At 33.7% G+C, this 60,948-nt stretch overlaps 1 protein-coding gene across 6 annotated transcripts; it reads right to left on the bottom strand.

Moving 5' to 3' along the window:
• Window positions 1-372: 372 nt before the first annotated feature.
• On the bottom strand, window positions 373-60,592 carry LOC148278886 (ubiquitin carboxyl-terminal hydrolase 2-like). 6 transcript variants are annotated; one of them, XM_088230732.1, is made up of 12 exons: window positions 60,351-60,592; window positions 41,256-42,079; window positions 39,723-41,099; window positions 16,585-16,714; window positions 14,727-14,888; window positions 13,544-13,674; window positions 10,773-10,870; window positions 8,214-8,366; window positions 5,559-5,652; window positions 3,692-3,926; window positions 1,542-1,620; window positions 373-628 (listed from the first exon to the last, which is right to left on the bottom strand). In XM_088230732.1, the coding sequence occupies exons 2-12, from the start codon at window positions 41,838-41,840 to the stop codon at window positions 541-543; spliced, it is 3,132 nt and encodes a 1,043-aa protein (XP_088086858.1). In that variant the 5' UTR covers window positions 41,841-42,079; window positions 60,351-60,592; the 3' UTR covers window positions 373-540. The 6 variants fall into 6 exon arrangements, with proteins under 6 accessions (XP_088086858.1, XP_088086859.1, XP_088086856.1 ...); XM_088230733.1 differs by lacking the exon at window positions 60,351-60,592 and adding an exon at window positions 59,676-59,855; XM_088230730.1 differs by having other exon boundaries at window positions 39,723-42,079.
• Window positions 60,593-60,948: the final 356 nt, after the last annotated feature.

Genomic DNA, 60,948 nt, shown 5'->3' with positions numbered 1-60,948 from the left:
GTCTACAAAAATTTAGAAAAAACTCGAAATATTGTTACAAAACATGAATAAAAATGAACTACTTCTAAAGAACAGCCAGCCAATCAATTATGTGTTTTCCGGTTTCCGGGTACCCATGTTTCGAAGGGAACAGGGTTCTCTTTTTAAATGTCAAGAAAACTCAAAGTTTAGTTTTAAAATTATAAAACTTTAAAAAAATCATAGAGATAATATGATACAAATATATTGTTTTGATCTATTTAACCAATAATAAAAAAAAACACTGAATTTCCTCATTGTAAGACTGTCATAATAAGTCAATATTTTTAACATGCGGTAGTTTATGTAGTCGCTATCAATATTATACATAAATATTCGGGACATCTTTTAAAATTTTTCTTGCATAAATTATTATAAATAAAACCATTTTGGATAGAGTTACTTCTGAACTGCGTCGTTCGTCTCGCTGTCTTGTTTCCTCTTTGTGAAGTCGACGACGGACGCATCGTCTTTTGTGAACGGAGAGAATGATTAATACAACGCGCACGGTCATTTGTTACGCTAGGAGGACGATGCGCCGTCTGACATCTCGTAAAATAGGACGTACGCTTCTGACGAACAGACGTTCTTCGTAGAAATCGGGGACACCCTGCGAAGGAAAGACAATATTTTATATAACTCTTAAAAGTGTGAACAAGAATTTATTTAAATTTATTTCAACAGAGAGGGAAAAAGCTTTTGAGAAGGGAATATGGAAGTCTAGGCATTTACGGGGCTTATGACCTGTCATCGGCTGGTTTAAGTGGCCACTTTACACACTGTGTAACATTCACCATTCTGCCCATGTTTGAACATCCACATTTCCTCAACTCTTCCATCTGTTGACTTTTGTGAAGTAAAAGAGCTGAAACCTTTATCACGTGGGTGAGATTCATCCGGCTGAACCAAATCACCTACTAGGCAACGCCTGGAAACAATTTTCCAATTTACAATTTTCCAATTGGTAAACACAGAAAGCAGCCAGATATAGAAAATTGAAACTGAGATAATAGCCATTTTGTAAAAAGAGTGAATTATAAAATCTACACAATAGTTTGAATGTTTTTGACTTTAACAAACGATAAACAATGAATACATAAATTTTTTTATATATTACAAACAAGAATCTTATTGTGTATTTGACCAGTTTAAAGGATTTTTAAAGCCATAAGATTTTTCTAGTTTTGTGGGTGTTTTCTGCAAATTGAGAAATGCCGTTTTTATGATCGATACCCTTTCCCGAGGTGATTAATACAGTTTTTTTATATGAAAGCGGTCTGGCTGTTTTTAGCAGAACATAGAATCGACCTTACTGCACCCGATAACATCAATATCTCATTTTTCCGAAATTGTGGACCGACTGCTTTCTGCATAAATACGTTCAATTAAGGGTTTGCTGTGATGAAATGATTCAAAATTTTTGTGACATATTTTTAAAAAAAAAATTGTTAAATTTCTATTTTTTATTTCACTAGATTCGACTATATTTAAACACGTTTGAGAAAATAGAATAATTGTCATACCTGGAATCATTGTACTCGTGCCATTCTCCATTGTATGGATGTTTGCAGTATGCTGTGTAATGCCCAGAATATGTTGTGCCTAGAAATTAAAACCAAATAAATTAAACAAAATTTACATCTACAATATGTCCAATCTCCAGGCCGGGCGATCAGTGGATATTGTGTCTGCGTCTGAACCAAAAGCAATGAAAACCTCGATGATGCAACAACACTATATACGTGTAAATTTGCCCCATCAAGCCGATTCAACGAAACCAAAAACCCGGGCAAAATTGAATTTTCTAGCTGACGATAACGAAAGAGTTCAGTGCCATGGGAAGTCAGATATAAAAATGTTTTCTTACACGTGGTAAAAATAAGAGCATTTAATAGGGCGCACAAGTTTCTCAAAAATGTATGAAAAATTTAATAAAAATGATCAGCTTTGCAATGTCACAGTTTATGTGACCACTTGTATGCAATAAGGAATAAATTATTTATTTATTTATCTTACAATATTTGGTTAAGAAGTACATAATTTTTAATCAAATTTTTCCACTGAAATTTGTATTACTGCGAAAATCGCTTTACTGAAATTTTATCAACTACCTTTGGTTTAAAATCTTCTCCTTATATTGCTTTTCCAAATTTTAAATATTACCTATACCTGTTATTCTTTCTTTTTTCTCTGCTGCATTGACATGTTTTTATACTTTTAAACTACTTTGCATTACTTATATTGTATATGTATATAAAATCAATATATTGCTGCTCTTACTATGTGTCATTAATTTTGAAGATGTTTTTTAAATTGACATAAATTTATTTTCTTATTCAAAGATTCTTCCCATCGTTTTTTTGAATCCCTTAAAATGTGTATGTGTATATTTATGTTTTTCCTTTTCAAAAAAATGTTATTATTTTATTTTATTTTTACATCTGAGCATGTTTTTCATTCTTTATTTTAATTCTTAACTTTGAATTACTTTTACAAATTTTCTTCATTTTTTAACTTTAATTTTGATTTTTAAACAACTTCTATTTATGTTTATTTTTCTTCTCTTTTTTGTACTTTAATTAATAACCTTAGATATAATTACTTTATAATATGGAAACTTCACCGGTCCATTAGAGTTACGTCTAACTGTGTAAAATATAAACTATGTAACTGTACTGTATGTTTCCTAAATAAAAGAAAAAAAAAAGAAAAAGTATTTAAAATATAATCACAATTATTTAACTAATAATTTAATTATAAAATAGAAAAGAAAAAAGAAATAAGTAAAGATGCATAGAAATCAAAATGAGGGGAATTGAGGGAATGACCATTCGATGGAAAGGATAGCTAATTTAATAGCAGCAGCAGTGATGTGGAGCGAGTCCAACAGCTCATCATAATGAATTTATTTAAAATGAAAAACTTTGTAATTTTTACCACATATTATATTATAACACTACTAGAGTCCTTAAAATATAGCTAGATTAGAATGACATTTGTCAGTAAAAGTGACGACATAACTTTGTAGTAACGTCAAAGGAGTTACTTATATTGACTCATGAAAAATCATTCGTATCTGGCGTGTTAAATTTATTTTTTCAATACAATGCTTGACACGTAAATCAACATAAATATATAAAATCAGCTTTAAAACTAAAATAAACCTAATTATTAACGACGTTCTTACAAGGTTACACCATTTTGCAAAAACGTTAGAGATGGGACAAATTGATCGAATAAAAAAATAATTCATTTGATGTTGTTCATGAAAAAAGTATAAATGTCTTATTTTTTGGTGAATTGTCTTAAACACACTATAATGGGCTTGTTTTTGCGTTTTTATATCATTTCAAGAGTTAAAAATGAAAAAACTGATAAAATCAATTTGATTGGTACATGATCAGTGATCGGTAATTTCCCATTACTATTGACATTAGTTTGGCAGCTGTCATTTTAATCAAGCTATATTTTAAGGACTATAGGCTCGGCAATTTATTCCAGTGTTAAACCACCTGTGATTGAGGTGAAATTGCAGATGATAGAAAGCGACAAAACACTTTTAAATTTCCCATAGCACTGAACTTCCTAATTGGGAAACTTAAGTTAACGGCGGCAGCCAAAAGAAGTTGATCTTTCACTACGATAAGACTAGACGCATTGACGGATCCCTCACCAGAGTGGTTGCTGACGGCGTACAGGCTGTAGTCGAGCGCGCGCCCGTCGCGGCCGCGGGCGGCGCACGGGCCCAGGTCGAGCCCGGTGAGCGGGAACTCCACCTGCACGTTGAGCTTTCCGCGAAAGCGCTCCTGCGGGGAGAAGCGCTTGAGGTGGAGGACCAGCACGCGGGGGAACTTCTGGATGGTGAACCACTTGAGGCACTTGCGCCGCACGCCGCATTTGGAGCACGTCTGGAAATAGGGAAAATTATCCCACTTTTGTAACTGCTGTGGACAAATGCGGGCAGAGACCGCAGAATGGTAACGAGTCGCCTTGCCCTAATTATATTTAGGCAAGACCATAGATTTTGCCCTTCGTAACTGAAAATTAACGTGGCTGCTTGTGACAGTAACATAAATAACATGGGTGGGTAAGTCCTAAAACCTAAACCAGACATTTCATTTTTCAATACGGAATTGAGAACTATCAATAATATAATAAAAAATGGGATATATGAAAAAAATATTATTTTAGAGGTGAAAACATTTCAATGCTCGCTACTGAATAACCAATGTAAAAATATTGCTACATATCTTTAAAATCGCAAAGAACAGTTTTATTTTTCACAAATGAAATACGAACCAACTAGTTTCGTAATATTTGATTTTTGGATATATTTAATTAAGATATTATATTATGTAGTTTATTAGTTTAAGCACATGATGATTGAACTAACTAGACTAGACGAGACATAAAATGACTAGACAATATTAAATTTCTAATGTAACCCTAACGGGTTTTATAAAATTGTAAATAAATAAAAAAAAATTATTAATTAATCATATTGTTTTACTAGTAAGTAAATTTAAGTTAATTTGTAAATTTACCATCCAAAAAAATAAATTAAATATAGCAGGTTTTTTAGCAAATAAAAAAAAATAGTTGTAATAAAACTATGCAAACCCACTTTTGTGGAATTATATATTTTTAATTTTATCGGCTCGTAGTCAGCGCGTAAGCCTACCATGCAAGAGGTCTTGGGTTCGATTTCTGGGGTGCTATTCTGAAACGCTCTCGTAGTGCGAGAAAACAGTTTTTCTCATATATTTTGTGTGTAAATACACGAGAAGATACGGCCGCGAGAACATTTGTAATACCACCCCTGACATGGTTGATATGAAATATTTATTTAAAAGGGTGTTTTTTTCATAGTCCCTGGACTGGTACCTGAAGCGTAAGACTGATCATCTTATTTATTTATTTAACACTATATATACATATAAAGGCAGGCATATTGCCTTAAGGCAATTTCTTCCTACCTACCCAAACCGTTCAGTTTGAGAAAATTTCAAGTACATGGACATATTGAATGTTACGATTTTATACAAAATTAAAAACAAGGATTAACTAAAAGAAATTTAAAAAAATAACACTATACTGTAAGAGAGGAGAGGGGATGGGAAGGAAAAAAGAAAGATAAAAGAACAACTTAAATATTTAGATAGTGACATTTCAATCTTGACTTAAATGTAAATAAAGAAGGGACGTCTCTAACATCTTACCTTCATGGAACAAAAATGATCAAGATACGCTGCAATTGGTGTACCAATGCAGTGCCCTATGCACCATCAGGTGCAGAAAGGGAATGATGATGAATTTTATAAGAAAAATATATTGTTTGTTAATATTTCATTTCTACAGTGTGTTATGAGTAAAATTTTAATTTCATATCTGGCATTTGATGACATTGATATTTTACTAAAACACCTTACCAAATTAATAATAGTTTCGAAAGGTTCGGTCTCCAAAGTAGGTGAATTTTTCCAATTATTCACTAACAATATAAAGTCATAGTGTAAAAAGGTGATAAAAAGGTGGCTTACAGGTTTCTCATCTCCATCCAATTCTTCTTCTCTTGTGAAGTGCGAGAGGCATTGTGATAGCTTCAGTGGTCCCGTTCTACTCGGAATTGGTAAACTAAAATAAACATTTTATAAAAATCATCAATTAAATTAATATTATTTTGAGAACAATGGAGATAATTAATAATGATGAAAATAATTCAAATGAGACACTGAGAATCTTCTTTAATAAAATCTTTTTTAATAGTCAGCAGTCATACTCGCTACCTGTAGTCCTTAAAATATAGCTTGATTAGAATGACAGTTGTCAGCAAAAGTGACATCATAACTTTGTAGTCACGTTTAAGGAGTGATTTATATTGACACACGAAAAATCATTTGTCTGGTATGTTAATTTATTTTTTAATACAATGCTCGACATATAAATCAACATAAATATATAAAATTAGCTTTAAAACTAAAATAAACCTAATTATTAACGACGTTCTTACAAGGTTACATCGTTTTGCAAATATATGAGAAATGAGACAAATTGATCAATGCAAGTTGATCGAATAAAAAAAAAATCATTTGATGTTGTTCATGAAAAAAGTAAAAATGTCTTATTTTTTGGTGATTAATTGTCTTAAACACACTATAATAGGCTTGATTTTGCGTTTATATATCGATTTTCGGAAACAGAGTTTCATGTTTGCATGAAAAACCTGATAAAATCGATTTGATCGGTACATGATCAGTGATAAGTAATTTCCCATCACTAGTGACATTAATTTGGCAGCTGTTATTTTAATCAAGCTGTATTTTAAGGACTATAGATAGGTTCGTGCTCATTCTGTTGTACATAGGAAGTGGGTACTACTGACTTTGCAACAATAATTAAACAATATTAATTTTAAACTTCATATTCCAGCTGCTTTATTTAATTATAATCAATTGTTGTCTTCGGCAAATCTTTTAAGACTTTCTGATAGAAGAATCCTAACTGACTTAATATTACTTTTTAAGGTGATCAATTCATTAATTGATTGTCCAAATTTGCTGGAGTTGGTGTGTTTCCGTGTACCTGGTCGACATACCCGCCACAAATCTCCTTTTTGTTCTGCTAGTTCTAGGACCGACTATCACATGCACTCGCCTATCCCTAGGCTCCATAGATATGGCAATCAGTATGAGGACAAGGCTGATATATTTAGTTCTGGACTTGATAGTTATAAAACGAGTCTGATTTCTTTTTTTCTCTCGCAATATTATTCTTAAACTTTTCTTTATATGCTTATGTGTATTGGTTGCTTATGTGTATTTACCTACTTGTTACTATTGTTATAGTTATGCAATTTTAAAAAATTTTGTTATGTTTTTATATATGTATTTTTTTTTTTTCATATTTATGTTCAATATATGTTAAAGGCAATTTATGTCGTTTATGTAAAATAAATAAATAACCGATGAACCGGAGATTCAGTCTGTTTGTATAATATACTCATATAAAGGTCTATTTATTTTTATTTTTGCTGAATTTGTGTGGCTATGTAAGATTTACAAACCTAAAATGCATCTTTTTTTTACTAGTTTTCTTCTATACTTCACTGTTTTACTAATTAACTATGTTTTCTTTCTATTATATAACTTTAATTTTGTACAAATTGGCCACGGCGGCCGTGAGTTATTATAGTAAATAATACTAATTTACGGGGACCTGTCACAATAGATCTTCAGGGTGACAGTGTCGCAGTGACGTCGGGAGCTTATAATGTATGGCATTGACTATAAAACTTCTTGTCATAAACATAATATACTTAGTCTTGAGGATCGTCGTTTGTTATTAGATATGGGGATTTTACATGACATTCTTAATGGACGTCTTGATAGTCCTGTTCTGGTTTCTGAGTTGGCCCTTAACGTACCTGGCTACCGCACCCGTCACACGAATCTATCTCTTTTCCATGTACCTACAGTTCGCACCAACTATGCACAGAACTCTCCTCTGATTCGCTTGACGCGTAATTATAATTTATTTTTCAATAACATAGACATATTTAACTGCAGTAAACTCACTTTTAAAACCAAAATTAAAAAAACTATTATTTGAAAAAAATTATGTTTCGTTACAAAAAAATAATATTTTTACATTATAAATTTTAATTGTTTCTATTCACTCCTATCAAACACACACTTACCCTGTCCCTAAACCTACCCTCACACCCACATACAATCACACACATATTCACATACCTACCAAAACCAAACTCCACTTTTTTACACACGCATCCTCACACAAAAAAAAAAACTCGCACACATGCACTTCTATGAATTATATCTAACTGAACTGGATTTTTATAATTGTATTTATGTGGAAATCTGATTTGGCTTTATTTTATGTTTTTTTTATAATGTTGTGTATATTTTTTTGTATTGCTGTTGTTTTTCTTAATAAACAAAATTTCTTTCTTAAATTGACCCCCAATTTTTCAGAATAAAAATACGGAGATACCTCATGGTGTACTGGTTTGTGCATTTGACTGAACTGACGTGAACAACTGATAATCTTTCCTTTATGCTACATATGATTGATATTTGCTACATTCTATATACCAGGGAAGTGTCCTTTGCATCATCAGGTGGGGATTAGGAAATCATCGATCGAGTTAATAAATAATCAGTGAGAAGAAATCTTACCTTAGATCCCAGAAGGGGTCGAATGTGACGCTAGTGTGATTACAGTGGGTACATCGCAGCGAGGACTTGAGCTGGCCTACAAATATGTCCCCTACGCGACTATCCTCCATGCGCAGGTAACGCTGCCACGACTCCTGAGCCTTTTGAGCATCGCTGAAACATTACAACACATCAAGCAACGCCCTACGCATTAGCCCCAGAAATACCAGCGTACGATATATATTTGAGGGGCGGACTTAACAGAATAACTGCATTTATATTAATTCTACGATTTATATGAGAAAATGTTCCTTGTGTATTAGAGTGGGCCGATGATGTATGAGGTTTTTTATTTTTTTAGACATCAAAGTGAAAGGGGTCTAAAAAGTTGCATTTTGGATCACATTGAACGTAAAAATTATTTTAAAAAATATTCCATACTACTTTTGGCCCTCAACCGAGGTTTGAAGTTTATCACTGTCTGAACATTTTGTTAATTATCTGTGTTGATAAAATTATTTTTTGTTAGTAAAGAAATAACTTAATCACATTACAAATACGAAAACGTTTTGAAACTACCGAAATGCAAAAAGTTTACACTCCGCGGAACTGATTCTGTTGAGCGCCTGGCTAATATTGACGAAAACAATAGCCTGTTAAAGCAATGCTACCCATTTATTACGAAACAAAAGGCAACTCACGCCCTTAAATTCTTATTTAGTAAGGTTTAATGCACATTATAAAATTTAATTGGACTGATTTTCTTACTTAAATACGAAATGACAGCCGGTTTTGTGCAAAAAATCGACTTTTTCGAAAACTTCAAGCTCTGGTTGAAGGCCAAAAGTATTATCGAATATTTTTTGCATTCTGAGTTTTTCATTCAGAAGGCAACTTTTTAGACCCCCTTTATTTCAAAATTCGGAAAAAAATCATTTCGGCCCGCCCTATAATGTGTATGCCTGCGTCGATGGTATCAACAGTACACTTGTACGACTACTCAAAACATAAATAAACAACTTTGCGTATGCGTAAGTATGCGCATTTGTGTCGTATTTTCAGTGGCATAAATAGCGCAAGATGGTCTCAGTAATATACGTAGACTCATTCAGAGAGTGTCTCGATGATTTGGGGGCCACACGAACTGAAGTACTCTCCTATGATAGAGAAAATCCAAAAGACTTTCTGAGATATCTCTACATGAGAGAGTGCGGGTATTATCCTCGGCTCTACCCGACCGAGTTTCTCCGGGGTATGCTCGGCTACAACAGTTTAGAGACTAGAAGGAATGTGTATTTGACTACACATTTTTATCCATTGTTGCGCGGTATGATCGATAAGATGAGCGTTGGTTTGTATGTTCCTGATAATTACCCAAAACAGCGTCAGCATAGATTGTTTCATATTCCGATATACAGGACCAACTTGCCTACGGTTATGCCTGTTGGAAGGGCTACCGCTATGCTGAACAACATTGCTCTGGATATTGATCTGTTCCATGTATCCGAAGGGGTTTTCCGGAGCAGGATTCTCCTACTACTTTAACATGAGTCTCTTTCATGTATTTTTTTCTTTTTTTATAATATGTGCGTATTGAATATATGTTTGTAATCTATATGTTATATTAAATAGGGAGTTATTCATATTTAAATTTATTTCAACAGAGAGGGAGAGGTAAATGCCTAGACTTCCATATTCGCTTCTCACAAATGTTTTCCCTCTCTGTTGAAAAAATTTTAATACTTATAAAAACTATTAGAATGGGTCAAAAGCAGCGATTTTTCCGATTATCGAATTCAAAAACGGCTCAAAACTTGCGCATTGACATGCTTATCAATGGGAAAATTCTGGTTTGGAAAAAAACACAAAAAATAGAGAATGATTTTTTTAACAACAATATTTTGAGTTTGTCCAAATTTTTGTAGACAAGGGCTGGATGGATAGATGTTCGAATATGGGCAGAATGGTGAATGTTACACAGTGCGTAAAGTGGCCACTGAAACCAGCCATTGACAGGTCATAAGCCCTGTAGATGCCTAGACTTCTATATTACCTTTTCTTAAAAGTTCTTCATCTCTGTTGTAATATGTTAATATAAACGGCTCCCTAGGGAGTTGAATCCAGTCCTTGTCTACAAAAATTTGGACAAACTCAAAATATTGTTGACAAATCCACCTGGTCCATGAAGAAGTATAGAAATTGAAAAAATAACATTTTCAGGCGTTGCCTAGTATGTAGGTGAAATAATTCAATTAGATGAATCTCACCCGCATAAATGAAGGTTTCAGCTCTTTACCTTCACAAACATCAACAGATGAAAGAATTGAAGGAATATATATGTTCGAATATGGGCAGAATGGTGAATGTTACTCAGTGTGTAATGTGGCCACTGAAACCAGCCATTGACAGGTCATAAGCCCTGTAGATGCCTAGACTTCAATATTACCTTATCTTAAAAGTTCTTCATCTCTGTTGAAATATGTTTTTTTTTTAAGATCGGTTGACATTGACTACCGTCGCCTATTAGAATGAGATAGTAAAAAAGCGATATTTATTAGAAAATGTAATCCAAAAATTTACCTTAGATTATCATCAATCTCTGTCAGAATCGGTTTAGGCTTCACGGTGACTCGGTTCACATCTTCGTGCAATCCTTCCAGAAGGTATCGCAAGAACTCCTGGAAAGGGCGAAACAGTATTTATGTGGATGTGACGCTTTATGCCGTAAAAGAAGCAGCATCTTCAGGGGAACGCTGGTTAAAATCTATGTTATTGTTCTGGGTAAAATGTCCAAACCATAAATTGACAACAGACGCAGAAGATGATGAAGTTGAATTGAATGATTGAAGTTGACGAATACTTCATTAGTGAGAAGCCAGTCAGAGTATAACTCTACAATATGGACTCCTTACTCCTTACTACAACTGTCACCAAAATTCTCTTGAAAGAGTCCGAAAAAAATTCTTACGGTATATAAATTTCAAACTTAGAATCAGTCATGAATTTCTAAATTACGATTTTTTACTAAAAACATTAAATTTGTTAAAACTTAACGATAGAAGAAAAATTATAGACCTTTTAAATTTATTGTAAATTCAATATGGGATTGCCCTGAACTATTCAACAACTTCAGGGTGCCTGGAAGAATGACTAGACAGGTGCCACCGTCTTGTAGCAACAATTCACGGACGGTGTATACTTGTGATGCCGTATTAAACAGACTTCATGAACTCGGCAATAGTTATTCCCACGTATCTGATATATTTAGTGTAGGGTATTGTTCCTATAGAACAAACCTCTTGATCTTTTTCAAAGATAACCTCGAAACCGGTCGAAGTGTAATAATTTTTTTTTTTTTAATTTGTAAATAAATAAGTGTAAAATATTTTGTTTAATTATAAGGATTTTTATCCTCCATTTGTTTTAAAAACTATAAAATATACATTGAAATTTAATTCAAGCACTTTTTCATTATTATGCACCCCCCTACCTCTCAACATAATATTACCTGATTAATTTTAAATAACTTCTAAATTATTATGAAAATAAAACTTTGTTATTAGTGTTGCATAATTTATTCTTTTACAAGAATACAACTATAGTTTCGGGAGAGCACTCCTCCCATCGATGGGTGATATAAAACTAATATAGTAAACACAGAATATTGTTCACAGTGTCATAGAATTTAAACAAAAAATAAACAAATTAATCAGTGAAACTTAGAGCAGGAGGGTTTTTTCCCCTTATCTAAGGTGTTAGCATATAAATGGATAGTTATCTAAAGTACAGATATGAAAACATGATCAATGAGGGACAGGACGTTAAGTCGAATTTATTTCTTAAAATTTAGCACATAAGTGGAAGTTGCAATAATCAAGTCTAAGATTTAATGTGTGGGAAGACATCGCTCGGCTAAGAGAGTGTTCACAGACGCGTGTCTAGGAGGGTGAGTGGGGTGAGGGGGGTCGCAAAGGGAACATAGTCAATAAAGGCGAGGGGTGGTTAAATGTGTGATTATTATTTATTTATTTTATTTATTTCATTTTATTTGGGATTTTTACAGCTATTACATAAACAAAATAATTAGAAAAATCTTAACAATACTAAAGCCAATTAAAAAAATCCACTGTAAATATAATGACACATAATATATAAGAAAAGAAGTTTAGTAATTTATTTGTGTGACGTTTGTATTCATGTGTATGTGAATGTGTGTATGCGTGAATGAATGAGGGAGAGGATACATGTGCGTGTGGGAATGAAAGAGGGAGAGGGTGCGTTTGTATGGGTGCGTAAGTATGAAAATAATATATTTGCTTAAAACTTGTAAATTGTGTTGTTCTCAGAATTTAAATTTTTGTGAATTTCTATTATTTCTATATTATTCATATTACTGTCTTTGTTATTAACTTGGTGCAGGAGTTTTAGGGTGTGACTATGAAATGAGTCAAATCTTTTTGGGTCATGGTTTTGCATGTTCGGGTAACAGTACCAGTTTGTTTTACTTTTAGTGCTCATAATTAAATTTGGAAAAAAGGGACACAACTTATGCCAACACAAATATTGAATTAAATCCATTTTGAATCTAGAAAAAAATGTCACAAAGTAGATGCTTACATAAATAATGAACGACTAACTGAAATTGAACATGTTAAATACTTAGGATTAACAATAGACAGACAATTGACATGGACAATTCATATCAACAATTTAATTAGCAAAGTGGCAACTTTATCGAGTCTATTTTTTAAAATCAAAAACTTTGTTCCAATAAAGGAAAAAATTTTAATGTATGAAGCATATGTTAAAACTAAAATATGTTATATGCAACTACTATGGGGAACAGGATATCAAAATGACATAAACAGACTACAAAGACAGCAAAATAAAATATTAAAGTTAGTATATGACCTTCCCTATCTAACAGCAACTAAAGAACTTTTTGAACAAACTAAACAATTAAACGTAACTGAACTCTTTAAACTAGAATCTTTAAAATTTATTCATAAATTAGCCACTGATGTAATTGTAGACGAAGAATTAAAACTTGAAAAAAATTGTAGCAAACATGAACACAATACAAGAATATCGGAAAAATATCATATACAATCTTTTAAAACGAGAAAAGGACAATCGAGACTTATAAACCATGGACTGAAATTATACAATAAACTACCAGACAAAACTAAACAAAAGACTCAGGCAACCTTTACAAAAGATGTTAAAAATATTATTATTAACAGTAGAATGTGAATTTTAAAAGTGAAAACATTTTGTTAAATGTATGTAATCCGTAAGGGTTTATCAATAAAATTTAAATAAAATATATGATTATTTGAAAAATGCAATACCTGCGCGTCCTGTTGGCTGTAGCCCATAAAGCGTGGGGCGAATCTTTGGATCTGCGCCTTGAGGGCCGTTGTGTTCACAACACTGTCGGATTCCCCCTCGCGCCACAGTTCAGAAATTACTGTAGAGAATGCTGAAAAATCATACAACTTTTATTTTGGTATCATTTAACGTACATTTTTTTTGTTTTCTGTGTGATACAACAACTCTTATCCATGAAATCAACTCAAACAACGTAACTTCGTGATGTATTATCCATTACTTCAATACATAACTCATTAAAAAATAGCACAACGAATTCAGTCGATATTAAATATTCAATTGAAATGTCAACTGGCCGAATTGTTCTAAAAACGGCCACGTCGAGAGCCATGTGTCCTGCAATATGACGCATGAAAGTAAATGGTCTTATATCAAAAGTACCATCTCAAAGAAAAATAGCCCTTATATATAAATAATGTTTGAAATACTGTTTTCCAAATCAAGAATCTTCAAATAATTTGTGTAATCTGCAAGTTTAATATAGGAGAAAAACCCGCACTGGGGTTAAGACAGTATGAAAAAATAAGCTGGAATAATCGGCTAGTTTCTTGGCTCACCGCAGGCGCTGGGCGCGCTTTATTAATATCAATATTTATATTATGATAAAGAAACAAACGGTGGAAATGATTAAAAATAAATAGTAATTATTTATTTGTTTTTCTGTAAATAAAATTACAGTAAAACATTATTATTGTCAGTCAAATATAATGGTAAGCGGCGCATAATCGCTTCTATACACGGTTCGCCCCTGGTATTAAGAGAGTGCTTTGAGAATTAGAACACAGAGGTAAACCATGAACTGATAGACGTTGAAATTTTTCACGGAGGTATATATGAGCGTTAGGACTATGAAGTACAGTGAACAGAAGCGAGAGGGAATGATAATCTGTCCGCTGTCTAGTTTTGGGCCATTTCAGTTGCCTACGGCAATCAGAAATGTGGTCATATTTCCTAAGACCAAAAATATACCTTATGAATGTATTCTGAAGTCGTTCAAGTTTATCGAGTTGCTCACAGCTCAAATCAGTCAAGGAATCATCAGCGTCATCTAGAATGGGTAGTTGTAATGCTTGTAAATATACTTCCCAGGTACACAAATTTTTCTAAGGATAGCCGTCACGCTTCAATAAATAAAACAATTACCTTTGATTAGAGCGCCCTTCATACAACTGAGTGTGGTGTTGATGTCAGGGTTGAATTGTTCAGGGTTTCCAGAATACTCCATAAGGGGACGAGTGTTGGAGAGACATTGTATAACGCTGTTCATAAAACACGTGTTGCCGATGTTTCGTAAACCGTTCAGACCTGGAAAATCATTTTTAAATGTTAAAGCCGAAAATTACTTGTAGAACTACATTTTACGAAAAGAAAGTAAATACTTAACACAATCAAGAAAAGAAAACTAGAGTACTTTGGAGGTTTTGTGTGAAGTATAAAAAATTCAGAATTATTTTACAAGGAAAAGTTGAAGGACTGGCTTTAAAAGTTAAGAGTCTCTCCATTGTAGCTACGGATCCATATTTGCAGCGGCTGGATAAAAATTGCCACCATGGAGCGAAGTGGCAATAAAAGAAGAAAAAGAGGTAAGCATATATATTATCAATTTTTCGTATTAACACTTTGAGCACCGGTCGAATACACATAGAATTTACCCTGTGCCCGGCCCATTTTTGTGAAATTTCATGCTTTGTGAAGGGATTCTTAAACCTGTCATAATTATGAAAATACTGGGTTGAATCAATTGAAACTTCTCATACTTATTTGAAACAATTTAATAGGTTATTTTTGTATGATAGTTTAGCCAGCGTTGGCCTTTATGGAGAGCCCCATTGCAATGTTCGCACATATACAGGGTCTCAGTCCTTTTTTTGTGCTTTGTGTGGTAAACCACGGGACCAAGACACAACGCGTGGTTATATAATCACGTGTTTACGCGGCTCCGGGATGCAAAGTGTTAAGTTTTCAAACTCAGTTTCAAAGACGCCAAACACCTATTCTTTTGTTGCAATTATTAAGTTGTCGTAGATCTACTTAGGATAGATGAAATTTTAATGAACTGTTCAAATTATTTCTAAAAAAAAAAATTAACCCAAATTATGAATTAGTAAAAAAAATGTATTAAGTGTTATAGGCTGTCTGGTTTTTTCAAATTTAAAAATGAGAACCAAAATTAAAACAGAATGGTAAAAGTTATACATCATTCAAAAGAAAATTTTCAGAGATCACATCATCATCATTCCTTATCCGCACCTAATGGTGCATAGGGCACTGCATTGGTACACCAATCGCAGCGTATCTTGATCATTTCTGTTACATGAAGGTAAGATGATCAGTCGTACGCTTCAGGTACCGGTTCAGGGACTATGAAATATTATTGTGTAAAAACACCCGTTCAAATAAATATTTCATATCAAAGATGTCGGGAACTGATCCCGAGACCTCTTGTACGGTAGGCAAACGCGCTGACCATGACACCGCGAGTTCATGGAGAATACATTATTGACAAATATGTTAGTGATAAGTTGCGTCAGTTTTTTTCCAAATGAGGAAAACGGTAGGACAATATAAAAAATAAAAAAAACAAATTAGTAAATAATTCATAGCATCTTCACTGTACACTGCGGAAATAACGCAAACAGTTTTGGCAGCATTATTTTCTCGATTGAACGCGAGCAGGAAGAGGTGTCGAAAACCCTCAGTTTTATCTACTTGACGTTGCATTTTGAAGGCTTGAATGAACTCAAATAAACTAATATTAACATGAAAGCAAACACAATATCTTGTACAGCAGAAAATTTTCTTTAAAATGACGTACAACCTTTACCATTTTGTTTTACTTTTGCTGCCCATTTTTAAATTTGAAAAAATTTAGTTTCATAATAAAAACATGTTTTTCTGAATGGTATTTTTAGGACTGAAAAATTGTGAAGCCGTGTTCTTGCACCAGCAGGGGGGTACGGCGATAAAGTTCAGTTTATTTTATAATCGTGAAACCACTCACCGCTGGTCTTGCTGAGTTGCTCGACGCCCACGCTGGAGTTCTTCCTATGGCTCAGGGTGACCAGGGTTCCACAGGACGACGGGGACGCCTGGCTGGTCAGGGGAGACGCCCCCCGGGACACTCCGCTGTCCTACGGGAGAAAAAGCCAACCGCCTTCATTAATAGACTGGCAATACAAACGGTACACCTTGGTCGGATCGTTGTTTCTCAATATTACCAACCCGGAGTGAGCTCGACCTTTTTGACTTAAAACTCCCCTCACATGGGAGACTTGTATTTAAAATGTACAGCCTTGTTAGGGTCTGTGTCCATTAGGACGAAAAATACAGTTTTTTTAAAAGCATTAAAAAAAATTAATCCATCCTTATGAGGATGATTTGTGCCATATTGGTACAATATGTAAATTATAAAACTGTTTCCCGGATTTAAAATTTATATAAGAATAACAGTTTGAAAACTGCCACTCTGGAGATATAGCTGTTCAGTGTGTGAAATATTCGGGTTGTGGTCCAGTGGCTAGTGTCGCAGACTCATGTATCAAAGGCCCGAAATCCGCTTCATGATTCCCATTCGAATTGAAATTTTTGTGAAAATTATTACGAAAGAAAATACATTTTTTTAAAAACTCTTTTTAAAAAAAAATAGAACCACAACTCTCAATGAGCATTTTAAGACTCAATGGCTACTCTCAGGCAAATATCTAGTGGGGGGTAAATCCACCTTGTGATGCAGTGGTTAGCGCATTTGCCAACTGTGCTTGAAGTTACGGGTTCGATTCCTGGCAGTGTCAACATGAAATAAGTCATTTAAAGGTAGGTCACTACAATATTTTACTGTTCCTGGACCGGCACGTGAAGCCTAAGACTGAAAACCTTACCTCAATGTTACAATTATCAATTATTCATACAACACACAAAAACAAAATACATGCAACATAAAAAAAGCTTAAAAGGGTTTTGTATCAATTGAATAAGCAACTTGGAGATTGACAATGTATGTATTTGTATTGAAAATATAATCAGAATGTAATGTGTATTTTAAATTAAGAAAGCGCTGACCTTACTAGCCGCATCTCATATTCATCAAATATTGTGTTGCCCTCAACAATGTAAAATAATGAGATAAATGAAATGAATAAGTCACTCAGATACCTACATAATATTAAAATTCCTAAATTCCACACAAGTCATGGTCAAAATAGCTTTGTATTCAAAGGTGTAAAAAATTATAATAATCTTCCTAATGAACTAAAAACCATTAAAAATAATATATCAATAAATAAATTTAAAGTTAATCTAAAGAAATTTTTTGAACTCATGTAAAAACAACATTAAATTTTAATTAGTATGAATGTATTATTGTTTTATGTTTTTTCTTTATATATCCTATGTTTTTTTTTTCTTTTCATGTACTCGTATTTAAAAATATATAAACTCTCATAAATAAACAACTAAAACAGCGTAAGTCACCCTCCAAGCACAAGAGTTAGTCTCTTTTTTTGGAGAGTTACAGTGATAACATTTACTAGATGGGTAAAAGTAGATATGTTTAGAATTTTACAAAAACATGAACTTTTTATTAAATTTAAGATTTTAAAAAAAATTAAAAAAAGATAATTAATGATTTTTTTAACACATGCAAACATTAGTGTGAGAAAGACATATGCATAAAGTGAAACATCTATATTCGTCATTAATCAGTTCCTGGGCCGCAATTAGAAACGTCATCTTCATCAGTATATTAAAAGTACAAGCAGTAAAATGGGTATTTATGTATAAAAATGTGTACTTCTTATATTTTCCAGGTAGAAAAATTAATTTGACTTTGTAGATAAAATTCAAGATAAATGTTAACTTCCTATTATAATACGGGCCCTGGGCCTCGATTATGATGGGAAGATAAAGACGTCAAACCTTCACCTTGACGGTATAGTTGAAGATAAATTCCCTCTAGCAATTATAAAGATATACTACCGACCCTCCACTTTCAAGTTTTGGGTAGGTACATCGATATGAATCAAGGGGAAGCGTACGTCACGGTACACATATCTACGCTCTAAAATGACATAGCTTCAGTATGACGTCATAGTTGAAGATAAAAGTCTCTCGACCGACAAAAGGTACAGTATCGATACCCCCACCATCAAGTTTTGATGTAAGTACATCATTTTATACCGACGAGTCTAGAACCCCTCGATACGTTTATCTACGCATTAAAAGTGTCAAAAATTTTGTTCCACCGAGCAATTTTTCCTTTAATTATGATTTATTAAAAAAAAATATCGTTTTGAGGCTGACACTTTTTTTCTTAAAAGCCAATTAAAAATATGAGAGAGAAATAAATAAGTTTTGAAGTCGAATTGAATTCTGACATAACTGTCACTTTAATGAAACAAACGCCTAGATGTGGAAATAATGTCGCTAGGTTCTGTCCTATTAACAAATAAGAGTATCTAGGCGTCAGACACAGATTATATACGTCAGAAAGTTACCACTCTAAAACAATAATTTAGTTCTTATATTTTTTCCATTTGTTTTTCTATCTTTCCGAGTGTATGTATCGAGACGTTATAGGAGCCGGCTTTGTAGTCGATCGGTACAGATCGGTAGATACATACAGACGATCGTTAAGTGTACCGTCTAGGTGATTTCCAAAAGTCATGCAAAATTCATGTTCAAGCGAGCATTTTTTGCTTGAATTGGAATTTATTGGAGTCTAAAATCGCTTTGAAGTGAACACTTTTTATTACAGAAGCCTATTTAAAATAAAAATGACAACTATTTTAAATGTTAATGACGTAAGGAACGCGGAGTAATTGTTTGCGGTCATTCCATTGGCTTGTTTCGATCATATGATGTGGATATGACAAGCAGGTAGAACATACCGAGGCAAGACACAGATAGTACAGAAGTTAAGTATACCGTCTCGATATATACAGATGAAGATAGCGTTCATAATCGAGGCACTGGGGTGCTATTCTCAATCTTCTCTACACCCTAGAGATTGATTAATTCGGGAATTTTATTTTTTGCATGCGTTTATACTTCATATCTGACCACAATGATGATTAAACGTCAAATAAATATGAATGGAAATACAAATGGAAAACTTTATACATGGATGTGTTCAATCACAAATCACTTTCTCGGGAAGGTTGTTCCATCGCTCCAGAAGTCGGTTTGTCAGGAAGTTCTTCCCGGAGTTGGAAGCGAAGCGGTTATTATTCATAGGAAACACCGATAACTTCAAAATATTATTGGTAACGGAATCTGTCATTTATCCGGCACTATAAGATTGTGTTAGGTTTATTTGTTTGTCTGTACACTCCCATGCAATATGCTAACATAATGTAATATTCAAAATGATGGAGTCAATTTTGTACGGCTATATTTCCCAAATCAAGCATAAATTATATGTGGAGATCTAAAGAGCTATTGGAAAAGATAATGGAAAAGTTTCTTCATTAGAATATTGAACCTTCAATTAGCAAAAGGATTTGTTGTCTGTATTACCGATGACGTACAATTAATGGACACGTTCATTCTTGACTAGATCGTGGAAGTATTAGTACGAGAAAGGAATATTGGCTGTTCATTAACTCCAGAGAACAACGCGCCGACTATGTTCTAGGACCCGGTTTGTCTGCTCTAAGGTCTGAGAGATTATTAGGACGATTAGGGTCTTTGCATAGGATTGTTTCTACTGTTGGTATTAGGATAGTGGTTTTTGCGAGGGATTCAGTATTATGACGAGAAGTAATTTCGCCTAGGTTCGATAGGGATCATGTTACGATCTGTGTTAGGATTTTTTTATTTTTTTTATTAATAACAAATAAAAATACAATATTACAACTAAATACAATTTTTTACATTAATCAAATACATATATTTACATTAACGTTTCCCATTATGCAAAATAAATAAACAATACTTGTGTACATAATGGGGAGTGACGTCTTACAATAGATTATTTTATTTTAATCAATAATGTTTTTAGAATAACATAAATAAATTACAAAAAAGATATAAACGATGTTTTCAATCAGTGTTACATAAAGAAGAATTATAGATGTAATTTTTTACTTCTTTCTTAAATATACTGTATTCCTGACTGTACTTTTTATTATCTTTGTTCATTTCATTAAAGAAAGTAGTAGTAGTAGTAGTATTTTGCCAGTAGTGTCTTGATAATTTGATGTTCCCCTGTGATTTGGTATAGATACGTATTGTTTTTCTTCTGTTGCTCGAGTACATGTTGTATAGGGCAAATTATTCCAATGTTTCCTATATGTATTTGGGTTTCGTGTCGTTGTTTGATTTGTTTGTATTACTACGTTCTTCTTTCTTTCCGAGGCGGGATCTGGAGCGTGCGGCCGCGGTCTCAATTTGGAACTAACACTGTATTCCTTCACTGTCATACTGGGAAATTAGAAAAAGGTGATTGTGCTGACCACGTGTATTTGATTGATCACAAATTAACAATACTGCAGTGAGGGGTACAATGAAAGCTTTTAAAGTTACTTTGTTTTGTTATTTTCGCGGTTTGATTGTAAGGAAATATTAAATTTTCGCTTAAAGTGATACGCGAAACTGAAGAAAGACACAAGTCTTTATGAACAGTTTCGGGAAAGGGGTGGATGCTTTCATTGTTCATTGAATGCCGGCATTGATGGCTAGGCTGTTCGATTAATGAATGCTTAACAAAAAGTACACCAATCGCAGCATATCGATCAATTTTTTACATTAAGGTAAGGTGATTAGTCTTACGCTTCAGATACCAGTCCGACTATAAAATATTCTAGTGTGAAAACACCCTTTTAAATAAATATTTCATGTCAACCATGTTGGGAATCGAACCCGAGAACTCTTGCGTGGTAGGCAAACGCGCTGACCATTTCACCACGAGGCTGAAGTGAACTATGTTAATGTACGGGACCTAGAACAGGTGGTAATATCTTAATTCCCAAATTAAAAACAACTACAGCACAACATCATTATACTTACAGAGGAATATTTTTCTTTAATGAAATGATCAAAGATAATAAAAAGTACAGTCAGGAATACAATATATTTAAGAAAGAAGTGAAAAGTTACATTTATAATTCTTCTTTATGTAGCACTGATTAAAAACATTGTTTGTAATTTTTTTGTAATTTATATATTTTATTATAAAAATATTAATAATTAAAATAAACTATTGTAAGACGTCACTCCCTATTATGTACACAAGAATAGTTTATTTCTTTTACGTAATGGGAAACGTTAATGTAAACATATTTACTATTAATATTGAAAGCATTAACTTTGTGGTCAAAACCGGTAAGACATAGAAAAGTCGGTAAGTGGTTATATACAAATATTTAATAACATTTAGTAAATATATGTATTTAATTCATGTAAAAAACTGTATTTATAGTCCTTAAAATGTAACATGATTAGAATGACAGTTGTCAGTAAAAGTGAAGACATAACTCTGTAGTAACGTCAAAGGAGTTATTTATATTGACACACGAAAAATCATTATTTGTATCTGGCGTGGTAATTTATTCTTTTTAAAATAATGCTTGACATATAGATCAACATAAATATATAAAATCAGCTTTAAAACTAAAAGAAAACTAAAATAAACCTAATTATTAACGACGTTCTTACAAGGTTACATCATTTTGCAAAAATGTTAGAGATGGTACAAATTGATCAATGTAAATTGATCGAATAAAAAAAATAATTCATTTGATGTTGTTCATGAAAAAAGTATAAATGTCTCACTTTTTGGTGAATAATTGTGTTAAACACACTATAATAGGCTTGTTTTTGCGTTTTTTATATCAATTTTCGGAAACAGAGTTTCATGATTGCATTAAATGACTGATAAAATCGATTTGATCAGTGATCAGTAATTTCCCATCAATAATAAAATTAGTTTGACAGCTGTCATTCTAATAGTTTAATATTGTACTTTTATTTGTTATCTGAATAAAAAAAAAGAATATATTAATTTTAATTAATACGCGACTTATGCAATAAAACTCCAGGTAAGTCTACTTGTAAATATTAATTTAACAGGCATCACATCCGCAACATGAAAAACATTCACTACAGTTGAAAATTGGATATCTCGGTAAAGGAAAAATATGATTTTTTGTGTGTGGAATGGGTAATTAGTAATGAGCTATTGATTACGTGTGCAGACGAGAGATACACTCAACATTTATAAACAGACTCAATTTGTCTACTAACATCAAATATAATTTGGTTCATTTTCGTTGAAATACAGGATAAAATTGAGTCCACCATTTTAAATATAACTGCACAAATAACGAACCGTGTCTTCCATTACAGAATGTTTTCTGTGATGTATCGATACGCCATTATTGGATCTAGTAATCTCCTTTCTAGTGTTGATGTTACAAGCGCCATTTGGAATCGGATTTGATTTTCGTAAATCTACGTAAGAAATACACATACATACTTTTATTTTTAAAATTACAATATGTTAACGTAAGGAAAATAGAGATTACCCATACAATGGTGTAATGAGGATTTTAAAATAAGAATTGGGATGAGGATTTTAAAAAATTTAACAACCTTTAAAGGTAAAAATGGAAATTCAAAATAAAAGCTTTAAAAATTTGCAAAGAAATGTTCCTGCTTTGAATAATAATTTTGTAACAATCAAGGAATAATTCACCAACTACAAAACTGAATTTATATGACAAGGGCATTCAAGTTTTTATTTTATTTTGATTACTATTTAATTGGCTACTTTACACACTGTGTAACATTCACCATTCCGCCCATATTTGAACATCTATATTCCTTCAATGCTATCATCTGTTGATGTTTGTGAAGTTAAAGAGCTGAAACCTTTATTTATGCGAGTGAGATTCATCTAATTGAATTATTTCACCTACATACTATAATCTACTATCCTCTACTACATTCATCTCTGTAGTAATATGGTAATGTTAATAGCTCCCCGGGAATTGAATCCAGTCCTTGTCTAAAATTTTGACAAATTCAAAATACTGTTGATAAATCTACCTGGTCCATGAAGAAGAATAGAACTTGAAAAAAAAAATTCAGGCGTTGCCTAGTATGTAGGTGAAATAATTCAACTAGATGAATCTCACCCGCATAAATACAGGCTTCAGCTCTTTAACTTTGCGAACATCAACAGATTAAAAATTGATGGAATAAAGATGTTCAAATATGGGCAGAATGGTGAATGTTACAGTGTGTAAAGTGGCCACTTAAACCAGCCAGTGACAGGTCATAAGCCCTGTAGATGCCTAGAATTCTATATTACCTTCTCTAAAATGTACTTCATCACTGTTGTAATATGTTTGGTTTTGGTCAAAATATTATTTATGATTTTTTTTTGTATGTTTGTAAGAAACTTTGACGTACAATTTAATGCTCTAATTTTTACATCTGAAAATTTTTCAATTCCTATACTTCTTCATGGAGCAGGTGGACTTTATTTTTATGTATATCATGATAAGCCTCTATTTTACAGGTTTGTCAGAAGGTGGGAAGGAATTTATGATAAATACACCACATCCAGACCGGTTGGGTAAAAACCTTTCTTGGATTTTTATTTTACCTATACTTGCTAATGGCTCTGAATGATGGGTATTGAGTAAAAAAAGATGAGACGTCTAGAGAGACGTATTTGAAGAGTCATATTTGAAAGGATATTCGGAGCTGTGCAGGAAAACCGAGTTTGGAGAATACAGTATAACGAAGAAGTCTACAATGCCTACAATGGACTCAACAAAGTGCAATTTATTGAAATAGGGAGGCGATGGGCAGAGCACATAGAAATAGTGAGTGACGAGAGAGTGCCCAAAGCCCCAATGTAGATGTGGCATTGGTAGACCCAAACTCTAATGGCCGGATGGAGTGCGGCGGGACGTGGATGCTATTGGCATCAGGGACAGGGGAGTGCATGCCAGGATAGCGATGGATGTTGGAGAAGGCTAAGGCTCACAGCGGGCTGTAGAGACAATTATCATGACGATGGCGGGAATTGAATCTGCGACGCCAGTTTCACCGTTGGCTGTCTAATCAATTTAAAATTGCAGTTGAAAATAATTGTGATTGCAAGTTAAAAATATTTTTAATTATAACGTCAAAAGATTTACCTTTAAATGGTCGATTGTCAGTTGTTGTTACGAGGCCAGCGACCAAACCACAACAGGCAACCATAACGCCGGCAGTCATAAACAACCAAAAGACGACGAGAAAAAACATCCATAGACAAAATGGATTAATCTGTGTCTCTGATGATGTTTGAATGTGGAATGCAGCAATGTGGATGAAAGTATGATAGTGGATATACAGTAAAACCCCTGTTTTACGTTTTTCAAGGGAGCAACAAAAAAAGTGTAAAACTGAGGAAATTAAAAATTTATGGAAAAAATTAAATTACATAAAAATATAATTATTGTACTAGACTATACTAAATATACTGCAGAAAAATTTTAAGAACTGTCATAATTGGGGATTTTTCATATTTACCAATGATTTAGTTAAAAATATTTTGATTTTTTTCAAGCGATAATACAAGGTGTTATTTTTTATTGAATTAAAAAAAAAAACTAGTTTAAATAATTTTAGGTACTCAACCTTAAAACAACGAAAATAAAAATTTTAATTTGCATAAAATGTGTACAACGATTTTTTCCCTAGATATAGGGAAATTTTATTTATATGGTATCACTTTTTTTAGTATGGCACCACAAAACTTCAACTGTCATTTACATCGCGGACAAACTGTTTTACACATTTATGAAAACTGTTTGAACTATCTTCTTTTCACATTACGTTTATAACTTCAAATAATATTTCTATTGCCAAATTTTTAAACTTTCTGCATCGTAATTTATTGATGTAAAGACTTTATTCTTCGTTAACATGCGTCAACTGCATGCCACTATTTCGTCAAATGTCAAAAATAGACACTTAAAAAAAATAGTAAGTTACACTGCACCTACTTTGAATTTAGTTTGAGACAATAATTTACACATTTTTTTATTTACCTCGATTTTATTCTCCATTCACGCGGCGGCGCGCGGGTCGTTTTCTTTTGACAGATCAAATGAGTTTAAAAAAATTCAACGTAAAACCGGGGTTATGAAAAACGTAAATAACGTTAATTGGGGGGAATATTTGAATGAGAATGTAGAGAAAAAAATGGGACCTAAATATTTCGGTGTAAAAAGCGGGTAAACGTAAAATTGAGGAACGTAAAAACGAGGTTTTAAAGACAACGAAACGTCGATTTTAGTTAGACATAATCAGTCCGACGTGCCGTTGTCTTTTATCGCACAGTATCGGGGAGAAATTTGCGAGAATGTGGCAGATAAACAATGATATATAATATACGAGTATATCCTCCATAGAATTAAGAATAGTCCAGAAACCGCATACGAGCATCAAACAGAAGGCGACGTAACTACTCATAAATGAGTAGTTTTACGTTTTGACCCATTAGTTTCTTTGTAGACGTCGCTCAGTACGCAACTCCTGATTTGAATTCAACTATGCCGTGTTGAGTCTTTTTGAAGTGTAGAAATACTGCTAAGATATTAAATTAAAAGGATGGGATTACATTTCATTGTAATTAGCAAATGAATGTGTAAGTAACAAATACATTACTTAAAAAATGAATTATTTTTTCATCCGTCAGATTGTCGAAGAAGTCAAAATGGACATTTCGTTAGTGTTGCCAGGGTAGTAATTTTGTTACCCTACTTTGCTCATCTAATGAGAGAACTAATGAAAATTGGACCTCGGAAATAACAACTCTGTGGTGGACATTTGACTAACATTATCTTTAAAACATCAAATATTATTTAAAATGATATAAAAATAACCGTTTTATGTAAAATAAATTTTGATTTATATTTTAAGTTCAAAGTTCATTAATTCAATTACTCTTATCAAATGACCTTTTACTTATCTAATCTGTTGTGTCAATCAATATTACCGCATGCACAATAAATTTTAGAGAAATTAACAGATTGCTTTTTTTTACCTTACATTTGTGTAATGATTATATTTTTTTCCCATCGTGCAACATTACGCGGCGACACCACGAATGCGCGCGGCAAAAGTAAGGCATAGTGGGAGAATGTTTGGACACAGTCCGATGTATTCAAATATGATTCTACGCTCCTTCTGGACTATTCTTAATTCTATGATATCCTCTTAAGTTTATTAGAATTTAAAAAAAATATCCTTAAGACACCCATCCAATTGGGTGTTCATATTCTGACTATAACTTTAAAAAAACGTTCCAAATTCAGGCCAGATTAAGCCATAAACAATAACTATTATTTTTCATTACACATGTAAAGAATTAAATTTACAAAACTGTGATCACATTTTTCATTGTACTTTATTGAACATAAAACGGAATCTTTTTACCTTCATTTTAACAATGTGTGTGTGAATTATAGCAATGTTTACAAAATACATTTTTTCAAATGTCAAATAAATATTTATATAAATTGATCACAAACCGTGTAATGCCGACGCCACATAATGATTTATTCATAGACTCTATGGTTATAGTGCATATAATATCTTTTTTTTGCAATTAAATGCATTAAAAACGAAAATATTGCACAACACATTTTTGAAAACAAGATACAAAAACAACAGAATGCCGTTGAAGTTTTGAATACTGAACCGATAAAAATATTTAAAAAACATAACCCACATTTATTTACGATTCAGTTATGATTATTAGGATGCGTGTGATAAAAATAATAAATAAAATACGTGTCTTAAACTATTAAAAAATGACAATAACGCCATAGTACGTTATGTTGACGTTTGAGTTTGAAAAGCCGCCATTATGAAACTGAAAATTAGGTGCTGCCATCTGAAGAAATTAATATTTAAAACTCGATCAGCCGGTAGGTACTCGAGACAAAATTCGCAATAAAAAGAATGAAAAATGTTTAGCGGATGACGTCGCGTCTTATGATGATGCACATTCGCGAATATACGAAATAATCAAACCCGACCGCCGAAACCGAGAAAGAAGAAGAAAGCTCGCTTGTTTATTGTCAGTTGGTTTGCAAAAAGCACGAGAGAGACGGATGCAGACGCGTCGACTGGAAAAAAAAAAGCAGAGCAGTCGCGATTCTAGATCCGAGCATAGGGAAGCTTCAGACTGGTTTATTTTTACTCAGCATGAGCCGTTCCATAATTAGACCCAGTGCGGTCAAGACACGAGGAACATTGGGCGAAAGCGTCGGAATACCAGCGCACCGCCATTTTAGAAAGGGACGGAGAGAGTTTTGACGGTTACGTAAATGACCGCGTGGCAGTATGATTTGAAATTCGAAAATTGCAACGCGAGTAAAATAAATCAACAAAAAGGTACCTGTCCAACATCTTTGTGAGAAAATACAAAAAATAGATCCCCATATATTATGGTCTTCAAAGCGTAAATATTCATAAATATGTTATATTATTGTAGGACAAAATAATAAATTGTATTGATATTTGGGTCAGTTTAGTATACATAAACATGTACATTTGACGGGGCTATTTTCCAATACTCCATTTACTTGCCAAATAAATGGGTTTGTTTCAAAAGACCACGTTTTAAAAGTATTTTTTTAAGTTTTTAAGACACATACAATTGAAAGTTGGTCGTGTGTCTAAAATAAAATATGAATCCCTAACGAATTAAAATTTTCCATTACCATTGAGCATAAATTACATTTGGAAGGGTATACGACCTCTTATACCCTTTCAAATTGTTGAATAAGATAGGTTTCTTTGAACCGTTAGTTTTATTAATTTTCGTGTCACACATAGACAGACTAGACAAAAATTTGTTTCACAGTCGTCATCACCATCAAATCCTTATTCGCACATGGTGGTGCATAGTAATAATAATAATTACAATATTTGAGTTTGTCCAAATGTTTGTAGACAAATGACTGGATTTCACCCCCTCGGGAGTCATTAAGATTAACAAATTACAACAGGAATGGAGAATACCTTAAATAAGGGAATATGGAAGTCTAGGCATTTACAGGGCTTGTGACCTGTTATTGGCTGGTTTAAGTGGCCAATTTATGTGAAATAATTCAGTCAGATGAATCTCTGAATCTCTTCACTACAATAAAGGTTTCAGCTCTTTAACTTCACTCAAATCAACAAATGGAAGAATTGAAGAAATATGGATGTTCAAACATAGGCAAAATGGTGAATGTTACACAGAGTGTAAAGTGGCCACTTAAACCAGCCAATGACAGGTCACAAGCCCTGTAAATGCCTAGACTTCCATTTTCCCTTATTTAAAGTATTCTTCGTCGCTGTTGTAATTTGTTAATAATAATAATAATAATAAATTTTATTCCAGTAAAATGGCTAAAAAGAGCAGAGCCAATTCTACAATATAAAACAAAACGGATTTATTTTCACTGTAATATGGGCCCCTATGTACGATGTACATACATAATATGAGCAATTTATTGCTAAAATTTTATTTGCTAGATAATAGTGAGTAAACTTTGCTAGATAACTTTTTACACACCGTATAGGTACTTTCTGGCAAGGTTAAAGATAATAATGAACATGTCCCTGTAGACGCTATTTGTACAATTTAAGAAAAATCTCGTTCAAGCAGGTACATCGATAAATATTTAAACAAAATTTCAATGTCACAATATTTAAATCCGAATTTTAATTTATGCGCGTTCACGACAAACTGGGGATTAAATCAGACTTTTTTTCGCAATCGACATCAAATGACCGCGAATGATGGAGCCATTTTGGAGAAGACTTTGTCAATGACGTACACTAATCATTATAGACGCGTTACTTCAAATACTAGTTACATTTTTTTTCATGACAACAGGCCGGAGGTTCAATTACAGCGGTGAATTACATAATACCTAAGATATTATGACAATTTGAAAAAAAAAGAGAGATAGCAAATCACGTTACAGATGCAATATTTCATGTAAAAAAGTGATATACTCGTACATATTTATTTATTTATTCATTTTTTTCCATTATAAACAAACATTAATAATAACATAGTGTAACCTCACAGGGGATACCCGTGCCGAGGCCACTTAACAATATTAAAAATAAAAATAAATTTTACATGTGAGAATAAAAAATGTTCAGAAAGTTTTAAACACTGCGTATTTAAGTTTATACTTAATTTATGTACACCTATATTATTTATATTATAAAACGTACAATAAAATAACAAAAACATAACATGAACTATACATTTGAGGAGCAGTTAATTCAATATTGGTTTGGGCGAATGAGACAATCCATTTTACTTCTAACCAGCTCCACTATCCATTTTTTATGGCCTTTTTAAACATTTTCTCATTTCTAATTGTTTTAATAGAATTTTTAGCGCCCAATCATTCGTGAGTGTGATTTTTGTAAAAATCCTATACTTAAACTCATTAAAATAATTATAAAAAAATAAAATACTTAAACTCATTAAAATAACATTATATCAATTTATTAGCTAACCCGATTTTTTTTTTTGATAATGATCCTTAAGATAAAAATAACTTTATTAAATTTACTTTCATATTATTAGGAATTATCTATCCTTACCTCTGTTTTGTATAAATACATTGAACTCCTTAATAAATATACCAGTCTCAAAGATGTCGCGAAAGCGATGAAACCGGTCACTGGATATTCCAAATTTGTGGATTAAAGTATCACTCGTCTTTAATTTATAAAATATATTCTAGATTTAGAATAACCACGCGCAGGCCATGCCTATGTGGGATTTTTTGTTTTTTAATTATTCATAAAACTTTCATATTCCCTTATCTAAAATGCTCTCCATCCCTGTTGTAATTTGTAAATTTTAATGACTCCCTAGGGGGTTAAAATCCAGTATTTTGTCTACAAACATTTGGACAAACTCAAAATATTGTCATAAAACCAACTGGTCCGAGAAGTTTAAAAATTGGAAAATTGTTTTCCGGCGTTGCCTAGTATGTGAAATATTTCAATTAGTTGAATCTCTTCACAACAACAAAGGTTTCAGCTCTATAGCGTCACTAAAATCAACAGACGGAAGAATTGAATAAATACGTATGTTAAAACCTAGGCAAAATAGTGAATGTTACACAATGTGTAAAGTGGCCACTTACACCAGCCAATGACAGGTTATAAGCTCTGTTAATGCTTAGACTTTCACATTCCTTTCTCTAAAATATTCTCCATCCCTGTCGTAATATGTTATTCTTATTGAAAACAATTTTATTCTGAATAAGTTTAGGTTGGGCATAATCAGTCCGACATGCAGTCGTCTATTTCGCGTCAGGGAGGCAAAGGAAAATTGTCTGGCACTCGTAATTTTCTTAATATTTAAAATTACATATTCGTGTACATTTGAACAGCGTGAGCGAAGTGCGTCCCACGCCACGTAAATAGCCGAATTGCATGGATCAGAAATAAAAATATATAAAAATATTTTGGAAGGAGAGAGAATGGAAAATCGTATAGCTCTCGAGGACAAAATTAATGTTGAGGAGAAAGGTTTAGGACTGAATTTTCCTTAATGGGATTTGAGTTTAAAACTCCGTGAAGTTTTTCAAATGATTTGACGTGTAAATGGTTCAGCCGAATGAATCTCACCCACATAATTAAGGTTTCGGCCATAGAATTAAGAGTAGTCCAGAAACCGCATACGCACATCAAACAGAAGGCGACTAAACTACTCATAAATGAGTAGGTTTACGTTTTGACCCATTAGTTTCTTTGTAGACGTCGCTCAGTACGCAACTCCTGATTTAAATTTAACTATGCCGTGCCGTGTTCTTTTAAAGTGCAGAAATACTGCTAGGATCTTAAAGAAACGGGATGAAATCACATTCCACGTGTTATTAGCAAATAAATGTGTATGTAGCAAATGCATGCCTTAAAAATTAAATCATTTTTCCATCTGTCAGATTGTCGAAGAAACAAAATGAACATTTTGTTAGAGTGGCCTGTGTAGTAATTTTTTTTACCCTCCTTTCAGTCCCCACGTAATGTTGCCAGATGGGAAAAAATATAACCATAACACAAATTAAAGGTAAAAAAAAGCAATCTGTCAATTTCTCTCAAATTTAATTCTACACGCGGAAACATTGATTGACACAACAGAGTAGATAAGTAAAAGGTCATTTAATAAAGGTAATTGAATTCATGAACTTTGAACTTAAAATATAAAAGAAAATTTTATTTTACATAAAACGGATATTTTTATATCACGTTAAATAATATTTGATGTTTTAAAGATAACGTCGGTCAAATGTTCACCACAGAGTTGTTTAATCCGAGGTCCAATTTTCATTACTTCTCTCATTAGATGGGCAAAGTAGGGTAAAAAAAATTACTACCCTGGCAACACTAACGAAATGTCAATTTTGATTTCTTCGACAATTTGACTTACACATTAATTTGCTAATTACACATGAAATGTACTCCCATACTGTTTTTTTAAGATCCTAGCAGTATTTCTACACTTTAAAGGGACACAGCACGGCATAGTTGAATTCAAATTAGGAGTTGCGTACTGAGCGACGTCTAAAAAGAAACTAATGGGTCAAAACGTAAAACTACTCATTTATGAGTAGTTTTGTCGCCTTTTGTTTGATGCTCGTATGCGGTTTCTGGACAATTCTTAATTCTATGGTCACAACATATGGAAAATAAACATGGATTGGTTTGTTAGAACTGCTTCCACAAGTCTACTAAAGTTTTTAACTTTAGTACGTGTGGACTTGTTAATACAATCCTGAACGACCGCCTCATAGGAATCAACAGACTTACGCAGTTCCTTTTTTGATAATTAGATACCGCAGTGAATTTCACTTTAATTTTTAATATACAATAAAATAAATACAATTAAATAATTTTTTTTTGACAAGACGCCTGTGTTCTAATATTAGAACTTATTTACTCAACAATATTTTGAGTTTGTCCAAATTTGTGTAGACAAGGACTTGTTTCAACTCCCCGGGGAGATGTTAATATTAAAATATTACAACAGAGATGACGAACATTTTAGAGAAGGTGATACAGAAGTCTAGGCATCTACAGGGCTTATGACCTGTCAATGGCTGGTTTAAGTGGCCACTTTACACACTGTGTAACATTCACCATTCTGGCCATACTTGAATATCTATATTCCTTCAATTCTTTCATCTGTTGATGTTGGTGAAGTTAAAGAGCTGAAACCTTTATTATTAATGCGGGTCAGATTCATCTTTAATAATTATGAATATAGATGTTCAAATATGGGCAGAATGGTGAATGTTACACAGTGCGTAAAGTGGCCACTTAAACCAGCCATTGACAGGTCATAAGCCCTGTAGATGCCTAGACTTCTATATTACCTTATCTTAAATGTTCATCTCTGTTGTAATATGTTGATATAAACGGCTCCCCAGGGAGTTCAATCTAGTCCTTGTCTACAAAAATTTGGACAAACTCAAAATATTGTTGATAAATCCACCTGGTCCATGAAGAAGTATAGAAATAGAAAAATTAATATTTTCAGGCGTTGCCTAGTAAGTAGGTGAAATAATTAAATTAGATGAATCTCACCCGCATAAATAAAGGTTTCAGCTCTTGAACTTCACAAACATCAACAGATGAAAGAATTGAAGGAATATAAACGTTCAAATAAGGGCAGAATAGTGAATGTTACACATGTAAAGTGGCCACTTAAACCAGCCATTGTCATAAGCCCTGTAGATTCCTAGACTTCTATATTACCTTCTCTTTAATGTTCTTCATCTCTGTTGTAATATTAACAAATTACAACAGGGATGGAGAATACCTTAAATAAGGGAATATGGAAGTCTAGGCATTTATAGGGCTTATGACCTGTCATTGGCTGGTTTAAGTGGTCACTTTACACACTGTGTAACATTCACCATTTTGCCTATGTTTGAACATCCATATTTCTTCAATTCTTCCATCTGTTTATTTTAGTGAAGTTAAAGAGCTGAAACCTTTATTGTTTTTACACACTGTGTAACATTCACCATTTTGCCTATGTTTGAACATCCATATTTCTTCAATTCTTCCATCTGTTTATTTTAGTGAAGTTAAAGAGCTGAAACCTTTATTGTTGTGAAGAGATTCATTTGACTGAATTATTTCACATACTAGGCAACGCCTGAAAACAATTTTCCAATTTTTAAACTTCTTCTTGGACCAGTTGGTTTCATTACAATATTTATTTATTTAACTTTTTGTACAAAATGTTATTTGTACATTGGCGGGCTTATTGCCAAATGGCAATTTCTTCCAACCAACCAATATATAATATTTGTTATAATATTTATAATAATATTTTAGTTTGTCCAAATGTTCGTAGACAAAGTACTGGATAATACCCCCTCGGGAGTCATTAAGATTAACAAATTACAACAGGGATGGAGAATACCTTAAATAAGGGAATATGGAAGTCTAGGCATTTACAGAGCTTATGACTTATTATGTAATATGTTAATATAAACAGCTCCCCAGGGAGTTGAATCCAGTCCTTGTCTACAAAAATTTGGACAAACTTAAAATATTGTTGATAAATCTAATATTATTACTATATTCATTTTAAGTGAGCAGCTTAAAGCTGATATGCTTAAATCTAATTTAATGAAAGTTGGCAGTTGGCGCACTAACTTTACCCAAACAACTCTAGTCCATTTTTGGACGCATTGAGACTACACATTGAGATCAGCACTTGTGGCAGCTTATTTCAACCATCAACAACCCCATTGCTCAGGAAATGCTTCCGCGGATCAAGATTAAATCTCGTTTTCTCCAGCCTGTGACTTTGACCTCGAAGACGAGCATCCTGTTTACCAGTGGCGAATGGCGATTTTATTTACAGGTAAGCTATAAAAAAATATTATATATTTGTACCTACATAGGAGGTACATAATATAATGCAAGTAATATATACTATGTATTGATATTTTTCTGTGTTTTAAATCAACTCAAACGATGTAACTTCGTGATATATTATATTATATAGATATATTTTCAATTAAACAATAAATAAACAAAAAAATAAACACTATGAATTCAGTCGATATTAGGTATTCAATTGAAATGTCAACTGGCCGCATTGTTCTAGTAATTAACAGTGCTAAAAACGGCCGCGTGGAGCGCTATATGTCCCGCAATATAACGCATGAAAGTAATTATGGTCTTAGGTCAAAAGTACCATCTCAAAGGAAAATAGTCTTTAAGAAATAATGTTTGAAATACTGTTTTCCAAATAAAGAATCTTCAAATAATTAGTGTTATCTGCAAGTTTAATCTAGGAGAAAAAACCCGCACTGGGATTAAGACATTCAAAATATAGTATACTTATTTGTATGAAAAAATAAGCTGGAAAAATCGGCTAGTTTCTTGGCTCACCACAGGCGCTGGGCGCGCTTTATTAATATTAATATTTATATTAGGATAAAAATAAGACGGTGGAAATGATTTAAAATAAATATTAATTATTTATTTGTTTTTCTGTAAATAAAATTACAATAAAACATTATTATGGTCAGTCAAATATAATGGTAAGCTGCGCATAATCGCTTCTTTACACGGTTCGCCCCTGCTGTTTACGCTTCAACGTTTGTTCTTTTCGTGTTTTCATATTATTTTTTTGCACCACAACAAGCCAGGAGGCCTAATTACAGTGGTTGATTAGAGCACGAAAACCCAGGCTTGAGAAAAATCACACTGTTTTTTTTGTGTTGCCACCGGGAATCGAACCCGGAGCCGTCCGAGGATGAATCACCACAACAGGGGGCAAATTATAAAATAAATAAAATAAAATATAATTTTGTCAATTTTCTGAGTTATATGATACAGTTTTAATCCTTTCTGGCTTGAATGTCATGCGGAATGTGTAATATACATATTTTAGGGAAAACTATTCATTGGCCTGGCTTGACTCCAGATTTTGGTCCAGAAATTAAAAGTGGTATAAAGATGAATCGACTCATTGTCCGAATCGCACAGCGGAGCGAACCCGAGGAATGATCGTCATTTAACCCTTTATAGGAAAAGACACCTAGAATAAAATGGTACACTATGCTCTATTTTTTATAAATTTATTGATATCATTCTAACTTTGCTAGAATTCCACTCGTCCATGCGCTTTGTAGCTGCACGATGATTGGTTATCTAGCTTTCATATACCAACTTAAAAATACCTAAATTTTATAAATGGGGTCTAGAATTCCAATCGTCTATGCGCTTAGTAGCTGCAAGACGTGTTGTAATCTTACTCCTTTTTATTATTCATATTATTTTTATTTTTTTTAGTATCATTAATACACTAAATTTATTCGTCAATTTTTAAAATGTGTAAATGGGGGCTAAATTTCTAACTGTTTATGCGCTCTGTAGCTGCAAGACGTCCTGTAATCTAGCTCCTATCTGTTATAATTTTTTATTGATCTTAATTGAAAACGAGGAACTAGAATCCCAACCGTTCATGCGCTCTGTAGCTGCAAGACGTACTGGGATATTTATTAATTGTACAGCGCCCTTGAGGTGATTTTCACAAAAATGGCGCTATATAAATTATCCAACTATATAACAATATATATATAAATATTCCACCAGAATTGAGGTATTTATTTTCTAACGTTTCGTATTAATAACAAATCTTATGTCGCAAGAGTATCGTAATAACGTATACTGGTAGATCATCTTTTTTAATTGAAATAGGTTTATTGTATTGTTTTTCGTTTTGTATTTATTTTTATTTAAGAAGGAAAACATGAACAGAAAATATAAAATGAAAAAGAATGAAACCCACCAAACCGCGAAACCGGCTTGTCAGCATGTTTCTTATTTTTCCTTTACAAAGAAAAACGTTAGAAAAATTATATCAATTTAAAAAGTAATATAAACATTAATTAGAACTAAAAGCATACGTATTTCTTACACAAAAAATAAATAGCTGACTGTTAACCTTAAATAATTATCAGTAAAAAGCTTTCTTACACATTGGTCATTTAATTATTTTTTTCTTAAAAGTTTTGTCAACATTTTCTTTTAAGATTAACATATTACAACAGCGATGAAGAACATTTTAAAGAAGGTAATATAGAAGTCAAGGCATCTACAGAGCTTATGACCTGTCATTGGCTGGTTTAAGTGGCCACTTTACACACTGTGTAACATTCACCATTCTACCCATATTTGAACATCTATATTGCTTCAATTCTTTCATCTATTGATTTTTGTGAAGTTAAAGAGCTGAAACCTTTATTTATGCGGGTGAGATTCATCTAATTTAATTATTTCACCAAGGAAAATAGTCCTTAAGAAATAATGTTTGAAATACTGTTTTCCAAACATCAACATAGGAAAGAATTGAAGGAATATAGATGTTAAAATATGGGCAGAATGGTGAATGTTACACAGTGTGTAAAGTGGCCACTTAAACCAGCCAATGACAGGTCATAAGCCCTGTAGATGCCTCGACTTCTATATTATCTTCTCTTAAATGTTCTTCATATCTGTTGTAATATGTTAATGTTAACAGCTCCTCAGGGAGCTGTATCCAGTCCTTGTCTACAAAAATTTGGACAAACTCAAAACATTGTTGATAAATCCACCTGGTCCATGTAGAAGTATAGAAATTGAAAAAATAAAATTTTCAAGCGTTGCCTAGTATGTAGGTGAAATAATTAAATTAGATGAATCTCACCCGAATAAATAAAGGTTTCAGCTCTTTAACTTCACAAACATCAACAGATGAAAGAATTGAAGAAATATAGATGTTCAAATATGGGCAGAATGGTAAATGTTACACAGCGTGTAAAGTGGCCACTTAAACCAGCCATTGACAGGTCATAAGCCCTGTAGATGCCTCGACTTCTATATTATCTTCTCTTAAATGTTCTTCATCTCTGTTGTAATATGTTAATATAAAAGAAAGGTTTGTGCTTAAGTATTTTCAACGATTTTTAAAAAAAATGATTATTGAAGGCATAATTATTTAACCGAGAATCAAAGGAAAAACTATTATCTACAATTCATTAAAACATTTTTTTCTCAAACGGGAACAGGGTGAACGGTGCACTACAATCTACTTTGGCAAACAAATGTTTATCGCAGGAGGCTAAACTAGCAGTTCACAACGGACTTCTAGTTCCAACTCTAATGTATGGGAGCGAAGTATGGAATTGGAAAAATAATGATGAAAGTAGGTTGAATGCTGTCGAAATGCGATCCCTCAGGCGAATGTGTGGTAAAACGATGTATGATAGGTGCACAAATGTCGAGATCCGTGAAGTGTGTAAGGATGAGACATGCATTATTGACAGAATAGAGAAAGGGGTGATGCGTTGGTTTGGACATGTAGAGCGAATGGACAGCGAAAGAACGGCTAAAAGGATCTACGATGCAAATGTTGATGGATGCAGAAAACGAGAAAGACCGAGAAAGACATGGCACGATCAAGTCCATCAAATACTTGAAGATGGACATGTCAAAAGTAGGAATAATCGGCGTGCGTGCATAAGAAGATGTATGCATGTAGAGAAAGCGAGGTCTGTATGCCAAGATAGAGTGTTATGGCGTTCTATCCTCTCTGCCTGCCCCTACGGGGAAACGGCGTGATGGTTTGTTGTTGTTGTATATTTTCTCAAATTTGTCTCTTCTCCTTTATGAGTATAAATGTAACGTTTTTAATTTCACGAGCTACAAAGCTGCGACGCGACTAGCAAAGCTACGACGAGCTACAGAGTTGTCGCCAACCCTAAAACGGCTTCCATATGTGGAGAGAGTGGAAACTCTCGGTCTCACAACGCTGCGGGAACGGCGAGAAAGGGGTGACCCGACAGAGACATGCAAGATACTCAACAGTCACTACAGCTGCCCAAATTCGGATCCCATTTTCAAGCTTAAACAAGATGCTCGTTTTCGAGGCCACAGTCACAGGCTGGAGAAAAAGAGATTCAATCTAAATTCACGAAAGCGTTTCCTGAGCAATAGGGGTGTTGATGGTTGGAATAAGCTGCCACAAGAGCTGATCTCAATGTGTAGTCTCAATGGGTTCAAAAATGGACTAGATTTGTTTGGGAAAAGTTTAAGTGTGTCAACAACTAACTTTCGTTTAAATAGATTTAAGCATATCAGCTTTAAGCTGTTCGCTTAAAATTAATAATAATAAGTTTAATAATGAAGTTTGTATCAGAAATACAAGTAATACAAAATAGAGCTATAAGAAACATATACGGTATACCAATGGAAACGCATGTCAAAGACATTTACAAACTTACTGACATTCTCCCATTTTTGGTCATAGCGTGTTATGAGATTGCAAAAACGGTGCTTCAAGGTGTAAATAAAGACTCTCTCACTAATATTGGCTATACCTTCAATCGTGACGTCCACCAGTATAATACGCGACTGAGTCGAAATATTCACGTACCTGGATCACGCGCGACAAGGTATGGTCTAAGGTCTCTGCTGTACCTAGCTTGTAGTGAGTACAACAGGCTACCAGAGTCCAATAGAACGCCAAAAAATCACTATTCATTAAAAAAAATACTACTTGAGGAAGTACGTGGAAGGTGAAATTTAGTTTTAAGTTCTTCTTTTTCCTCGGATATTTCTTTCTTACAATGTGCAAATATTTAATTTTAATTTTTATTATGGATTGTTTAAATTTCTTTGTATTATATATTTGCTTGCTATCTTATTTCAGTTTTATGTACATATTATTACCATACCTTTATGTAAATATTATTCTGTCCCAAAATGAGTTTGTTGTGACTCCTGGGAGTACAAAAAAATTAAAAATTGTATGATTTAATAAATATAGTTACGTAAAATTTCTGCCTATAAGCGCTTCAAGTGAGGCAGATAAACCAGTAAAGCAGAAGTATATTTTTTATTAAATCGATTTAATTAAACATAACGAGTATTAGAGAAAGTGTAATGTGTACCTACAGTTTAAACATTGTGATAAATAAACAACCCAAGTGCAAATCAAAAAGGATATCAAACGCCTGGGAAACTACTAGCAACAAACCAAAAATCAAAACTGTTAAAAATATTATTCACGATAAAACTCAAATGAATGAATGAATGAAAACTTACATTAGAATTCTGCTGGTACAGCGCCGAAGTTGACTCTCCATTCGCTTCTAGGATCTTTTTGGCTGATAGAGATGGTTCCATTATTCCTCGTTCGTCTTTCTTGGTCCTTTCGAAGTCGGATTCGTCTTCGGCGTACCCGTTGACCATTTTCGCGTAACCGTTTTGATGCTTCGTCGGAATTTTTACATTTTTATCTTCAAGTTCACCATTTTGTCGGGATTTGATTTTGGAGTAGATGAAGTCTGGCTCGTCAGTTCCGTTCTGGGTCGCTTTGGCAACTTCTTTTTCGGTTTCTTCTACTTTCCTAAGCAAGTGGGAGTTCTCGTGCTCGAATGTCTTATTCTCGAAGCCTTGCTCTCCGTCGACGTTGTCGTCTTTAAATTCCACGAACAGCCTTGTATCGCTCTCGGAATTAGGCTCGGAGTCGATGTAGCGCAGTTTCGTCCCATCGAACTCGTCGGCCGATAACAAGCTTCCGATACCCTTATTGGGGTACTTCGGGCTGTCGGTGACGTTCGCCTCCCTAGGAGCGTCGACATTATTTTGGGTAGAACTCGAGACTGGAGTAGAAACTTGAATGTATGAAGCGAAGTCTGAGGTATGGTTGGAGGGAATTTTCTTCGACAGACTTTCATTTTCGGCTTTTTCATTAGCTTTGCTATTGTGAACAATCGAACTGCCGATTTCTATGCTTAAAATATTCTTCGGCTCGACGTTTTTCTCGTGTTTGGCCGAAGCGCCAGATACACCGTTGACATCGCCATTTCCAACGTAAACGGTAGTCGATTTCTCCAAGATTCTACCCATCGCGTTGTTGGCGTTCAGTTGATTTTTAACAGCATTTATAGGCAATCTGTCCGCGCTCGTCTTCCCCGCGACGTAAATAGTGGAGACGTCACTCCCCGGCTCGGCGGTTTGCTTGGACGCGTATCCCGAGTCCTGCGAGCCCTTGGAATCGGAGCTGTAGCCGGATGAGCTCGGGGAGAGGAACTCCCAGCGGAGGCTGCCGGTAGCTCCGTTGACGTACTTGTCGGCGGAGAAAGGCTTGTGGACGGGCACCGGCTTGTCGTCGAGCAAGGAAGAAACGCTGTTGTTAAGCCTCACTTGGCTGTAAATATTGTCGCTCGAGAGAGCGGTTTTGTACAAACCGGAGGGTTCCCGGGTCCGGTGGCGAGCGGCCGCGGTCTTGGGGTCGAACTTCCGCAGGATCTCGGCCACGGACAGCTGCAGGTCGTTGCCGTTGTCGTCGGTGGAGGCGTCGCGGTACCCGTCCAGCAGCAGGTGCGCCGGCTTCCGGTCGGCCCAGGACGGCTGCGCCCGCGCGCGGGGGACGAGGCCGCGCGCCGCCGCCAGCTCGCCGCTCCGCAGGCTCCGCCTCTGCGCACAGTCAACATCGCGCTTTACTGGCTCGTTAGTCACGCGGTCTGGGTTAGCGGCACACTCAGGCGGGGGGGCACACGGTTTGGCTACTAGGGTGCTGTTAGTGCGGCGTTTGATAGCGGGACGGGAGGTTGTGTTAGTTTTGGGCTTTACCTCATCCTCGCTCGGTCGAGCGCTGATCCTGCGGGGCAGCGGCAGGCGCGCCGCGTCTCCGGACAGCAGCTTGGAGCGGTTGGCGTCGCCGTTGGGGCCGCTCACCGCCGTGGACAGCCTCTGAGCTAGCGGGACGTAGAAATTCGGCGAGTATTTTTTGTACATCTCGGAGGAGGTCAAGCCCGCGAGGGCGCGCGGGGCGTTCTCGCTGCGGGAGGAGCGCGCCGAGTCGCTGCGGGCGACGGACGTGTCCCGCGAGCGGGACGCCAGGCGGGAGTCGCACGAGACGGCGGAGTCGGACTCGGCCACGCTGGGCGCGCGCGAGTAGCGGCCGTACTCGCTGGAGTAGGAGCTCTTCCTCTCGCGGAGCGCGTCGCCATCGTACGACAGCTGGCTGCGGTACTCGGACACGGAGCTCGAGTAGCCGGAGCGGTGGGCGTTGCGCGGGGTGACGTAGGAGCCGCTGGCGGAGCTGTAGTAGGGCCTGTCGAGGGAGGAGGAGCTGTTGTGACTCGACCTGTAGGAGCCGGTGGACAGGGAGGTGCTGGAGGTAGTGGAGAACCGACTTTGCGAAACTACGGGCATTTTGGGAACGATACTTTTAACTTCTTTAAACTATAACGACAGCCTCTCGAAGGAGAAATGTGACAAGGCAAAACTTCGGTAGGTTACTTTTATTAGCTAATAATTAATATCTATTCGAGTATAATATAAAAATATACTTTTTTGAGTCTATTTATTTAAGAAAGGGACCCGTTTCACTCTATACATTCTCATTTGCCTGAATTGCCGCCCGGAGTGGTCCTGAACACACTGCATGTCATCTGCAACAAGAGAATAATCAAGTTAGTTATTGGATATTCAGCACGTTCTCGCGATATTCACACGACTAAATTACCCCCTAATACTAATCACACAGCTTGCACAAGAAATTCTTTGTTATCACCTAAGTAATAAGCCATTAATCAGTACTAAGATTTCACGGTGTACGGAACTGTAACCACAATCACAACAAATCGCTTTGAAATATTTAATACAAATAAGCCAGTATAAAGTCATTACGATGCACATTTCAATTAATTAGAGCAGTGTTTTTTAACCTGTGAGTCGCGACCCACACATTTTTTATTGATTAAAATAAAAAACTTTAATATACGTATAATTTACATACATAAGCGTTCAATAATGAAAGTCAACTAAACAAAAGACTCGGACAACCTTTACAAAAGATGATAAAAATATTATTATTAACAATAGAATATACTAAACAAATACATACAGATAAATCAATAGGTTAACGTAATGAGAATGTTCAGTGATTTAAAAAAAAATATTTGTTAACAGACTATTCAGCTTCTTCTACAGGTAAAATCACTAAAATGTTTTTCCCAATGCTGGCTGATGCAGCAAACTTCCGTCATCATCACCAAAGTACTTTCGAAACGACCCAAATTTTTATCGGACACGGAGCTATGAGAAGTTATCTGTATAGGTTTAAATGAAGGAATGATGACTATTGTCCATGCGATGATATTTCTTCACAGAGTATCGAACATCTGTTATTTCAGTGCCCATTTTTCAGTTTGCACCGCCATAATCTTGAAGCAGAATGCAGAAAGGATGGAATATCCTTAATAGATATCCACACTGTAGTTAAAAGTAGTTATCACGCGCCATTGTTCTTGGACTTTGCAACAATGGTGATTGGACTCATAAAGGTAATAAACCAACATCAGTGATCGAACATCCCATTTCCAAGACAAACAAAAACTATTTTTTCAGAGTACCTTAGCCTTGTACATGACACGTAAGGCTACTAAATACAAGGGTCCAAATATATATATTTTTTAAAATGTTAAAAAAACCGGACTATTCAACTAAGCAAAGAAAAATTCTTATTTATATTTACTTATTTAAAATATATATATGTACTTTCGCCTTATTGTATTTATTTATTAAAAAATTGTAACTCGTTAAAAATGTTAGTTAAATAAAAAAAATAAACGAAAAATTAAAAATGTATCATGTTACCAGCGATCCGATTTTTTAAATTTGCGATTTTTAAATTATCCCGCCTATGACGTCACAAGTTCTAGTCGGAGAATTCTGATGATTGGTGAGTTGGCTTCCCTGAAAGAGGAAATCTATCACAAAAACTACCATCGCTTTAAAAAAAAATGCGTTCTTATAGTTTACGCAAATATTTCAATTTTGGAGGCATTTTCAACGAATTGTAAATACAACAATGTTTGAGTATGTCCAAATGTTTGCAGACTGGCTGGATTTCCTCCCTAGGGAGTTGTTCATATTGAAATTTATTTCAAAAGAGAGGAAAAACATTTTTGAGAAGGGAATATGGAAGTCTAGGCATTTACAGCAAACATGGGCAGAATGGTGAATGTTACGCAGTGTGTAAAGTGGCCACTTAAACCAGCCAATGACAGGTCATAAGCCCTGTAAATTCCTAGACTTCCATATTCCCTTCTCAAAAATGTTTTGCCTCTCTGTTGAAATAAATTTAAATATGATCAACTCCCTAGGGAGGAAATCCAGCCAGTCTGCAAGCATTTGGACATAATCAAACATTGTTAGTTTAAAGCAGATCAGATTTATTTAAATAATTTTTATATATTTTTTTCGTACGTTTTCGAGAAATTTAGTGATATAATTAAATAAAACAAATACCATATACAACTTTCTAAAACAAGACAAGGACAATCAAGACTAATGAACCAGGGACTGAAATTATACAATAAACTACCAGACAAAACTAAACAAAAGACTCAGACAAACTTTACAAAAGATGTAAAAAATATTATTTTTAACAACAGAGTATAAATGAAAAATGTATATATTATTTTATGTAAAATGAATGTTATAATCCGTAAGGGTTTATAAATAAATTTTCAAATAAAAAAAAAAAGCTATATTTTTTATCGCGTGTAAAAAAAACGTTTTTTATCCTCAATGTCCCGTAGCACTAAACTTCCTCGTTAAAAAGCTTTAATACCACTGACCTAGAGGAACTAAATACATAGCTCATCGGCTGGCTACATACTCGTACCTTATAGGACACTAACAGGAAATTAATATCCAAGTTCACGTTCATGTGCATATGTGCGACGTTCGTACAAAGGAAGAAAAATGAAGGCACGTTTTGTATACTTAAGGAAATAAAATTACTCGTAAATAGATGAGACATAATAGAAACATAATACGTCATACGATACGGTACGATACACAAAAGTGATACATACAATACGGCATCACTTTTGTGAGTTCCCTGACATTTCATGATCAGATCGAAACAGTTTGTAGTAGTTCATTGAAGATGTTAGGATTCGTCTTGCGTACTGCTAGGGTTTTTGGTAGTACACGAGTGCTGAGAATTCTTTATAACTCGTTGGTGCGAAGTAGACTCGAGAGTGGCTCGATGATTTGGGGACCGCGTGAGTTGAAGTACTCTCTTATGGTGGAGAGGGTTCAGAAGAAATTTCTTCGGTTTCTCTACATGAGGGAGTGCGGATATTATCCATGGCTTTATCCCACGAGTTCCTCCAGGGTATGCTCGGCTACAGCAGTTTGAAGACTAGAAGGAATGTGTATTTAACAACGCACTTCTTTCGATTGTTGCGCGGTATTATTGACAACCCTGAAATTATGCGGAGCATTAACTTTTATGTTCCTGATAATTGCCTTAGACAGCGTCAACATAGACTGTTTCACATTCCAATATACAGGACCAACCTGCCAATGGTTATGCCTGTTGGAAGGGCTATCTCTATGTTGAACAATATCACTTTGGACATTGACATTTTTCACGTCTCTGAGGGAGTTTTTCGTTACAAGATTCTCTTACTTTTTTAACATATTATTCTTTGGATATTATGTATACTAATGTGTTTTTTTTTACATATACCTAATTTTACCTAATTATTTCTATATGTATGAATTAAGATATTTTATTTTGTAATGTACATATATATGAATAAATAAATGATAAATAATGATAAATAAATAAATGATAAATGTTGGACCAAGCTTATTATTGTTCTGTATAAATTACATTTTCTGATTTCTCTACAAACAGAACTTCTTTCGCAGAGAGACAATAACTCTCACATAGCTACATTACCTACTTCCACTGTCCATTTAAACAATTAGTAACTAAATCGGGTTGTGGTCCTGTGGCTAGTGTCTCGGACTCACGGACCAATGGTCCGTGGTTCGAATCCCACTCTACTCCAACTTTATTTCCATTTTATAATAGTGGGTTATTTACAACTCGTTGAAAATTTCTTAGACATCTTAACTGGAGATGCAGGTATACCGATCTCAATTATATGTCTTCCTGCAAAAAACACCACTTGCTCACTTTAGAAGATCGCCGTCTACTGTTGGACATGGGGGTGCTTCATGACATACTTAGTGGACGCCTTGATAGTCCGGCTCTTTTGTCGGAGTTATCATTAAATGTCCCCGGCTACCGCACCCGTCATCAGCTCTCTATTTCATCTGCCAGCAGTTCGTACGAACTATGCCCAGAACTTTCCACTTACACGTTTTGCTAGTGAATATAATTTGAACTTTCCCCTTATTGATCCATTTGATTGTAAAAGAATAACATTTAAAATGCGCGTCTTAAAACATACTTTTTTGTCTTTTACTTAGTTTCAATAATAAAGTCTTATTTTATCTTATTTTATTTTACTATATTTAATCTCTAATTCTTAATATTTTATATATATTTATATTTTCGACACTTGACACTTGTGCAATATTTACACACATGTCCACCCTCATTTCAATATAACACCCACTCACCCACCCTCTCACTTACTTACACTCACACAATCACACTAGTATGTATTGTACGTGTATTTAATGTATTTCTGTGGATATCTGTCATTGGTTTTATTCGCTGTATATTTTATTTGTTATATTTTTGTTACATGTATTACTGTTGATATCCCCAATAAATAATTTTTTAAAAATAAATTAAAAAATGGCCCTAAAAATTAAATATTTGGGTAAATTAAAAGAACGCAAATATTTATTTTTTATTAAAAAAAACAAAAAAAAACTGGAAAATGTTCAAAAAGGCTATAAAAAATGGACAGTGGAGCTGGGAAGAAGTAAAATGGATTGTCTCATTCGCCCAAACCAATATTTATTCAACCCTTTCACTACCAGCGTCATTCCTCAGGTACACGAATAATAATAATAATATCTCCTTATTTTTTTTAACCAACCTACTCAATTTTTTGTACACATCTAGTCAAAAATATTCTCTACATGAAAAAATATAGTTTATATGTTGTTAGCCCACGCGTGTTCTGTTATTTAAGTTTTATAACGATGCCAAAAGCGGTTCAAATTGGCTGGGCATCACAAGGATTTAAACTTTTTTATTAGGTAAGATATTACTTTCACGTATTGTAAATATTTTTTAAATGGTAAATAGATGTATAAACTAATATATTTACATAGTTTTGAGGTATAAATATGTATGTATCATTTTTGATCATCGAATTCGTGTACTTCAGGAATCACATTAGTAGTCAAAGGGTGATGTACGAGTATGCTAGATACATACTAACTTTCTAGGTGATTTGTTACTATTTTAAATCACTAATTAAAAACTTATATATTGGTTTATACGTAGGAATTTTATGAAGACATGTACATAATATGATTTTGTGCATTTTTTAAACAGATAATAATGGCATTGACGCATGATGAAATTACTATTATGCTGGAATAAAAATTATGCAAGATTTATATTTTAAAAAATAACCTAAAAATTATACAGCATATTCAGTAGAATTTAAAAATAATAAGACATTCTACAGTAATACAACAAGAAAATCATAAGTACACTTTCATACAGCTGGGCAAAGTGAACAAAAAACTGTATATATTATGAAATGCATGAATAAATAAATATAATTACTATTCACCATCTTTGAAAAAGTTCAAAAGGTTTGTTCTATAGGAACAATACCCTACACCAAATATATCAGATACGTGGGAATAACTATTGTCGAGTTCATGAAGTCTATTTAATACGGCATTACAAGTATACACAGTCCGTGAATTGTTGCTACAAAACGGTGGCACCTTTCTATTCATTCTTCCAGGCACCCTGAAGTTGATGAGAGACAATAGTTCAGGGCAATCCCATTTTGAATTTACAATTTTGAATAAATTTAAAAGGTCTGTATTTTTTCTTCTATCGTTAAGTTTTAACAAATTTAATGTTTTTAGTAAAAAATCGTAATTTAAAAAATGCATGACTGATTCTAAGTTTAAAATTTATATACCATAAGATATTTTTTTGGACTCTTTCAAGAGAATTTTGGTGACAGTTGTAGTAAGGAGTAAGGAGTCCATATTGTAGAGTTATACTCTAACTGGCTTCTCACTAATGAAGTATACATCAACTTCAAAGTGCCTATGTTTTTGAATTCCTTAGTCACACGTAACATGAAGCCTAACATTTTTAGAGATTTACTAGTTATATTATTCATGTGCCTAATAAAGGATAATTTTTGATCAAAAACGATACCCAGATCGCCCACTTTAGAAGCCTAATTGCATATTACCCATCAAATAATCAAATAAAATTGGGTTTTTTATTCTAAAAAATCTCATTATGTAACGTTTTTTGATATTTAATTGTAGTTTATTGGTGAAGCACCACTGGAACATTTTATCTAAATTACGTTGCAGAGTCACACAATCATTTACGGAATTTATAACTTTAAAAATCTTCATGTCATCGGCAAACAGCAATATGTCCACATCATCAAATACATCCATTATATCATTAACAAAGACGATGAACAGTATTGGGCCCAGATGGGAACCCTGAGGAACACCGCTAGTAGCACAGAAAGATTGGGATAAAGTGTTACAAATTTTTACCGTTAGTGTTCTATCAGTCAAGTAGCTTTGAAACCATTTAATCATAGGACCACTTATTCCTAGATTTGATGGTTTGGCGACCAGAATTTTTAAACATACCTTGTCAAAGGCCTTGCTAAAGTCAGTGTAAATATAATCTACCTGTTTTCTCAATGTAAATGAATTTGCTATGACATTTTCGTATAACATTAAAATAGTTAGTGTAGATCTAGCATACATAAATCCATGCTGAGAGGTTGCTTTTATATGCTTTAAGTTTGTTGATGCAAGTAGTTTATTAAAAACAATTTTTTCGAAGAGTTTAGGGATGGCAGATAATATGCTTATTGGACAATAATTCGTAATGTCACTCCTATCACCACCCTTAAAAATCGGGGTTAGGAAACGGGATTTTTATGCATTAGGAAATTGTCCCTCTGACAGTGATTTATTAAAGATTATATGCAAAGGATACAAGAGACAATCAACACATTTTAAAAAAAAAACATAGATGGGATTTTGTCTAAAGATTATATGCAAAGGATACAAGAGACAATCAACACATTTTTTCAAAAACATAGATGGGATTTTGTCTAAAGATTATATGCAAAGGATACACGAGACAATCAACACATTTTTTCAAAAACATAGATGGGATTTTGTCTAAAGATTATATGCAAAGGATACAAGAGACAATCAACACATTTTTTCAAAAACATAGATGGGATTTTGTCTAAAGATTATATGCAAAGGATACAAGAGACAATCAACACATTTTTTCAAAAACATAGATGGGATTTTGTCTAAAGATTATATGCAAAGGATACAAGAGACAATCAACACATTTTTTCAAAAACATAGATGGGATTTTGTCTAAAGATTATATGCAAAGGATACAAGAGACAATCAACACATTTTTTCAAAAACATAGATGGGATTTTGTCAGGACCATAACTGAATTTAGATTCAAGTTGCAGTATGCTATTTTTAATGTCTTTAAATTCAATTTTAATAATAGATAAATGTAAGTTAGTATTACTTTTCAATTTAGGTAAACAAGTATACTCGGTATTATTTTTGTTACATGAAGGTAAGATGCTCAGTCTTACGCTTCAGGTACCAGTCTAGGGACTATGAAATATTCTAGTGTGAAAACACTCCTTTAAATAAACATTTCACATCAACCATGTCGGGAATCGAATCCGAGACCTCTTGCATGGCAGGCTAACGCGCTGACCATTAGACCACGAGGCCGACATAATAAAAAAAAGTACCTTCTAATCTTTTACGTAATGTTTTCTTTTCTCTTTCTTATATAACACAAAAATATTATACTTGTCTATGGGAGCAAAAAATTAAACAATGAAATATTCCAATGTAAAAACACTCTTTAAAATAAAAATTTTATATTAACCATGTCGGGAATGGAACCCGAGGCCTCTTGCATGGTAGGCAAACGCGCTGACCATTACACCACGACGCCGACATAATTATTATTATTATTGCCGATATTATTATTGTAGCATATTATTCGTCTCGACTACAGGACTAAAGTCACTCGGAGTCGTGACTCGCGTCCTTATAAACGTAATTCAATAAATTATTTGCGAATTAATGAATCAGCAAATAAATGCATATTACGTTTCTACATCCACCCCGTCGAGGATAGCGGGGAATCCGCGCGAAGGCCGAAGCGAGCTTCCGAACGGCTGATTTGCAACGGTCGGGTCGCATCCGGCAAGGCGAAACCTTGAATACATACGTACTGTGAGTTCTACAGTATGCATACATATATCGTTAGCCCAAAGCAACAGTGAGATAAACCCGAAATTTCCGATTTTTAGATGCAAATATGTTAATATGTCGCTTGGAATTTAATTCTATCATTTGGTCGCCAAATGAAACCACGTATTCCATAATGATAGAGAGGATGCAGAAAAAAATTCTGCATTATCTGTGCCTCGGGGAGTATGGATTTTACCTGTGGCTTTTCCCGACTGACTTTTTACTATAGTCCTTAAAATATAGCTTGATTAGAATGACATTTGTCAGCAAAATTGACGACATAACTTCGACACATCCTACGTACAACTGTGTAACTGAAAAAAGTCAATTTTACAGGAGAGCGTTTTAAAGATTTTTTAAAAATCAACTCCTAATATTTCGCTGATCTTACGTAGTAAAGCTGTGAAATTTGGCATACCGCTTTTAATTGAGTTATTTAATAAGATAAAAAATAAATGTTTTTTTCTGAGATCACTACTTTTTGTTTTATCACACATACACACTTATACTTTGCTACGTAGCCTGTCATCAATACTGTAAGTCGCTGATACCGGATTATTCAATGGGATTCATTGAAATGTTTCACGAGTATCTGCCTAGTTGCATAGTTTTACTATGCGTTATATACTTAGCTATGTGAAAACATAGTATTCATAATCTACGTCTAATAATTTAATTCAGTCAAACCCTTTACACACTTCAAAGTCGAATTTTCTCAGAATATGTTCTTTGGAGATATCCCACTGTTGTTTTGGACTAGCGATATACTATACACTCTGCTTACCTTTAAATACTCGATTATGACCGTTCTACCGCCTAATGTAAAGTTAAAAGTTATCTTCAATTTTATCTACAAAGTAAAATTAAGTTTCCTGTATGAAAAATAGAACACGTTTACATTTTTTTTTCTAAACTGGTTCAATTATAGGTCACCGACGAATATACTTAATTTTGATATAAACATACACATTTTTGTGAATAAATATCGATGTTACTTTGTACCGTCTTGATACGTACCGATGAAGATAGCGTTCATAATCGCGGCCCATGGTGCGTATTCTGGTGGGAAGTTAAAATGTATTTTCAATTTGATCTACAAAGTAAAATTAAGTTTTCTGTATAAAAAATAGAATATGTTTACAATGTTTTTTTCATAACATGTTCAATTACCGGCAACCGACAGATACTTAAAATTTTCATATAAATATACACACTTTTATACATAAATATAGATATCAGTTTATACCGATGAAGATAGCCGTTCATAATCGCGGCTGCGTTTCTTCTACAGGTAAAATCACTAAAATGTTTTTCCCAACGCTGGCTGATGCGGCAAACTTCCGTCATCACCAAAGTACTTCCGAAACGACCCAAATTTTAACCGGACACGGAGCTATGAGAAGTTACCTATATTGGTTTAAATTAAGAAATGATAACTATTGTCCATGCGATGATATTTCTTCACAGAGTATCGAACATCTGTTATTTCAGTGCCCATTTTTCAGTTTACAACGCCATAGTCTTGAAGCAGAACGCAGGAAAGATGGAATATCCTTAACAGATATCCGCACTGTAGTTAAAAGTAGTTATCACGCGCCATTGTTCTTGTACTTTGCAACAATGGTGATTGGACTCATAAAGGTAATAAACCAAAATCAATGATCAAACATCCCATTTCCAAGACAAAAAAAAACGATTTTTTCCCGAGTACCTTAGCCTTGTACATGACACGTAAGGCTACTAAATACAGGGGTTCAAATATATATACAAAATAAAAAAAATAATCGCGGCCCTGAAGCATACGACTGACCATCTTACTTTCACGTTACAAAAACGATCGAGATGCGCTGGGGTTGATGTACCAATGCAGTGCCCTATGCACCATTATGTCCGGAAAGGGAATAATAAAAATGATCATAAAAAAAACTACTACCTGTGAGTCGAGTACCCCTGTTGTACATATTTATATAAATGCGACGAGATGAATGCTGAGATTATAAATAAATATAAACATGCAGTTCCTTAATAATATGTATATTTTATGCACCATACTAGGCGGCCTCCGTGGTGTAGTGGTCAAGACGCTTGACTCACACACGAAAGGTTCCGGGTTCGATCCTGGCGAGAACACAAAAAATAAAATGTGATTGTTCTCAAGTCTGGGTGTTCTGTGATGTAATTCACCACTGCAATTGGGCCTCCTGGCCTGTTGCGGTGCAAAAATAAATAAATAAATACTTGTGGAATATTTAATTAAATAAAATAGGAATACGTATGTACGATGTATGCATATATAATTTACTCTTACTGGAGAAATTAGTTAGGTAATTAATTAGATTTGTCGTTTAGCAATAAGAACTTTTCGAAAGGAATGCTGTATTTTTTCGCGACGGAAAGTAGCCTGATCGAATGCCGGTCCTCAAACTATCGCCATGAAAAAATACGACGATTCGTTAGTCAATGGCGACGTTGCATCCTTATTCTGTTGACAAATTCTAAATTCTACTACAAAAGCAAACCGAACTGACCATAGATAAAGCAAGTCAAATTATCATTTCAATTCTGTTTATAAATAATAAAAAAATCTATTGATTTCAATGATATTATTACTATTATGTTGTATATTTGTTTATGTATGAATCTAAATTTGTATAATTTATATTTTAATTATAGAATTAAGAAGAGTCCAGAAACCGCATTCGCGCATCGAACAGAAAGCGACTAAACTACTCATAAACGAGTAATTTTACGTTATTTATTTATTATTATTTATTTATTATCATTATATTACATACACAAAATTATAATTTATGTAAAGTTGCTTTGACTGTCTAACTAGGGTTATTTACCCCGTTCTAAAACAGTCAAAAAATATAAAAACAGTAATCAATTTATAGAAACAGTTATAAAGATACAGGACAAAGTGAAAAACAAAGTAAAAAATGGAGTAAAAACATGGTAAAAAATGTAGTAAAAACATAGTCAAATGTAATAAAAACATAGTAAAAATGTAGTAAAAACATAGTATAAAAATGTAGTAAAAAAAACGTAGCAAAAAAAATCAATTATAAAAACAAAGTAATAAATGCAGTGAAAACATAGTAAAAAAAACCATGAAAATATATAAATATGTCTATAAAAATACTTTTAACTCAGTAAAATGCGAAATAAAAACAGAATACATAGTAAGAAACATATTTAAAGTCACAATAAAAAAATGAATGTATGTTGTACAGCAAAAAGCATATGTAAAGAAAGAAAAAAAAAACAGCATATTAAAAAATAAAGTAAAAGATGTAATAAAAATTTTAAAAATAAATACATAGTTAAAACAAGTTAAAAAGTCATGAGGATCTTAAAAATTAAATCAGTAAAAAACTTATGAACCATAAGTTTCTTTGTAGACGTCGCTCAGTACGAAACTCCCGATTTGAATTTAACTATGCAGTGTTGTGTCGTTTTAAAGAGTAAAAATGCTGCTGGGATCAACAAGAAACACGATGGGATCACATTTCATGTTTAAGTAGCAAATGCATTACTTAAAAATCGAATCATTTTTCCATATGTCAGATTGTCGAAGAAAACAAAATGGACATTTTGTTAGTGTTGCCAGTGTAGTCAAATTATTCACGCTACTTTGCTCATCATATATATTATTATTTAACATGACATAAAAATATCCGCTTTATGTAAAATAAAAAAGTTAATTAATTCTATTAAATGACCCTTTCTACTATATTGTGTCTTATCAATTTTTCCGCGTGTACAATCAAATTTTAGAGAACTTTAAAAAAAATATATAATTTTCTTACATTTGTGTTATTATTATATTTTTTGCGATTTGACGACTTTACGCATGCGCGCGGCGATAGTGGGGCAAAGTGGGGGGATTTTCAGACACGGTCCGATGTATTCAAACATTAATAATTTTAAAGATACGAGTATAAAAATTTAAAAATATTGGAGTGTTAAAAAAAACTATAAATAGTATTTTTTGTGATGAAAATGTCAATATAAGAGGTACATTCGTTTCCTAGTCTGTGTACACGCGGTATTGGTGAGTGACTAAGATAGTTGGTTTGAGAAGGGTGACAATAATATAGGCTATTTTGTCTAGTTCTACATATTGGTATATTAAAGTTTATTAAATCCAGGAGTTCGCAACAATCGAATTTAGAATTAATGATTTCATATAAAAATATTAGGTCAGTTATTTTCCTGCAATCCTCCTGAGTAGGTAAATTCAAAAAGTTTAACAAAAAGGAGTTGATTTGTTCTACAGGAATATGCAGTTTGAAATTATTTATTTATTTATTTATTAACGGACATTGTCCATGTATACAATTTATAAGGTTTAAATATTACAATAAAAGAATAGTTTAAAACATTTAAAGAAAAAAGAAAGAAGCATTGACAAACATAAGGGACATCGAGACAAGATCTGGACTATTTATTTAGTGCTCGTTTAAATCGTTGTAAACTTAAACCAAAAAAGTCCAGATCCTGTCTCGAGTTAACAATACGACAAAGGCGGGTCATTGGAGAATTTAGGCCATAGTTTGTTCTATGCTGATCGATGAACAGTACTTCATTGTTTCTCAATCTACGAGTCGGAATATTGAATTTTACTTGTCCCAGTAATGATGGAACATCGATTATACCATTTAGTATGCCGAACATATATATGGAGTCAATATTAGTTCTACGTTTTTGTAGACTAGAAATATTTAACATTGACTCTATTTCAGCATAAGAATAATTATCTCTCTCTAGTCCGAGCATCCACGCTATTTTTCGAAGCAAGCGATGTTGGAATTAATTAATGAGTATCATAATCAGAGACTTCAATATTCCCTTCGCAAAGAGTTTCCAATCTATTACGATACGCCCTTAATACTCACAAAACATTTATGATTATTTATACACGTTTTTTTTTACCTGTGAATAATAACAGATTAAAATCACACGCTTCGTTCACGCGATTTTTTTTAATGTATTTTTTTTCGTTTGTCAAGTTAGTATAAATTATTGTCATTTTGATACTGGAGTCGTCATCGGTACATTGCATCATTCGAATGTAGACAACAATTAGAATGCGAGCCTTTGTCCCGTTGCCATGGAGACCGGTTTGTTGAATCGATTGCTAGAAGTCTCGAAACGGATCGATCGATTATTTATAATTTGTTTTGATTATTTAATCGGTATAGCCATTGACGGAATGAAGGCTGTCCGGAGTTCGGGTATTTACTCGGTAAAAAACAAATTTCACCTATATAACGCTTGCATAACGCCTATTTTCCTCTGATCTTGGCACCGCACTACGGCCCAATACCGCAAAATGAAAACGAATCTGAATGGGGAAGACGAAATAAATTATAGTTCAATATGCTCAGTTATGTCTTTCACCAGAGCCCAGAGAATGCTTTTCTTTCGCTATAGAATGAATGATCAGAATCTTATGCGGACTGCGAAGGTTGAAGATCTAAGCATCACTTTTGTGAGTTCCCTGACATTTCATGATCTTCATGATCAGGTCGAAACAGTTTGTAGTAGTTCATTGAAGATATCAGGATACGAAACCGTTTATTGGTAGTACACGAGTACTGATAATTCTTTATAACTCGTTGGTGCGAAGTAGACTCGAGAGTGGCTCGATGATTTGGGGACCGTGTGAGTTGAATTACTCTCTTATGGTGGAGAGGGTTCAGGACCAACCTGCCAATGGTTATGCCTGTTGGAGGGGCTATCTCTATGTTGAACAATGTCACTTTGGACATTGACATTTTTCACGTCTCTGAGGGAGTTTTTCGTTACAAGATTCTCTTACTTTTTTAACATATTATTCTTTGGATATCATGTATACTAATGTGTTTTTTTTTATATATGCCTAATTATTTTAATTATTTCTATATGTATGAATTAAGATATTTCATTTTGTAATGTACATATATATGAATAAATAAATAAAATTGAAAAAAATGAAATTGAAAATATTCCGTTTTGAGAATAGGTGTTATTATTTAAGGTGTGCAGTGGTTTAAGGCAGCTACTAGTGAGAGCTGTTATTTATTTAATTATTTGACGGACTTATTTTATTTTATTATATTATTATTATATAAAGACTTGCACCAAAAAGTCCAGATCTTGTCTCGAGTTTTACAATACGACACAATCGGGACATTGGTGCATGCAAGCCATAGTTTGTGCTGTGTTGATTGAGGAACAGCACATTATTATTTCGCAACCGGCGGATCGGAACATTGAATGCCACTTGTTCCAGTAACGATGGTACATCAATTAAGCCATTCAGCAAACTAAACATAAATATGGAGTCAATGTTATTTCTACGTTTTTGTAGACTAGAGATTTTTAACATTGACTCCATTTCTCCGTAAGTGTAGTCTCCCCTCTCGAGGCCGATCATCCATGATACTTTTCTTAGCAAACAATGTTGCACCGATTCGATATGATTTATCCGGCCTACATAGAAGGGAGACCAGATCGCAGATGCATATTCTAAAAGAGGACGAACAAATGAGCAATAGAGTGTTTTAACCGTGAACATATTAGTAAAGTCAGTTATCAAGATGAGGCGATCGGTTGGCTGGGCTGTATACCGCGGATGCCTTCTGAGAGCCCAAACCACGTTCGCCTATACAGGGCATCAAGCTCTCGACGTCCTGCGCTTCTATTCCGAACGCTCTCGCGCCTGTAGAAAACACTTTTATCTCGCGTATTTTGTATGTAAACAGATAAAATCATTTAAAAAAATAAATATAAATTTCTGTACCTCAGGGGCAGACGGATGCAAATCCAAACGTCAAATGTTTAACAAGAGCCTAAATAATCTACTTTCTCCAAGTGATTTCTAATAATTTATAGCATTTATCTGTATTTTTAGTTTCTTAATCTCAGAGTAATAATGCGCCAAGTTATAGAGGAGCCTAAGCGTAGGAAAACCATTCTATGACTATTGGGTATTAAGTTCGATACAGTTCGCAGCAAAACAATGGGCCGTTCTCAGGTCGAGAATTGCCAAATGGATATTAATTCGCATTGTAAATACTTTTTAATATGTACCGGATGTACCCGTGTATTTATTATTGCAGGGTTATTCAAATTTATTTTTCTATAATTCGCCTATATTTATTTTATAAAACTGAAAATACATGTGTGTGTTTAATATTTTATTTATTTATTCATTTTATTCACAATATACTTATGTTACATTTATTGAGACATAAATCCCAACTCCATGAAACCAAAGTCCTGTGTTGAGTTTGTTTGTCCGTCACATCTCCGAAACGGCGAGTCGTAGTGGCCTGATAATTTGGTCACGTCATTTTATATGTGATTTCAAGGTTAACGTTGCTATTTTCGAGTAAAATTTTAATCGACCTCTACTCGATAAAGACTCAAACTTTATATGGATGCCTAGTGCGGCCCCGACATATTGCCCGTAATCAACTGTCATTATCAACAGTATACATACTTTAATTCACAAATTTATCGCCTAAATTGAGGAAAAATAGTATCTAAAGTAAATATGTTGATATTAGAAAAGTTTTTAAGCAATATAATACACACGTTGGGACAATAAATGCCAAAAATCGATGTAAATCAAAGGAAAATATTCGAAATCAATTGCCTGTGAAAACTGACTCTTTTAACACTTTTGACGCTCCTACTGTTGTACAACCAAACATACTGCAATTCACCATTGTCGATTTTTATTTATTAAAACGTTAATATCCAAGTTATTTACAAACAAATCAGACTCCCCTCTCTTCCTCCTCGTTTCTTCCCTGCAGAAGTAAGCAACTGTTTGTTTTTTTTTCTATATTCCATTTTTTAAGATTTTAGTCGTTTTAAAAATATATTTTAATGTGCCAATATGTCTTCTTGCTCACACTGATCATCGTGGTTTCAGATGTGACAGGGTTTAAAGAACACCCTGTACACGGACGGACGTGACAAATAATCGGCGTGTGTGCATGAGAAGATGTATGGATGTAGAGGAAGATGTATGGATGTAGAGGAAGGGAGGTCTGTATGCAACGACAGAGTGATATGGCGTTCTATCCTCTCTACCTACCCCTACAGAAACGGCATAATAGTTTGTTTGTTTTTGTTTTATATACTATTTTGATATGTTTTTATATGGATACTAAAAAATATATTTTTAAGTGGTGGTGAACCTACTTAAATATAAACTACGTATTTAATTTATATTATATTGATTAAATTTGTAATGAAATAAAACTGCACAAAAAACAACAGATGGATGAAATCAAGAAATATGGATATTCGAACAGACAAATTTTCTTAAGTTAAAAAATATGTATTTTTTGAAATGGGGAAACATTATTTAAAAACTGAACCCTAAGTATTATTATTTTCTAGGTAAGTCCTCTGTTCACATGTGTTTGAAGTTTCATAAATAGAAGCACTGGTCATTTTCAAAATGGCTGCCCGCTTAATTATTTCCGGTATTTTTATTCCTATTTCTATACATATCTAAATTTAAAAGGAAATTTTATAGGTCAACGCCGAGAAAATTATCAACATTAAAACTTTATAATCAAAGTTAAAATTGTTTATAAAATTAGTGATAAGAATCATTGCTTTCGTTTTCAAATTATAGCAAAATATACACAGGGAAAAATAAGTTGTCTAAGATTATTTTCGGGATATTTTTCGTTTTACTGTAATTTGATAAGTAAATTAGTACTGTCATTTATCTTATATTAAATTTCACAAGAAGTATTTTACCTAATAACAATATTTACTATGAAGTTTTAGTAAGAAATTTACATTAAAAAATATAAAAACTCGTTTGAAATCCTGAATTTGGAAAATTAGCCGTAGGTTCATAGAATTAAGAATAGTCCAGAAACCGCATACGAGCATCAAACAGAAGGTGACTAAAATACTCATAAATGAGTAGTTTTACGTTTTGACCCATTAGTTTCTTTGTAGACGTCGCTCAGTACGCAACTCCTGATTTGAATTCAACTATGCCGTGTTGTGTCCTTTTAAAGTGTAGAAATACTGCTAGGATCTTAAAGAAAAAGGATGGGATCACATTTCATTGTAATTAGCAAATAAATGTGTAAGTAACAAATACATTACTTAAAAATGGAAATATTTTTCCATCTGTCAGATTGACGAAGAAATCAAAATGGAAATTTTGTTAGTGTTGCCAGGGTAGTAAATTTGTTTACCCTACTTTGCTCATCTAATGAGAGAACTAATGAAAATTGGACCTCGAATTAAACAACTCTGTGGTAGACATTTGACCAACATTATCTATAAAACATTAAATATTTAACATGATATAAAAATATATGTTTTTTGTAAAATAAAATTTGTTTTTATTTTAAGTTCAAAGTTCATTAATTCAATTACTCTAATTAAATGACCCTTTAGTTATCTACTCTGTTGTGTCAATCAATATTTCCGAGTGCACAATAAAATTTTAGAGAGATTAACAGATTGCTTTTTTTTTACTTTACATTTGTGTTATGATTATATTTTTTCCTATAGTGCAACATTACGCGGCGACATCGCGAATGCGCGCGGCGAAAGTCGAACAAAGTGGGGGGATTTTTGGACACGGTCCGATGTATTCAAATATGATTCTACGCTGCTCCTTCTGGACTATTCTTAATTCTATGCGTAGGCTACTTTTGTGCGTTAATTGTTATTATGGAATTGAAGTATACTTACTAGACGATGTGTGTGCATTTAATTGCAATTCGATTAATTAAACTGAATCTAATACGTTTTTTACGAGCACTTATTTCCACTAATAAAAGTAATGAGCAAAAGATCACTTGAAATTTGATACTACAAAAGGTGACAGCTGACAAGAGCAACTGCACTATAACCTTGTAGATTAATCGATATATTTATGTACACAAACTGCGGAAACGTTTTATGAATTATTGATGTTTTAGTATATATATTTATTAATATATTCATAAGAATTATATCATCCGAGAAGCACTTGATGAACGGAAGATTACAAATATATCTCCAGAATTAATCAAATCATCAGCACGATTTTCGAAGTGGACCTTTTGATTTTGCACCTAAACTGTTTTTATGAATGCACATGATATTATCGACTAAGTTAATTACGCCAGAAAGGACTGTAACTAAGATATTTCAAGAAATCGCGACCGTTTTCAAGTAAATCAGCCAAGGAACTAAATGAAGGACGCACTTTATAAACATTGTGCAGTTCGAAAATGACAACCGAGTATAAATGTCGGAAAATATCCGTCTCGAATGAGTCGCGTTGGAGAAAAGTCGCGAGTATAATGAACAGGCTACATTTCCCAGTCGTCGGCATTCGATTTTTCTAAAAATAAGCCGGATTAAAAGAGAAAAACGGCTTACGGAATATTCAGCTGAATGTATGTCCAGGAAGCGATGTTAACTTTATTCCAATGGCATGACACGAACACACGATATTTTCTTCTAATTACTAGGATGACACCCCGGCGCGGCACTCACTTAATGAACATCGATATTTCACTAACAATTATAAGCAAAATACGAGAAAATACGTCTCAAAATTTGCCCACTTTCCATACTGTGTAATTTTAGACTCCATTATAGTGACGTGACGTCACAAATATGTTAGGTTCGCCCAAGTTGGCTAACCTATTTTTATATCCAACACGTGATTAATCCGACTTACCAATTTCTCGCCGTCTCTCTCACGCTTACTGTATATCCGCGCCCACAATGAATCATAGAAAGAACGTTTGTCGTACGCATAATATAGGTAACCAAGGCGAGAAATAGCGCTGTCTCTTTTATTCTTGCAATTTTTCCGTAAAGTTAAAAGCACTGAGTGCCATTTTAATGCCATTAAATATATGCGAATACCGAATTAATGACCTTGACATCGTTCTGAAATTTGATTAAATCTAGTAATCATGAAATTTTCAATGATATTGTATAAAATTTTGAACAATGTGACTGAGAAACT

The sequence above is a fragment of the Micrasema longulum genome, unplaced genomic scaffold (assembly GCF_059751315.1).
Source record: "Micrasema longulum isolate JH-2025_06_02 unplaced genomic scaffold, ASM5975131v1 h1tg000812l, whole genome shotgun sequence".
In the NCBI taxonomy this organism is placed as follows: domain Eukaryota; kingdom Metazoa; phylum Arthropoda; class Insecta; order Trichoptera; family Brachycentridae; genus Micrasema; species Micrasema longulum.
This window is presented reverse-complemented; position numbering and strand designations above follow the sequence as displayed.

Coding starts and splice junctions, on each gene's coding strand:
- LOC148278886 (XM_088230730.1), bottom strand. CDS start 41,840: ATGCCCGTAGTTTCGCAAAGTCGGTTCTCCACTACCTCCAGCACCTCC. Junction 10,871..13,543: donor ACAGCCAACAGGACGCGCAG/GTATTGCATTTT, acceptor CGCCCTTTCCAG/GAGTTCTTGCGATACCTTCT. Junction 1,621..3,691: donor CGCCGTCAGCAACCACTCTG/GTGAGGGATCCG, acceptor TTTAATTTCTAG/GCACAACATATTCTGGGCAT.